We start from the raw sequence: 72,089 nt of genomic DNA, 5'->3' as shown, positions 1-72,089 counted from the left end.
GCCCCGCCCCCCTCGCGCCCCCATTCGCCGCTCCCTCCCGCCTCCCGCCTCCCAGCTGCTCCTCCCTCCCCCCTCCCTTCTTAATGGTTGGCGCTGCGCGTCGCGAGTGAGCGACCTCTGACCTGTTTCAGGTCCTGAGCTCGCCCCCCACGACTGCAGCACCAACCTGCTGCCTCCTGTCTCTGTCCCCCGACCACGCTGCTGTTTGCGTGTTCGAGGCCCTCCTCCACCCGCAGGCATCCTCCTGCGCCTCATCCCTGGGGTCTAGTGGGCTCTGACTAGCTTCACTTGACCCGTGTGCCGCTTTCCGCCGTCCTGTAAGTTGTTTTTCTAATTTTTCTGCGCCTCGCCTCCGGCGCTTCTGCCCCTGTTGTGCCCCTCTGATTGCTGTTTCCCCGATCGTGTACTGTGCCATTACTGTATTTCATACTGTGTGTTTTCATATTGTGACTGCCTTTAATTTCGCTCGATTTTTTGTGCCTTTTGCCCCTTGTGCGCTCCCCCTGCTCTCCGATCCCTGCCGCTGCCTCCCTGCGGCCCCGCCCCCCTCGCGCCCCCATTCGCCGCTCCCTCCCGCCTCCCGCCTCCCAGCTGCTCCTCCCTCCCCCTCCCTTCTTAATGGCTGGCGCTGCGCATCGCGAGTGAGCGACCTCTGACCTGTTTCAGGTCCTGAGCTCGCCCCCCACGACCGCAGCACCAACCTGCTGCCTCCTGCCTCTGTCCCCCGACCACGCTGCTGTTTGCGTATTCGAGGCCCTCCTCCACCCGCAGGCATCCTCCTGCGCCTCATCCGTGGGGTCTAGTGGGCTCTGACTAGCTTCACTTGACCCGTGTGCCGCTTTCCGCCGTCCTGTAAGTTGTTTTTCTCATTTTTCTGCGCCTCGCCTCCGGCGCTTCTGCCCCCGTTGTGCCCCTCTGATTGCTGTTTCCCCGATCGTGTACTGTGCCATTACTGTATTTCATACTGTGTGTTTTCATATTGTGACTGCCTTTAATTTTGCTCGATTTTTTGTGCCTTTTGCCCCTTGTGCGCTCCCCCTGCTCTCCGATCCCTGCCGCTGCCTCCCTGCGGCCCCGCCCCCCTCGCGCCCCCATTCGCCGCTCCCTCCCGCATCCCGCCTCCCAGCTGCTCCTCCCTCCCCCCTCCCTTCTTAATGGCTGGCACTGCGCGTCGCAAGTGAGCGACCTCTGACCTGTGTCAGGTCCTGAGCTCGCCCCCCACGACCGCAGCACCAACCTGCTGCCTCCTGCCTCTGTCCCCCGACCACGCTGCTGTTTGCGTGTTCGAGGCCCTCCTCCACCCGCAGGCATCCTCCTGTGCCTCATCCCTGGGGTCTAGTGGGCTCTGACTAGCTTCACTTGACCCGTGTGCCACTTTCCGCCGTCCTGTAAGTTGTTTTTCTCATTTTTCTGCGCCACGCCTCCGGCGCTTCTGCCCCCGTTGTGCCCCTCTGATTGCTGTTTCCCCGATCGTGTACTGTGCCATTACTGTATTTCATACTGTGTGTTTTCATATTGTGACTGCCTTTAATTTCGCTCGATTTTTTGTGCCTTTTGCCCCTTGTGCGCTCTCCCTGCTCTCCGATCCCTGCCGCTGCCTCCCTGCGGCCCCGCCCCCCTCGCGCCCCCATTCGCCGCTCCCTCCCGCCTCCCGCCTCCCAGCTGCTCCTCCCTCCCCCCTCCCTTCTTAATGGCTGGCGCTGCGCGTCGCGAGTGAGCGACCTCTGACCTGTTTCAGGTCCTGAGCTAGCCCCCCACGACCGCAGCACCAACCTGCTGCCTCCTGCCTCTGTCCCCCGACCACGCTGCTGTTTGCGTGTTCGAGGCCCTCCTCCACTCGCAGGCATCCTCCTGCGCCTCATCCCTGGGGTCCCGTGGGCTCTGACTAGCTTCACTTGACCCGTGTGCCGCTTTCCGCCGTCCTGTAAGTTGTTTTTCTCATTTTTCTGCGCCTCGCCTCCAGCGCTTCTGCCCCCGTTGTGCCCCTCTGATTGCTGTTTCCCCGATCGTGTACTGTGCCATTACTGTATTTCATACTGTGTGTTTTCATATTGTGACTGCCTTTAATTTCGCTCGATTTTTTGTGCCTTTTGCCCCTTGTGCGCTCCCCCTGCTCTCCGATCCCTGCCGCTGCCTCCCTGCGGCCCCGCCCCCCTCGCACCCCCATTCGCCGCTCCCTCCCGCCTCCCGCCTCCCAGCTGCTCCTCCCTCCCCCCTCCCTTCTTAATGGCTGGCGCTGCGCGTCGCGAGTGAGCGACCTCTGACCTGTTTCAGGTCCTGAGCTAGCCCCCCACGACCGCAGCACCAACCTGCTGCCTCCTGCCTCTGTCCCCCGACCACGCTGCTGTTTGCATGTTCGAGGCCCTCCTCCACCCGCAGGCATCCTCCTGCGCCTCATCCCTGGGGTCTAGTGGGCTCTGACTAGCTTCACTTGACCCGTGTGCCGCTTTCCGCCGTCCTGTAAGTTGTTTTTCTCATTTTTCTGCGCCTCGCCTCCAGCGCTTCTGCCCCCGTTGTGCCCCTCTGATTGCTGTTTCCCCGATCGTGTACTGTGCCATTACTGTATTTCATACTGTGTGTTTTCATATTGTGACTGCCTTTAATTTCGCTCGATTTTTTGTGCCTTTTGCCCCTTGTGCGCTCCCCCTGCTCTCCGATCCCTGCCGCTGCCTCCCTGCGGCCCCGCCCCCCTCGCGCCCCCATTCGCCGCTCCCTCCCGCCTCCCGCCTCCCAGCTGCTCCTCCCTCCCCCCTCCCTTCTTAATGGTTGGCGCTGCGCGTCGCGAGTGAGCGACCTCTGACCTGTTTCAGGTCCTGAGCTCGCCCCCCACGACTGCAGCACCAACCTGCTGCCTCCTGTCTCTGTCCCCCGACCACGCTGCTGTTTGCGTGTTCGAGGCCCTCCTCCACCCGCAGGCATCCTCCTGCGCCTCATCCCTGGGGTCTAGTGGGCTCTGACTAGCTTCACTTGACCCGTGTGCCGCTTTCCGCCGTCCTGTAAGTTGTTTTTCTCATTTTTCTGCGCCTCGCCTCCAGCGCTTCTGCCCCCGTTGTGCCCCTCTGATTGCTGTTTCCCCGATCGTGTACTGTGCCATTACTGTATTTCATACTGTGTGTTTTCATATTGTGACTGCCTTTAATTTCGCTCGATTTTTTGTGCCTTTTGCCCCTTGTGCGCTCCCCCTGCTCTCCGATCCCTGCCGCTGCCTCCCTGCGGCCCCGCCCCCCTCGCGCCCCCATTCGCCGCTCCCTCCCGCCTCCCGCCTCCCAGCTGCTCCTCCCTCCCCCCTCCCTTCTTAATGGTTGGCGCTGCGCGTCGCGAGTGAGCGACCTCTGACCTGTTTCAGGTCCTGAGCTCGCCCCCCACGACTGCAGCACCAACCTGCTGCCTCCTGTCTCTGTCCCCCGACCACGCTGCTGTTTGCGTGTTCGAGGCCCTCCTCCACCCGCAGGCATCCTCCTGCGCCTCATCCCTGGGGTCTAGTGGGCTCTGACTAGCTTCACTTGACCCGTGTGCCGCTTTCCGCCGTCCTGTAAGTTGTTTTTCTAATTTTTCTGCGCCTCGCCTCCGGCGCTTCTGCCCCTGTTGTGCCCCTCTGATTGCTGTTTCCCCGATCGTGTACTGTGCCATTACTGTATTTCATACTGTGTGTTTTCATATTGTGACTGCCTTTAATTTCGCTCGATTTTTTGTGCCTTTTGCCCCTTGTGCGCTCCCCCTGCTCTCCGATCCCTGCCGCTGCCTCCCTGCGGCCCCGCCCCCCTCGCGCCCCCATTCGCCGCTCCCTCCCGCCTCCCGCCTCCCAGCTGCTCCTCCCTCCCCCTCCCTTCTTAATGGCTGGCGCTGCGCATCGCGAGTGAGCGACCTCTGACCTGTTTCAGGTCCTGAGCTCGCCCCCCACGACCGCAGCACCAACCTGCTGCCTCCTGCCTCTGTCCCCCGACCACGCTGCTGTTTGCGTATTCGAGGCCCTCCTCCACCCGCAGGCATCCTCCTGCGCCTCATCCGTGGGGTCTAGTGGGCTCTGACTAGCTTCACTTGACCCGTGTGCCGCTTTCCGCCGTCCTGTAAGTTGTTTTTCTCATTTTTCTGCGCCTCGCCTCCGGCGCTTCTGCCCCCGTTGTGCCCCTCTGATTGCTGTTTCCCCGATCGTGTACTGTGCCATTACTGTATTTCATACTGTGTGTTTTCATATTGTGACTGCCTTTAATTTTGCTCGATTTTTTGTGCCTTTTGCCCCTTGTGCGCTCCCCCTGCTCTCCGATCCCTGCCGCTGCCTCCCTGCGGCCCCGCCCCCCTCGCGCCCCCATTCGCCGCTCCCTCCCGCATCCCGCCTCCCAGCTGCTCCTCCCTCCCCCCTCCCTTCTTAATGGCTGGCACTGCGCGTCGCAAGTGAGCGACCTCTGACCTGTGTCAGGTCCTGAGCTCGCCCCCCACGACCGCAGCACCAACCTGCTGCCTCCTGCCTCTGTCCCCCGACCACGCTGCTGTTTGCGTGTTCGAGGCCCTCCTCCACCCGCAGGCATCCTCCTGTGCCTCATCCCTGGGGTCTAGTGGGCTCTGACTAGCTTCACTTGACCCGTGTGCCACTTTCCGCCGTCCTGTAAGTTGTTTTTCTCATTTTTCTGCGCCACGCCTCCGGCGCTTCTGCCCCCGTTGTGCCCCTCTGATTGCTGTTTCCCCGATCGTGTACTGTGCCATTACTGTATTTCATACTGTGTGTTTTCATATTGTGACTGCCTTTAATTTCGCTCGATTTTTTGTGCCTTTTGCCCCTTGTGCGCTCTCCCTGCTCTCCGATCCCTGCCGCTGCCTCCCTGCGGCCCCGCCCCCCTCGCGCCCCCATTCGCCGCTCCCTCCCGCCTCCCGCCTCCCAGCTGCTCCTCCCTCCCCCCTCCCTTCTTAATGGCTGGCGCTGCGCGTCGCGAGTGAGCGACCTCTGACCTGTTTCAGGTCCTGAGCTAGCCCCCCACGACCGCAGCACCAACCTGCTGCCTCCTGCCTCTGTCCCCCGACCACGCTGCTGTTTGCGTGTTCGAGGCCCTCCTCCACCCGCAGGCATCCTCCTGCGCCTCATCCCTGGGGTCCCGTGGGCTCTGACTAGCTTCACTTGACCCGTGTGCCGCTTTCCGCCGTCCTGTAAGTTGTTTTTCTCATTTTTCTGCGCCTCGCCTCTAGCGCTTCTGCCCCCGTTGTGCCCCTCTGATTGCTGTTTCCCCGATCGTGTACTGTGCCATTACTGTATTTCATACTGTGTGTTTTCATATTGTGACTGCCTTTAATTTCGCTCGATTTTTTGTGCCTTTTGCCCCTTGTGCGCTCCCCCTGCTCTCCGATCCCTGCCGCTGCCTCCCTGCGGCCCCGCCCCCCTCGCACCCCCATTCGCCGCTCCCTCCCGCCTCCCAGCTGCTCCTCCCTCCCCCCTCCCTTCTTAATGGCTGGCGCTGCGCGTCGCGAGTGAGCGACCTCTGACCTGTTTCAGGTCCTGAGCTAGCCCCCCACGACCGCAGCACCAACCTGCTGCCTCCTGCCTCTGTCCCCCGACCACGCTGCTGTTTGCGTGTTCGAGGCCCTCCTCCACCCGCAGGCATCCTCCTGCGCCTCATCCCTGGGGTCTAGTGGGCTCTGACTAGCTTCACTTGACCCGTGTGCCGCTTTCCGCCGTCCTGTAAGTTGTTTTTCTAATTTTTCTGCGCCTCGCCTCCAGCGCTTCTGCCCCCGTTGTGCCCCTCTGATTGCTGTTTCCCCGATCGTGTACTGTGCCATTACTGTATTTCATACTGTGTGTTTTCATATTGTGACTGCCTTTAATTTCGCTCGATTTTTTGTGCCTTTTGCCCCTTGTGCGCTCCCCCTGCTCTCCGATCCCTGCCGCTGCCTCCCTGCGGCCCCGCCCCCCTCGCGCCCCCATTCGCCGCTCCCTCCCGCCTCCCGCCTCCCAGCTGCTCCTCCCTCCCCCCTCCCTTCTTAATGGCTGGCGCTGCGCGTCGCGAGTGAGCGACCTCTGACCTGTTTCAGGTCCTGTGCTCGCCCCCCACGACTGCAGCACCAACCTGCTGCCTCCTGTCTCCGTCCCCCGACCACGCTGCTGTTTGCGTGTTCGAGGCCCTCCTCCAGCCGCAGGCATCCTCCTGCGCCTCATCCCTGGGGTCTAGTGGGCTCTGACTAGCTTCACTTGACCCGTGTGCCGCTTTCCGCCATCCTGTAAGTTGTTTTTCTCATTTTTCTGCGCCTCGCCTCCGGCGCTTCTGCCCCCGTTGTGCCCCTCTGATTGCTGTTTCCCCGATCGTGTACTGTGCCATTACTGTATTTCATACTGTGTGTTTTCATATTGTGACTGCCTTTAATTTCGCTCGATTTTTTGTGCCTTTTGCCCCTTGTGCGCTCCCCCTGCTCTCCGATCCCTGCCGCTGCCTCCCTGCGGCCCCGCCCCCCTCGTGCCCCCATTCGCCGCTCCCTCCCGCCTCCCGCCTCCCAGCTGCTCCTTCCTCCCCCTCCCTTCTTAATGGCTGGCGCTGCGCGTCGCGAGTGAGCGACCTCTGACCTGTTTCAGGTCCTGAGCTCGCCCCCCACGACCGCAGCACTAACCTGCTGCCTCCTGCCTCTGTCCCCCGACCACGCTGCTCTTTGCGTGTTCGAGGCCCTCCTCCACCCGCAGGCATCCTCCTGCGCCTCATCCCTGGGGTCTAGTGGGCTCTGACTAGCTTCACTTGACCCGTGTGCCGCTTTCCGCCGTCCTGTAAGTTGTTTTTCTCATTTTTCTGCGCCTCGCCTCCGGCGCTTCTGCCCCCGTTGTGCCCCTCTGATTGCTGTTTCCCCGATCGTGTACTGTGCCATTACTGTATTTCATACTGTGTGTTTTCATATTGTGACTGCCTTTAATTTCGCTCGATTTTTTGTGCCTTTTGCCCCTTGTGCGCTCCCCCTGCTCTCCGATCCCTGCCGCTGCCTCCCTGCGGCCCCACCCCCCTCGCGCCCCCATTCGCCGCTCCCTCCCGCCTCCCGCCTCCCAGCTGCTCCTCCCTCCCCCCTCCCTTCTTAATGGCTGGCGCTGCGCGTCGCGAGTGAGCGACCTCTGACCTGTTTCAGGTCCTGAGCTCGCCCCCCACAACCGCAGCACCAACCTGCTGCCTCCTCCCTCTGTCCCCCGACCACGCTGCTGTTTGTGTGTTCGAGGCCCTCCTCCACCCGCAGGCATCCTCCTGCGCCTCATCCCTGGGGTCTAGTGGGCTCTGACTAGCTTCACTTGACCCGTGTGCCGCTTTCCGCAGTCCTGTAAGTTGTTTTTCTCATTTTTCTGCGCCTCGCCTCCGGCGCTTCTGCCCCCGTTGTGCCCCTCTGATTGCTGTTTCCCCGATCGTGTACTGTGCCATTACTGTATTTCATACTGTGTGTTTTCATATTGTGACTGCCTTTAATTTCGCTCGATTTTTTGTGCCTTTTGCCCCTTGTGCGCTCCCCCTGCTCTCCGATCCCTGCCGCTGCCTCCCTGCGGCCCCGCCCCCCTCACGCCCCCATTCGCCGCTCCCTCCCGCCTTCCGCCTCCCAGCTGCTCCTCCCTCCCCCCTCCCTTCTTAATGGCTGGCGCTGCGCGTCGCGAGTGAGCGACCTCTGACCTGTTTCAGGTCCTGAGCTCACCCCCCACGACCGCAGCACCAACCTGCTGCCTCCTGCCTCTGTCCCCCGACCACGCTGCTGTTTGCGTGTTCGAGGCCCTCCTCCACCCGCAGGCATCCTCCTGCGCCTCATCCCTGGGGTCTAGTGGGCTCTGACTAGCTTCACTTGACCCGTGTGCCGCTTTCCGCCGTCCTGTAAGTTGTTTTTCTCATTTTTCTGCACCTCGCCTCCGGCGCTTCTGCCCCCGTTGTGCCCCTCTGATTGCTGTTTCCCCGATCGTGTACTGTGCCATTACTGTATTTCATACTGTGTGTTTTCATATTGTGACTGCCTTTAATTTCGCTCGATTTTTTGTGCCTTTTGCCCCTTGTGCGCTCACCCTGCTCTCCGATCTCTGCCGCTGCCTCCTTGCGGCCCACCCCCCTCGCGCCCCCATTCGCCGCTCCCTCCCGCCTCCCAGCTGCTCCTCCCTCCCCCCTCCCTTCTTAATGGCTGGCGCTGCGCGTCGCGAGTGAGCGACCTCTGACCTGTGTCAGGTCCTGAGCTCGCCCCCCACGACCGCAGCACCAACCTGCTGCCTCCTGCCTCTGTCCCCCGACCACGCTGCTGTTGGCGTGTTCGAGGCCCTCCTCCACCCGCAGGCATCCTCCTGCGCCTCATCCCTGGGGTCTAGGGGGCTCTGACTAGCTTCACTTGACCCGTGTGCCGCTTTCTGCCGTCCTGTAAGTTGTTTTTCTCATTTTTCTGCGCCTCGCCTCCGGCGCTTCTGCCCCCGTTGTGCCCCTCTGATTGCTGTTTCCCCGATCGTGTACTGTGCCATTACTGTATTTCATACTGTGTGTTTTCATATTGTGACTGCCTTTAATTTCGCTCGATTTTTTGTGCCTTTTGCCCCTTGTGCGCTCCCCCTGCTCTCCGATCCCTGCCGCTGCCTCCCTGCGGCCCGCCCCCCTCGCGCCCCCATTCGCCGCTCCCTCCCGCCTCCCGCCTCCCAGCTGCTCCTTCCTCCCCCTCCCTTCTTAATGGCTGGCGCTGCGCGTCGCGAGTGAGCGACCTCTGACCTGTTTCAGGTCCTGAGCTCGCCCCCCACGACCGCAGCACTAACCTGCTGCCTCCTGCCTCTGTCCCCCGACCACGCTGCTGTTTGCGTGTTCGAGGCCCTCCTCCACCCGCAGGCATCCTCCTGCGCCTCATCCCTGGGGTCTAGTGGGCTCTGACTAGCTTCACTTGACCCGTGTGCCGCTTTCCGCCGTCCTGGAAGTTGTTTTTCTCATTTTTCTGCGCCTCGCCTCCGGCGCTTCTGCCCCCGTTGTGCCCCTCTGATTGCTGTTTCCCCGATCGTGTACTGTGCCATTACTGTATTTCATACTGTGTGTTTTCATATTGTGACTGCCTTTAATTTCGCTCGATTTTTTGTGCCTTTTGCCCCTTGTGCGCTCCCCCTGCTCTCCGATCCCTGCCGCTGCCTCCCTGCGGCCCCGCCCCCCTCACGCCCCCATTCGCCGCTCCCTCCCGCCTCCCGCCTCCCAGCTGCTTCTCCCTCCCCCCTCCCTTCTTAATGGCTGGCGCTGCGCGTCGCGAGTGAGCGACCTCTGACATGTTTCAGGTCCTGAGCTCACCCCCCACGACCGCAGCACCAACCTGCTGCCTCCTGCCTCTGTCCCCCGACCACGCTGCTGTTTGCGTGTTCGAGGCCCTCCTCCACCCGCAGGCATCCTCCTGCGCCTCATCCCTGAGGTCTAGTGGGCTCTGACTAGCTTCACTTGACCCGTGTGCCGCTTTCCGCCGTCCTGTAAGTTGTTTTTCTCATTTTTCTGCTCCTCGCCTCCGGCGCTTCTGCCCCCGTTGTGCCCCTCTGATTGCTGTTTCCCCGATCGTGTACTGTGCCATTACTGTATTTCATACTGTGTGTTTTCATATTGTGACTGCCTTTAATTTCGCTCGATTTTTTGTGCCTTTTGCCCCTTGTGCGCTCCCCCTGCTCTCCGATCCCTGCCGCTGCCTCCCTGCGGCCCCGCCCCCCTTGCGCCCCCATTCGCCGCTCCCTCCCGCCTCCCAGCTGCTCCTCCCTCCCCCCTCCCTTCTTAATGACTGGTGCTGCGCGTCCGCACAGCGGGCGCGCCGTTGGCGCGCCGGAGGCGCGCCAGAGGCAAGCCCGTCTGCGCCCGTCCGCGCCTGGACCGCGCCCAGCGCCACCCCCCCTGGTCCTCGCGCCCCCGCATCCACTGCGTCCTCTACTCAACCAACGAACTCCGCGCACTCAACCCCGGCCCCTCCGCAGAGTGCTTCCTTGCAACCCCGAAGCACACAAAAGGACCTTTCTCCTGCCGCACCTGCAGCTTCTCCTGCGACTGAACGGCGAAGCCAACAACAAGAACTTCCAACACCAACCACCTGAACTGCATCCTCATCAACACACGCTCCGCACGAAAACACGCCATCGAACTCTGGGACTTACTCGACACCACCGCCCCTGACGTGGCCTTCCTGACCGAAACCTGGTGGAACGACTCCTCGGCCCCGGACATCGCAATCGCCATACCGGAGGGATACAAAATCACCAGAAGAAATCGAACCAACGGAATCGGCGGCGGAATAGCCATCGCCCACAAATCTACCCTCAAAATCCACACCCACACGGATGACACCCTCAAGACAGCCGAACACCTCCACTTCCAGATCCACACAGACCCCAACACGACCCTCAGAGGAACCCTCATATACCGCCCTCCAGGACCAAGAGCCCCCTTCAGCGACACCGTCGCCGACCTCGCGAGCACCCACACCCTCGCTTCCCCAGACTACATCCTCCTGGGAGATCTAAACTACGATCTGGAAAATAACAACGACGTCAACACCGCATCACTGACCTCCAACCTCCTCAACCTCGGACTCCGTCAACTGGTCAACACTCCCACCCACATCGCCGGACACACTCTTGACCCCCTCTTCACCTCAAGCAACCACATCTCTTTCAGCCACACCTCCGAACTCCACTGGACCGACCATCACTGTGTCCACTTTTCCTATACGAAAATCACCGAAAACCACCGCATCCCTCTACCTCCTCACCGCCGCTGGGGAAAAATCACCCAAGACCAACTAACCAGCACCCTCGTCAAAAACCCACCACCCGACTCAACCGACCCGAGCACTGCCGCCATCAACCTCCATCAATGGATCCTCGACTGCGCCAACACCTTAGCCCCACTCAAGAAACCCACCGCCAACCAAGGAAAGAAAAAACCAGCCTGGTTCACAGACGAACTGACCGCCTCCAAAAGCCTCTGCCAGAAGCTCAAGAAGAAGTGGATCTTAGAGTGCACACCCGACAACCTCGCCTCCCTCAAAGACGCCAACCGTGAACACCACCAACGGATCCGAGTCGCCAAGCGCGCCCACTTCACTGAACGCATCAACAACAACGCCCACGACTGCAAAGAACTCTTCGGCATCGTGAAGGAACTCTCAAACCCCAACGCCAACTCCAACGACATCCCGCCCTCCCAGAAACTCTGCGACGACCTCTCCACCTTCTTCCACCAGAAAATCACAACCATCCACGACAGCTTCAACGCCACTCCGCCGCCAGACCCCACCCCTGACATCTCCACAGACGCCTGCCGCCTCACCGCCTGGACCCACGTGGACGACACCGAAACAATAACAACCATGAACACCATCCACTCAGGCTCCCCCACGGACCCATGCCCACATCACGTGTTCAACAAAGCCAACGCCATCATCGCCCCCAAACTCCGCAAGATCATCAACCTCTCCTTCGACTCCGCCACCTTCCCAGACAGCTGGAAACTCGCAGAAATCCAACCCCTCCTCAAGAAACCCAAGGCTTACCCCAACGACCTCAAAAACTTCCGACCGATCTCTCTCCTCCCTTTTCCAGCAAAAGTCATCGAAAAGATCGTCAACACACAGCTCGCCCACTGCCTCGAAGACAACTCCATCCTAGACCCCTCTCAATCCGGTTTCAGACGAAACCACAGCACCGAGACTGCACTCCTCGCCGCCACAGATGACATCAGAACTCAAATAGACAACGGCGAAACCTCGGCCCTCATCCTCCTCGACCTATCAGCCGCTTTTGACACAGTCTGCCACCGCACCCTACTGACCCGCCTCCATGAAGCCGGCATCCAAGATAAAGCCCTCAACTGGATCTCATCCTTCCTCTCCGACAGAACCCAGAGAGTCCGACTCTCCCCTTTCCGCTCCAAAGCCACCAACCTCATCTGCGGCGTCCCCCAAGGCTCCTCCCTCAGCCCTACGTTGTTCAACGTCTACATGGCCCCCCTCGCTAAACTGGCCCGCCAACATCACCTCAGCATCATCTCCTACGCCGACGACACCCAGCTCGTCCTCTCCCTGACCAAAGACCCACTCACCGCCAAAACCAACCTCCACGAGGGACTAAAAGCCATCGCCGAGTGGATGAACGACAGCCGCCTGAAGCTCAACTCCAACAAGACGGAAGTCCTCATCCTCGGGCGCACCCATTCGGCCTGGAACGACTCCTGGTGGCCCACCGACTTCGGACCCCCACCCACCCCAGCCAGCCACCCAAGAAACCTCGGCTTCATCCTGGACTCCGCCCTCACCATGTCCAAACAGGTCAGCGCCGTCTCCTCTTCCTGCTTCAACACCCTTTGAATGCTCCGCAGAATTTTCAAGTGGATCCCAACAGGAACCAGAAAGACGGTGACCCAAGCCCTCGTCAGTAGCAGACTTGACTACGGCAACGCACTCTACACAGGCATCCCAACAAAAGACATCAAACGACTCTAGCGTATCCAAAATGCATCCGCCCGCCTGATCCTCGACATACCCCGCCGATGTAACATCTCCCCTCACCTGAAGGACCTCCACTGGCTCCCCGTGGACAAGAGGATCACCTTTAAACTCCTCACCCACGCTCACAAGGCTCTACACAACACCGGACCTACCTACCTCAACTCCAGACTCAACTTTTACGCCCCCACTCGTCAACTCCGCTCTGCCAATCTCGCCCTTGCCATCGTCCCCAGGATCCAGCGCAAGACCTCCGGCGGCAGATCCTTCTCCTTCCTCGCCGCCAAGACCTGTAACTCTCTCCCCACCTCACTACGCCAGACCCAGGACCTCCTCACCTTCAGGAGACTCCTCAAGACCTGGCTTTTCGACCGCTAACAGCTCACCCACCCCCCCCCCCCACCCCCCCAGCGCCTCGAAACCCTGACGGGTACATAGTGCGCTTTATAAATGAAATGATCGATTGATTGATTGATTCAAAGTTGCAGTTTCTTTGGAACAGAGCCGCTGTCCTCGGGAGTTCTTGGTCCTTTTAGATGCAGGGTAGTCCTCTGAGGCTTCAGAGGTCGCTGGACCCTGGGGGACGCGTCGCTGTTGCAGCTTTTCTCAAAGTGGGGAGACAGGCCGGTAGGGCTGGGGCCAAAGCAGTTGGTGTCTCCGTCTTCTCTGCAGGGCTTCAGGTCAGCAGTCCTTCTTCGTCTTCAGGTTGCAGGAATCTAGTTTCCTAGATTCTGGGGAGCCCCTAAATACGGAATTTTACGGGTGTGTTTAGGTCTGGGAGGGCAGTAGCCAATGGCTACTTTCCTTGAGGGCGGCTACACCCTCTTTGTGCCTCCTCACTGAGGGGAGGGGGGCACATCCCTATTCCTATTGGGGGAATTCTCCAAAATCAAGATGGAGGAATTCTAAAGGCAGGGGTCACCTCAGCTCAGGACACCTTAGGGGCTTGTCCTGACTGGTGGGTGACTCCTCCTTGTTTTTCTCATTATCTCCCCTGGACTTGCCGCCAAAGGCTGTGTTCAGGGGGCGGGCATCTCCACTAGCAGGAGTGCCCTGGGGCATTGTAACACGAAGCCTGAGCCTTTGAGGCTCACTGCTAGGTGTTACAGTTCCTGCAGGGGGAGATGTGAAGCACCTCCACCCACAGCAGTCTTTTGTTTCTGTCCTCAGAGAGCACAAAGGGCCTCACCACATGGGGTCAGAAACTCGTCTCTCAGCAGCAGGCTGGCACAGACCAGTCAGTCCTGCACTGAACAATTGGGTAAAATACAGGGGGCATCTCTAAGATGCCCTCTGTGTGCATTTTTTTATAAATCCAACACTGGCATCAGTGTGGGTTTATTATTCTGAGAAGTTTGATACCAAACTTCCCGGTATTCAGTGTAGCCATTATGGAGCTGTGGAGTTCGTTTTTGACAAACTCCCAGACCATGTACTTAATATGGCCACAACTGTACTTACAATGTCTAAGAATAGACTTAGACACTGTAGGGGCATATTGCTCAAGCAGCTATGCCCTCACCTGAGGTATAGTGCACCCTGCCTTAAGGCTGTAAGGCCTGCTAGAGGGGTGACTTACCTATGCCGCAGGCAGTATTTTGTGTGCATGGCATCCTGAGGGGGATGCCATGTCGGCTTTGCCTTTTTCTCCCCACCAACACACACAATCTGCAATGGCAGTGTGCATGTGTTAGGTGAGGGGTCCCTTAGGGTGGCACAACATATGCTGCAGCCCTTAGGGACCTTCCCTGGTCACAGGGCCCTTGGTACCACTGGTACCTTTTACAAGGGACTTATCTGTGTGCCAATTGTTGAAACAATGGTACATTTTAGGTGAAAGAACACTGGTGCTGGGGCCTGGTTATCAGGGTCCCAGCACACTTCTCTGTCAAGTCAGCATCAGTATCAGGCAAAAAGTGGGGGGTAACTGCAACAGGGAGCCATTTCCTTACACCCAAGTTTTGCTCGGAGCTCCAACAATGCAGCTGGACTGTTTTTGACCATAGGCACAAGAAAAGCAGTTCTGATGAACTTTTGCATGCAAATTGATTTTTGCCCCAAAAGCTGATGCAAGTGCAGCACTACAAAGCACCATATAGTATAACATGAGACCCTGGTTGCGCTTACAATGTGGGTGCAATCGTGCAGGAACAATAATAACATGTGAATCCATGCAAAGCAGGGTTATAGCTCCCAGTAGTGCAACAGGTGAAAAGACACCAGAACCCAGAGGTGTTAGGGGCCAACTGCATCCCAAATGTATCACTAGCAAGCTAAGGCTTCGGGGCCCATACCCATTGGAGTTTATAACATCTTGATGCAATATCAACTAAAATCACAAAAACTAACACAACCGAGGAATAGCAGTGCCACATGAAAATAGGCAGAAACAATGACCTAGAAGAAAATGTTTGCAATTTCCATGCGTAATATTTTTTTTTGGGTGAAATGTACACACTTAACACAATAGACCCTCGGTTGTTGCCTGTGCAAAGAAATGTGTACTGTAGGGTGTACCTTAAGTACAAATTCCATTCAAGAATAACAGCCTCATTAGACCGTAGATATGAGGAAGGACAATTTTTTGACAATCACAAAATTAAACTTTGCAGATTTTCTTGCTCTGTGATTTTTGGTGAACCTGACACCTACACTATATATTATAAAATTCTAAAACTATAGAGTGAAATAGGATTACGTTGTGGTTTTAATATCTAAGACACAGAACAACTGCATATGTTGATCTCAGAGCCATGGCCAACATGGAACGTCTTAAAAGTGAGTTGTTATATCCAGAAGGGGTTATTTTATCTAGGCCCACCAAGCAGCTGTCAACTTATACCACCTCTTTAGCTATCACATTTTCATTTTAAAGGGCAGTGATTCTTTGTCAGGACCAAAGGCTAGGATTATGCTCAACCTTCTCCCTTTATTTTATCTCCAGCAGACTTCAACATGTAGATATCAAACTACCTTTCCTAGCAAACCACGGGAAAGGAACTACAAATCTATGAACCAAAGAACAGTCTATCTTGTTGTAATGGGTGATGTAAATACATTCTTAGTTAGGTGATGTATTACGTGTAGCGTGGTTAGCATTCTTTTATTAGCGTTTCTATTGTCATAACATTCCATGTTCTGTAGTGCGCTCGAGGTGCTGGTTCGACGGGCATTCAGCCGTTGATCCGGTAGCTGGAGGCAGCTGGCTCTGTTGTGGGTCTGCATTTTGGAGAATAAACTTCGGATCTTCTTTCACTTGCAAGATCGACTTTGTGGTCATTCACCCCACCATTTACAATTGGTACCAGGAGTGGAGTGACCATTTTTTTTTACATTCCTGCGACCCATAGACAGATTTATTGTGCCGAACGGAGTGAACGGACGTAATCTTTAACGACTTTCACTGATGATCGAGCGGATTTAAAGATCCCCCACCAAAATACCGCTCCGCGGTCGAAAGACCGCTGAGGGTATTTTGGGATTTGCCCTGGGCTGGCGGGCGGCCGCCAAAAGGCCGCCCGCCAGCCCAGGGCAAATCAACCTTCCTACTAAGATGCCGGCTCAGAATTGAGCCGGCGGAGTGGGAAGGTGCGACGGGTGCAGTTGCACCCGTCGCGTATTTCAGTGTCTGCTAGGCAGACACTGAAATACTTTGTGGGGCCCTCTTACGGGGGCCCCTGCCGTGCCCATGCCATTGGCATGGGCACGGCAGGGGCCCCCAGGGGCCCCGCGGCACCCCCTACCGCCATCCTGTTCCTGGCGGGCGAACCGCCAGGAACAGGATGGCGGTAGGGGGTGTCAGAATCCCCCATGGCGGCGCAGCAAGCTGCGCCGCCATGGGGGATTCTAAGGGCAGCGGTAAACCGGCGGGAGACCGCCGGTTTACCCTTTCTGACCGCGGCCAAACCGCCGCGGTCAGAATGCCCTGCGGGGCACCGCCGGTCTGTCGGCGGTGCTCCCGCCGACCCTGGCCCCGGCGGTCTGAGACCGCCGGGGTTAGAATGAGGGCCTCAGTTTGACTTTTCATTCATTTGTTCATTCCCAGGTGAGCCATTTTTTTTTTTGGCATAACTTTTCATTGGTTCCTGCGCATGAGGGAGCGTTCATCAGGTGGTTGCCTAGCAACGTGTTTCTTCGGATGCCATAGATTTACGCGCGTGGGTGCCTAGCAACGCGTTCTCGTGACTTTAGTATCGGATCGCGGATCGCCGTGTGAGTTTGTTTATCAGCCGGTTGCTCAGCAAAGTGCTCCTAACATCGGATTAAAATTCTACACGCGCGGAAAGGTGCGCGCGTCCATCATTTCCATCATTTCAAGCCGTTTCTTAACAATACGTCTCTTCTTCACGCGCCAATGCTAAGATGATTGCTTATGATGATGCAATGATTGATTGACATCATTATATCAACGTGGTGACAGTTGCCCAACAATTTTGTTACTTCCTTGTGCATTTCTTCAAGTTATTGATTAACATTTGTCCAGAACGTGCTACAAATTACCTAGTACTTTACTTCAATTTAAGTTGTAACAGCTACCATATTGTTTTTATTTTTATTTTTTTGGCACCCTTTTGGCAAAACAAATTTCAGTTTTTATTCTAGTGACTTGTTTTTCTTATTAAATGGCTGCCACACATGGAATAATACAACCTCCAGCTTTTTTGCAAAAGCCAGGAAAACCAGATATCAAATGGACTGAATGACTGCGTATATTTGATAATTATCTTACAGCCATTGGTGCGAATGAATATTCCCCAGTTAGAAAAATGGCCATACTTTTCAATCATCTTGGAGTTGCAGGCCAACGTGTTTTTGACAATTTACCTCCTATCACCCCACCAGCTGGAGGTGATAATGCATGGAACTGCTACGCTGAAGGTTTGGCAAGAATGAAGAGTACTCTGATGAGACCAGTGTTTTACTGGAGAGGTTTAACTTCGCTATGTGCAAACAATCTTCTGATGAATCTGTCGAGGAATATGTCGCCAATCTACGAGTCTTAGGGGGTTATTCCAACTTTGGAGGAGTGTTAATCCGTCCCAAAAGTGACGGTAAAGTGACGGATATACCACCAGCCGTATTACGAGTTCCATAGGATATAATGGACTCGTAATACGGCTGGTCGTAAATCCGTCACTTTTCCGTCACTTTTGGGACGGATTAACACCTCCTCCAAAGTTGGAACACCCCCCTTAGTTTCCAAATGCGAATTTGGAACCAATGTTGATACCTACATTCGTGATCAATTTGTTTTTTATTGTTTCCACACAAAAATACAAGAGAGACTTTTAGCATGCCGGAACCCTACTCTTGAGGAGGTGATTGACCTCGCTAAGAGCATTGAGAGGTCGATAACCACCTCAAGAGTCTCTGCTAATCAGAGTGCTACTGTTGATTGTGTAATTAATGATGATACTGTTTGTGCTGTGTCTAACAAGCAAGACAGAGTAGGGAAATTCAGTTCTCGTGGGCGAACTGGGAAGACTCCTCGTATTTGCCTTCGTTGTGGTTCCAAACTACAAATTGGTAATGATCCTTCTTGCCCTGCAATAGGGAAAAGGTGCAATTCCTGTCGCAAGATAGGTCATTTCCACAGTGTCTGCCTTGCTCACAACACCAACAAAAATTACTCAAACAAAGTTAAGATTAGCACAATAGAGCTTGATGATGAAGTTGCTCAGTGTTCCAACAAGTTTTCGAATGTTCTATTAGCTGTTGATCTTCCGGATGACACTAGCGCAAAACCCGTGAAGGTTATTAAGGCTGCTTTATGTGATGTTTTTATAGATTCTTTTAAAATTCCTGTATTAGCAGATTCAGGAGCACCTATTACAATTCTAGCTGATTGGACTTTCTTCAAGTTTTGGCATGACACTGTCAATTTACTCACTACTGATATCACTCCGAAAGCATTCGTTGGATATGACATAGATCTACTTGGATATTTTTGGTCTGATTTGACATGTTTAGGTAGAACTATTCATACCAAAATTTACGTTGCTGTCAAAGGGTGAGATATTATAGGCTGGAAAGATTTAGCATGTATAGGCATCATTCTCAGGCCTGGTGATGACTCTCCCATCATTTTAGGTGACATACCAACCTCTTTGTTATCTAGCCACATTGCTAATGTCACCGTTCTTAATGATACTATGACCCAAATGATTAGCTCATTTGCCGAAGTATTTATGGATCATGTAGGTAGTGTGAAAGGTTATGAACACTGTATTAAGCTAAAGAATGGTGCAGTTCCCGTAATACACAAGGTAAGGCCTATTCCGTTGAGTGTCAGGGCAGATCTGAAAGCATTGCTACACAAATTACAGAAGGATGGTATAATTACCCCAACCGATTCCTCAGAATGGGTTTCTCCGATTGTAGTCACAAAAAAAAGGATAATAGTTTGAGGCTATGTGTGGATTTAAGATCAGTAAACAAAAACATAATTGATGATTGCCATCCCCTCCCACACATTCAAGAGATGATTTCCAAGGTCGGAGGGTCAACAGTTTTTTCAACCATTGATTTACACTCTGCTTACCACCAAATCACTTTTACTGAATCATCTCAGGATTTTACTACCTTTGTAACGCCATTTGGTGCATATAAATACTTACGCTTACCCTTTGGTCTTGCCTCCGCGGCTAGTGTATTCCAGAAACTTATTGATCAACTTTTCGGTGATTTACCCAAAGTACAAGCATTTCAGGATGATATATTAATCCACACTGACACTGAGGCCAAACATGTAGAAGTGTTAAACAAAGTTCTAGGTATTCTGAAAGACAGAGGCATGACAGTCAAGCCTAGCAAATGCAAATTAATGGTAGAAGAGGTGGAGTATTTGGGACATAGCACTTCAAGCACCGGTATTAGACCTAATTGTAGCAATATAGATGCAGTCAGGAAAGCATCACCTCCCACCGACAAAGATGCTTTAAGATCATTCCTGGGTCTTTGTGAATACTACGCTAGATTTGTTCCTGGATATGCTCTGATTGTTCAGCCTTTACGATCAATGCTCAAAAAAGGTATCAAATTTGATTGGAATGAGAATCTTAGTGAAGTATTTGAGAAGGTGAAAGATTTGGTTGCAATTACCTCTGCTTTACAACCTTTCAATCCATCGCATAAATCATTTATCATGGTTGATGCGAGCTTAAAAGGCTTAGGTGCTGTTCTCAGTCAATGGGTGGATGGTAAAGAAAATACCGTAGCTTTTGCTTCCAGGACTTTATCAGGCACGGAGACACATTACAGTACGGTTGAAAGGGAAGCGTTAGCCTGCACATGGGCAGTTCAGAAATTTAAAACATACATTTGTGGAAATTGTTGCGATCTATATACGGATCACAAACCCCTCACTTTCCTTTTGAATGGTGATGGGTTGGGAAAAGCATCTGCACGCCTGGTTAGTTTGTTGTCAAAGTTACAAGAATACAGTTTAAACAATAAGTACATACAGGGTGGGAGAATCTTTCGAGCTAATTGCTTGTCTCAGCTACCTTTACCAATTGATACTTCTGTGGATACTGATTCGGAACAGGAATGTGTTGTAGGCTTTCTGGATATTTTGGCAGTTGCAGATAATAATATTACGGACCAAGAGTGGAAAAATTCGATGTAAAATGATGAAATTCTATCCAAAGTGGTGTTGTTTTTGAAGACTAAATGGCCTCCAGAGAAGAAATTGTCACATCAACTCAGATGTTTCAGTCAAGTAGCTAAAGAACTTTCTTGTGAAGGCGAAATTTGCTTGAGAGGTGATCTTGTGGTTCCTCCCGTTGATCTCAGAGACAGAATTGTTAAAATAGCACATGAAGGTCATCTGGGTATTTCCGCTACCACTAAAAGGATTAAATTATCCTACTGGTGGCCGGGCTTTGGTAAACAAGTTTTCAACTACATTAATAGGTGTCCTGAATGCATAGTGTCTGGTAAACATTGGAAGACGTCTATCAAACCTATGTTCCCCATTCCTCTTCCACAGAATCCATGGGATAAAATTGCTCTTGATTTTTCAGGTCCTTATCACTTATTACCCAAAGACATGAGATACCTTATAGTTGCTATTGACTACTTTTCTAACTGGGTCTACTATGCTTTTGTATCCAGTCCTGATTCTGACGCTGTTGTTTTGTTTTTAAGTAAACTATTTAAATTAGAAGGCACGGTTGGAACCGTGGTTACCGATAATGGTACACATTTTGGGCCATATTTATACTTTTTGACGCAAAACTGCGCTAACATATTAGCGCCGGCTAACGCCATTCTGAAGCGCCATGCGGGCGCCGTATTTATTCAATGACGTTAGCTGAAAAAAAATGACGTACACCAGGCAGCGCCGGCGTAGGGGAATATGGAGCTTGGGTGCCAAAAAATGGGGCAAGTCAGTCTGAGGCAAATTTTTCGCCTCAACCCGATTTGCGCCATTTTTTTCGACTCCCAACCCCCATTGAAATGACTCCTGTCTTAGCAAAGACAGGAGTCATGCCCCCTTGCCCAATGGCCATGCCCAGGGGACTTCTGTCCCCTGGGCATGGTCATTGGGCATAGTGGCATGTAGGGGGGCACAAATCAGGCCCCCCTATGCCACAAAAAAAAAAAAATATTATTACTTACCTGAACTTACCTTATGTTCCCTGGGATGGGTCCCTCCATCCTTAGGCGTCCTCCTGGGGTGGGCAAGGGTGACAGGGGGGGTCCCTGGGGGCATGGGAGGGCACCTCTGGGCTCCTTCCGAGCCCACAGGTCCCTTAACGCCTGCCCTGACCAGGCGCTAAAAAACAACGCAAAAGCGGCTGGACGTCATTTTTTTTTACCCGCCCACTCCCGGGCGTGAGTTTTTCCCGGGAGTGTAAGTACGGCGCACATGCCTCGGAGTCAATTTTTTAGACGGGAACGCCTACCTTGCATATCATTAACGCAAAGTAGGTGTCCACGCTAAAAAATGACACAAACTCCATGGACTTTGGCGCTAGACGCATCTAACGCCAAAGTATAAATATGGAGTTAGTTTTGCGTCGGAATTGCGTAAAAAAAAACGACGCAATTCCGGCGCAAACAGAGTATAAATATGGCACTTTGTCTCTAAAAATGTTTCGGATTTTCTACTTTCACATGACATTAAACACCTTAGAGTGGCTTTATATAGCCCTTCTTCTAATGGCTTAGTGGAAAGGATCAATCGATTTTTCAAAGAAGGAATTCAATCTGCATTAGCATCCAATGCTGATGTGGCTGAGTTTATAAAGGAAAATATTTGGGCTTACTTAACTACTCCTCATTCTACCACTGGGGTTACTCCTTTCAAATTATTAAGGGGAAGGAATCCTAGGACCAAACTTGCCCGAATTGGTTATCTGATTTTCTACATGAGAAATGTCATGCACAAGAGGAGGGTCTGGAGGGGGATGTTAATCTAAGAAATAGAATTTCTGACAAACAATTTAAACAAAAGGTGTATTATGACAGAAAGACCAATGTTAAAACAATTGATCTTAAATTTAATGATTGGGTTCTTATCAAAAAACCTTTTCGTGTATGTAAGGTTGACTCAAAATGTTCTGTTCCAGTGAGAATTATTAAAATTTCCAAATCTTCTATTCTAATCGAAGGCAGAGGATGGTGGAATAAGGATAGTGTCATACCGCTTAATGCTCAACAAGTCCAAATCTTTAAAAATGTTTATCGCTCTATCCATGATGGAGGTTCTATGCTGACGACTGATGTTAGTGGCTATGGACCATCAAAAGCTAATGTTATACAGTCTAAATCAAGTTTGGAGTCAAGTACATGCTCGAGAATGAAACCGACATATACTCCAGGTGATGTGTTATCTCATACCTCAGATATTGTGCAGTATGAAGGTTCAAACTCTGCGGTTGTTGCAAAGCCTTCTGAATCTACTGTGGGTACAACAACAACTCGTAGCTCTAGAACAGTCAAATTATCTGCAAAATTTCAGGATTTCATTCTTGTATAAATATGTATATATGTATAGCTTAATCATTTATTTGCGTTGTATAAAGGGGGGAGGTGATGTAATGGGTGATGTAAATACATTCTTAGTTAGGTGATGTATTACGTGTAGCGTGGTTAGAATTCTTTTATTAGCGTTTCTATTGTCATGACATTCCATGTTCTGTAGTGCGCTCGAGCTGCTGGTTCAACGGGCATTCAGCCGTTGATCCGGTAGCTGGAGGCAGCTGGCTCTGTTGTGGGTCTGCATTTTGGATAATAAACTTCGGATTTTCTTTCACTTGCAAGATCGACTTTGTGGTCATTCACCCCACCCTTTACAATTGTCTATTATAACGAGCCTCTCCTCCTATCGCTTTCTCTTTATTTCCTGCTCCATCAGGCAGATGAGTGCTTTTCTGCTTTTGTCTTGTAATGTGATTTAACTGCTTTCTTAACGTGATGTTGTTGGATTTGTGCATTGTTTTGTGCACCACTGTGGGAATGTCTCAGTGCTCCTTTTGCAGCCGGCTTTGTTGTTGCTTTTTGAATGCCGGGGACGGCGCAAGTGTGGTGAATGAACTGACTCGCTAAAGGGTGAGTGCACATGTGGGTTGGATGGGTTACGTCCCTCTGTCTCCTCTACAGGTGACACGAGCCTTCTAAACAGCATTCTTCCGAAGAGCCATCATTACTGCAGAGCCTATGCCTACCGTATATTAATCATCCCCTGAGACGTCTGGAAGCCATAACACCCTACGAAGTCTGTATTATTTTTACTTCAGAGGTAGCGCAACGCATGTGTGCAAACGGGTCTGTACCTCTCAATTTTTGTTATTTAATCAACACACATTTGCTCTTTAATTGCTGCCGCTAGGGGGCCCAGCCCAGGCGTTTACAATTTACCCTTATAGATCCCAGAGGGTGCTTGGGTACCCAGGGCAAGTCCCATTGTGCTTTATTTAGCTCACCCAAAATCCACTGGTGTCATCCAGTACCACATTGATAACACTAATCAGTGCTGTATATATATATGACTGCTTTCAAGCAACTCAAAAAGGTTTTCCTGTCCAGACCGCCCCTTCTGGAAGACCCAGGGGCACTCCTGGGCACTGTGCCAGACACAGGTTTAGATGATGATGACTCCTATGGGGATTCGAATGATGAGGCAGGCCCCTTCAGGCCTTGGCGCACATCCCCTAAATCTACACCCATCCCCTCACACGATGGCCCTGAGGGTCAATTGGACATGTTGGTGAAACGAGGTCAGCGAAGTGGGCCCTGTCTACCAAAGTGGACAAGTATTTGGTGGAGTGCACCCACAAACCCTTTGAGAAAGAGGTGCGTGCTTGCTTACGGGCAGATTGCCTCATCCCTCTCTGGCAGACAAATTGGCTCTCACAACAGACATTGATCTTCAAATAGCCACCTTTTTGGCTAACTACTTCCCTGACCCTAAAAAGGGAATAGATAGGTACTGGAGGTCCTGTCAGGACAAACGTCTGGATGTCTTAGTGTCTCTGACTAAACTCCTAGACCTGGTGGAGGAGGAAAAATCTCCTGGTAACCCTGTCTTGAGGGAGTCCCTCTCCGGGTGGGCCTGGCGAACCATAGTTTTTCTTGGGAATGCAAACTGCTAATTTTCCATAGCGAAACAGCATTCCTTTTTAATAAAGGTTGATCCCAAGCTGGGAAACCTAGTTCCAACTGAGTCATGGGCTGTGGCCCAAGAGAGACTATTTAGGGGTCCCTTTATTCAAGAATTAGGGACATTCATTGCAACATTCACCTCCCTTGATCGGGCTCAAGCCTCAATTAAGAACATTTTCCACCCACAAATTTTTGGCAGGTGTCCTGTCGTGGAAAGGTGTGCTCGACTGGCCGCTTCTACTCACAAGCCCCACCTGGAGGCCAAGGATACTCCAAGAACCAGTGGCAAGACCAGTTCCGCCCAGGGGAATTCTTTGCATTCAGTAGAGGCCATAAAGGTCATGGCTGAGGCTATGTCAGAGGCCAGTTTCAAGGGAACCAGTCAGGTGAGTGTTTGCCCTTCTTACCAACAAAAGGTGGGAGCGTTGTTCCTCCACAATTGAGAAAGGTTCACCTCTGACTCATTGATCCTACAGATGGGTTCAAAGGTTCCACATCGAGTTCTACTGTTCCCCAATGCAGCACTGCCTCCCACATCCACTAGTTGTTTCCAAAGCCCACTGTGTCCTGGTGACCAGGAGGTGAAGGAACTGTTGTGCAAAGGTGCTACCACCCCATCTTCTTTCAACCCGGGGTTTTTTCTCAGCAACATCTTTTGGTGGAAAAGTGGGATGGAGGATAATGTCATGTGATCACCCTCAGGGAGTTCAATGGGTGTCTCGTTTACCACCATTTCAAGATGGAAAGCATCCATCTGCTGAGTGATCTGCTGCAACTGGAAGTCTGGATGGTTTCCCTCGATCTCAAAGACGCGTACTTGACTGCTCCCATCTCTGCACCCAAATGTAGATTTTTGCACCTCCTGTGGTGCAGTCAAGTATTTGAGTGCTAAACTCTGTTGTGTGGTCTCTCGTCAGTACTGTGGTTCTTCACCAAGGTGCTCAAGCCAGCATTGGGGTTCTTTCGGACCCAGGGTTTCAGACTGATTAGCTATTTGGACGATATCCTCCTCATAAGCTCCTGTCTGGCCAGATTGCAGGATCAACTGCAGACAACAATCCGCCTGCTGGAAAGCTTGGGCTTTGTCATAAACCAACAGAAATCCCTTTTGACCCTATCCAAACAGACAATCTTTCCGGGTTTCATAATCAATTTCACAGAAAAGATCCTTAGTCTACCCTCTCGAAAGATGGCAAAGATTTGAAGAGTTTTGAAATGCGCCCTGTCCCGCCCATTGACATTGGTGCACCAGGTGGCTCTAGTGGTAGGACTCCTATTGTCCTCCTTATAAGCGATCTTCCAGAGCCCATTGCATTACAGGGCCTTTCAGAGACTCAGGACCGTTCACCTTTGCAGGGGGCTTCACTAGTCAGAGCTGGTTCCCTCTGACAGGAAAAGTCCAGGAGGAAATGCATTGATGGCTAGCCCATATGGAAGAGTGGAATGGCAGAGCCACCTTTGGTTCCAATCCAGATATCATCATAGAGTCAAATGGCAGAAAAACTGGATGGGGGCTTTATTTGGGGGGCACTTCCCCTTCACAGAAGTAAAGTGGTCGTAGCAGAACAACAGCTCCACATCAACTGCCTGGAATTAATGGCAGGCTCCTTTGCAGTCAAATGCTGAACCAAGGAAAGGATGAATTGTTGTGCCTGCGTAAAGATGGACAATATGTCAGTGGTTTGATGTATAAATCACCTGGGAGGTACCCAATCAAAACTGCTTTTGGACCTGGCCAAGGAGTTCTGAATGGTTTGCCTCTCAACAACATATTGGTCACAGCATAGTATCTTCCAGTGGTCTCCATCAAAGTTGTAGACCAGTTCATGAGAATAATCCCATATGAGTCTGTGGCAACTGGATCCGCACATTTCCAAACAGATCAACAATCGTGGGGTCTGTTCACAGTAGATTTCTTTTGCATCAGGCCTAGACATCTAAGAGGACCAGTATTTCAGTTTGAAGATGGATCCTCTGGCAACAGATGCCATCTTACAGGATTGTTTGGGGAAATGGGGGTACGCTTTACCTCCTTTTCCGATGATCATGAGATTGTCAACTCAGGTGTGGCATAAACAGGCATGGGTAGTCCTCATCATGCCTTATTGGAGGTCGCAAGTGTGGTTTCTAGTTCTTCTGGAACATTCTTGGGATTTTACAATCTGTCTAACCCACGCACCAAATCTCCTTCAGAATCCACTATGGAATCCTCATCCATTAATCCTTCAAGGACGGTTACCATTCATGGCATGGGGCATTACAGGGGGAAAATGGAGAGTCCCTGGACATTCAGAAGAAGCTGAAAGGATGTTGGCTGCAGCATGGGCAGACAGTCCCACCAAACAATATAAATCAGCATGGTCAAGATGGGTTCATTGGTGTGTACAAAAAGGTTCTGATATTGTCAAGATCCTGAATTTCTTGGCATCCCTGGCTTTGCAAGGTCCGGCCTATAGAATGGTGAATACCTTTAGGTCAGCTATCTCAGCAGGTCACATCCCAATTCAAGGTTATCAGGTAGGTGAGCATCCTTTGGTATGTAAATTAATGAGGGACATTCGCCTCGCCTTACCACCAGGACGCAGGTATTCTGCTTTATGGGACATTAACCAAGTCTTACACCTCTTTAAATCCTGGCCACAGAATGTTTTTCTATCTCATAAGCAGATATCTGGCAAACTGGATATGCTATTATGCCTTATTTCTTGTCGCAGAGTCTAAGAAATATGGACTCCGGATGTGACAGGTAGAGTGTTCACCATGGAAGGAGTGACGTTCCATATTTCCTGCAGAACGAAATCCAACTCCTGGGTGCTTTCCTACTCGGCGTTTGATAGGTCACCTAAGTTGTGTGTGATGCAGTGTCTGAAAACCTGTGAGAGTACAACAGATATGTTTCAACCTCGTAGGAGAGGCAATTGTTGATATCCCTCAAGAAACCTTTCAAAGCAGTGTATTCTTACAGCTGTATGATCAATCCGCTGGATCATGCAGGAACCTGGCATCAATGTGTCACAATTTAGTGCTCACTCTGAGAGGGGTGCCATGGCCTCAAAGGCATTCATCCTTGGATATGGCATCCTTGGTGGTGGACAAGCTTTGAACGAGCATAATCCTCGCCTCTGGTCCTGACATAGAACAGAACATTTCCTAGCATTTGTAAAGGAAAGTTTCAATTCTATTAAGGAGATTGAGGCGAGGATTATTCCCACCCATGATTTTTGGGGATACTGCCCACCGTTCTATGAAAGTACTGAAATCAAGATTCCTTCACTTAATAAACAATCTTTCATCATAAACTATAAGTATACAGTGTTTCTGTTGATTGTTTGAGGTTGGAGCTTCACCTTTGTTCTATGATTGTTTTTTCTTCCAATGATGAAGTCAAGGAGTGTATTATGGTGATATCTATCATGTTTTATTGACTGGTTTTCAAGTGTTCCGGGATACCAATCTCAGTACATGTTTTGTATTTCAGGTTCTGACACCATTAAAGGGAGACAGGAAAACTATGGGGAATGCAGCATTTGGCAGGAGCAAAAGAGGAAGTAACAGGAGGAGAGGCTTGTTATAATGGAAAAGAGAGACTGTTAATTGTTCAAAGTTTTGTAGTTCTTTTCCGTGGATTGCTGGGAAAGGTAGTTTGCTATATTCATGCTGAGATAAAGTAAAAGGAGAAAGTAGTAGAGGATAATCCTCGGCTTTGTGTCCTTATTTGAATTTAAACTTTTCCTTACAAATACATGGAAGTTTTTCATTACATTTGTAAAAAGGTACCTTGTAAGCCACAAGTAGAGATCAAAAAACCTATAGCAATGGTCAATTCCCTTTGGGTGTTATTATAGCTACCAGTTATCTATAGTAGAGCAATGACTTTCATTGGTGTCTGTTGTTCTTGCCCTAAAACTTTCTCTGAAAACCACTGACCCTACGTTGTAGAGCCCTACAGCTTAAGTACTGTGGCTGGAAATAAATAGCATGTAAGGAAATTGACGATTTCTACAGGTCACTGGGTTTATTTTAGATTCTAGTGTGCCTTTTACAAATGTAATCATTGTACTTTAGATTCATAACGTAATAGATGTGTGTGTTTTAATAGAACCTAGTGAATGAGTCATTAATCCCATTTTACATGAAAACCGTTTTTTGTGTTGAAATTCTTTGCAAGTGCAATTCTAAATGGCATTCTGCATGTAGCACAAAACCCCTGATTCTGGATGACAGTATGGTAGGATATTTGTAAATTTGGTATTTTTCAAAGAAAAACCTCCACTGTTGGTGTTAGTATTTTTCAGCGGGACAACCAATGTCCCTGGTGTGCTGCCAGGCTTCTTCCAGACTGTGTTCCATTGATAGGTATTTACAGCCCAGGAATGCCAGCACGGACTGCATGTTTTTTCTACTGAGTATTTTGCTGGTGGGCTGGAGCCTTTGGAGGACAGTTTTTATTGAAAAGAGTGGAAAAACATGCAAAAGTGAGAACAAACAGGGCTATAGTGAGAAACAGTGACACAGATAAAAAGAGTGGAAAGCGGACAGAAAGAGAAACAATCATTTACAATGCACTAGGGTCTCGCATTTGTCGGAGTTACAGCTGTTGTAAACTCCCAACCGGATTTTTCCTGCATCAAAAGAAAAAAACAGCACGATCGCGCTGTACAGTTCACACAAAGTGCAATTATGAACTTAACGGCAAAAGTGCAATTAACGAAGCGCCCGTCTTCTGCCCAGCGAGATCGCGCTCCAAAAACAGAGAAAAAGTAGTCCACAACCACAGCGAGCCTCTCATGTTTTCTGTACTTGGTCGCTGCCCTCGAGGAGGGCTAACCATGGAAAAGGCATGACGTATGCGTGCCTTCGACTAATCAAAAGAAGCGGATTTTAACAGGCAAGCCAACTTGCCAATGAAAGACACTGACGTGACGTCGATGGGGCTCCGAGCACTTTTCTGATACCTAAAGCATCTCGCTAGCGATACGGATGCGCGAGCTCATGCGACGCAGGCTCGACCCTAAAAAGTGAAGTGAATGAAGCCGGGAGACAGAGAAAAAGAGTGAGAACTAGAACAAAAGTAAGAAGAGGATAAAGGTGAAAGTGAGAAGTGACGGAGGGAGAGAGAGGCAGAAAAGAGGCAAACAGTGGGTGGGATGCTAGGGGACTCCATCTAACACAACGGAGTGGGGGCCTGAAAGGACCGGACGTGGTTGGAGGACTGGGGTAGGTAAGGCAATGAGGCGGGGCCAAGCAGCACCTTCTAAACAGCCTCTTTCCCTCTACCCAATTCTGTAACAAGGGTAGGTGCAAAGCCAAGGGGCTTGCTCATTTGCAAGGGACCATACCCTGATGCAAATAAGGAAACACCCACTGGAGACCGCACTAGGACAGATTTAACACAAGTACAATTTATATTACAGAAGAGGCCATCCAAGCAATTGCTTCCCATTCTGTAATACCACAGAGCGTTTGGGTACCAAAAGCAGGTGCACACACCCTCTGCGCCCCTGGGACACTTTGTATAATACAGTCCCTAATGACCAATGCAACTATAATTTTCTCCAAGATATTGTGTCACCTGTTTCACTACCATGTGTCAAGGACAACAATTAGCAGTAGGCTTTTTAGTGGCTCGACATCTGCTCAAACTTGTGATATATTCAGGGATCAAAGGGTGGGTGAAGCTTGACATTTTGTACAATGGGCATGTATGCAAAGTCTATAAGATCCTATTATGTTGCCACTGTGATGTAAAGGCAATTGAAAAGTTTCCAATGTACCTATCAATTAATGTGACAGAAGAACAATGGACACCCGCCTCTACAGGTCTTAGCCATGGCATTTAAAGGCTTCTTCTGTAGTTTCTAATTATGTACTGATAGGGCAGCACCATGTGAATTATTGGACTTCTGTTTCCCAATCAGCGGTATGGCTGAATATTTATTTTTAACAGTTTAAACTTCACCCGTAAATGTAGTTTTGAAACAACAACAAAATCACGCAAAAAGATTGACTGAGGAAGTACACTTGTTCCTGCTAGATTAGCGCATTTGAGCAAACAAGCTAACAATCACTCTTACTTTGCAATACAATTTAAAATGTATTGTTTAAATAGTGTTCCTGTTAAAAAAGTTAAGTAAGATGAATATTTTGCCAGATCTCTGTCAAGGAAATTTTTTCAGTGAAGCCATAATATACTTTGTCACTTGACTCCTGGAATCGCTCACTGGATTAATAATGCTCTAATTGTAAGCAGCGAACCAGGAGAAAGAAATAACATAATTTTAAATCCATTATCTGATCTAATGACAAGTGCAGTATGCTGAACATTTCTGAATCCTTAGAAAACCAAACAGTGAATCCTTTGTTTGCCGATTCGGAATGAATATGGGCTCAGTGGACCAAGCAATCTGTTGCAGCAACACTATTGTCTAGTAGAATAGGATGAAAAATAGAATATTCGCTTACTTTCTCTTTCTCTACTTTCCGTGGCTGGCAATTAGGAATAGCAAGGGATAGCAGCTACTAGCTCTGAGTTGTCCTTTGGTAGCCCTGGAACTGTCCTTGCTACCCAAGTATCAGCCAGAACTAGTAATAAAGAGAGAAGTTCTAGTCTCCACTCGTCCTCTTAACCTAGCCATTCAGCAGCATGCTGTGGGTGGAGGGGGACATCGACGAACTAAGGATGGAACAGTCATGCAACCATATGAAGATAATCGTGGTCAAAGGGTGTGTGATACTACTACTCCTGTATTATTGAATTAAGGGAAACGCCTCTCAATTTAGTTTGACTCATTTTCATTTGTTTCATATCCTAGTAGTGTTTTCTACTGTTGTAATGCAGGGGCATAATACAGGCCCCTGCAATCTCTATGGTGCAGGATCACCTCACCATCCAGGAGGCCTCCCATTCAGCCCAAGGATCTCTGAGTTATGGAAGTCTCAGGCAGCGGCAGCCGCCTCATATGTCAAAGGGAGTGGGGGAACTGGGGTTGACGATGGGGGAAACATCTAAAAAAAAAAAAAAAAAAACTCGTGGCACCCATTTCTGGCCATCTCCTGCCACCTCGCTCCTCCAGTGGTGTCCCAGCATTTGCTGGGACACCAGCACAGGCTCCCCAGCAATCCTGGTGCTGCTTACGTACTAAATATAGCATGTAAGCAGTGTCAGGATTGGTCTTAGCAGCAGTCACTGCTGCTCAGACACAAGCCTTGGTCTGTGCTGTTTCTCCAGCCCAGCTGTGTATACAGCCGGGTTGGAGAAACCTAAGTGCGCATGTGTGTTTGGCTGGCCTCAGACGGCTGGCTAAACACACATGTGCACTTAGTGCACTCTCTCCTCCTCACCCCTTCCACCTCCCCCTGATCCAGCCCAGCCCCTCCCTGCACCTGCAGGCTAAGCCAGCATATGAAAAATGATGAAAAATAAAACGATAGTAAGCTATAGTTTTATTTTTCATCTCCTGGCTCAGCCAGCGGGGCGACGCCCCTCCGCCACTGCGGAGGAGTCGTCCCTGGTCTCAGGGTCCTTTCAAAACATTATGCTGGGGAGCCCCATCATTTTGCGTCATGCTGCTGTTGTAATGATTCCTTGAACTGCATCATTTGAAGAGTGGGATGGTGGAATCTGGGTGGAATGTTATGTTTGAAAATCTGTGGGGTCAATTTATCATGACTTTGAGATGCCTCAAAGTGATGCTAACTGGTGCAAAGTCTTGAAAAGGTATTTCATTTTCAGTACAAGACTTTTTTCTACTGGAAAGTGCCCTTTTTGGTGCAAACAGCACTTTGCACAGATTTCTGGCACTCTGGGCTGAGAAGGTTGTTACACGAGTGGCGCTCCAGTGCAAGCACCAATTTTTTTATGCAAAGCCTTATCTACTAAAAAATTGTCCGCCCAGGCTTGTAATAAAAACATGAGGAGTCCTTGAGACAGGTGCAAAGTTGCAGACATAAATTTATATCTCCAAACGGTTCACACATTGTTTATACACTGCACTGAACAGAGGCTTCCAATGTTTTACAAATTATCTAGGCATAGGATTTTGTACTGAAGGGTTTACTTCCAGTACACAACCTATCCTAGACATCAAATACATACCCTTGGACTATGTTGCAAATGTGTGTACCAGGTGCTAAGTAACCAGTTTGTGTGCTGTTTCAAGAGAAGATAGCTACTGTAGGCCCCAGTTAATAAAAACTCCCTCTGTGTTGCTCTCTCTCCCTTGTGCAGCAGTTTGGTCACTGTGCTGTATTGAGCTGAAAGTTAGCAAATCTTTACCCAGGTGTGTGTGCTCCAAGGAACTCTAGTTTAAACTACTGAACTGCTGCCCTAGTGTGAGCTGCAAGTCTAGGGGATATTCTCATGATAAAGTAATTTCCGATTGCACTTCTTCAAGTTTTCTTCAGCAGCAGATATAGTTTTTCCAGACAGCCAGCGACTACCTCAAGTACAGCTCCAAAAACATTCAGCCATAGCAAGGCACTGATACAGTCTTGGAGGTGGTACTAGAGTGGGCTTGCACCCAAAGGTCACTGCAGCATAGTGAGCACATGACTGTTGAAAACTGAAGATGCAATGTTGAAGTTAGAGCTAAAGAGGGCAGTATTAACCCCTTAAAGGGGGAGGGGTGCTAGATGAGTAGGGGGTTTCGTTATTCCAGCAATTGAAGAAAATGGGTTTGTTGTTTGAGCATTCCAATCCAATCCAATGTTGTATATCGTCTGGCAAGCTACACCACTAAATGGATGCATGGGCACAACAACTTCTGCCTGCCACAACATCTTTTGAGCTTGAAGAAAGGACTAACCAATTATCGCATGTCCTTGATCTTCAGCAACCATGTGGGTTCAAAACAAGTTAGTATATCCTTAAAATAATCAGGCACTTCAGCATACAAAGATATATTAGTCCATGGCAGATCTTAGCCCTGGTCCCTTCTTTCGCTGACCAAAGGATTGGTGTCGTATACATCCATTTTGCAGCATTCTTAACAATAAGGACAACCTGATCGTTAAGCATTAGGATCTGCCTAAAAAGGACCTGGGAGAGGCGAGTGTAATGTGCAGTACAATAATCAGTATTTGGTCCAATAACCACTCTAGAAAAAACTGCAAGATATAATTCAAATAAAAAAGGCCTATTGTGTTCAAATAACCTGCGATAGCATGAAGTGAAGCACACAAAACCTTGCATCTGGTGTAAGAAATTGGGTTACTGGTTGAGAGGGATAAAACCTTTCTCAAGCAGAAACTCCCATTCTTCTTAGGATGAAATCACAAGTAAACTTATATTAACCTGTGCTCAACCCTTGGTTAGCTTGGCACAGAGCAATCAGGCCTAACTCAGATGCAATGTGTAAAGTATTTGTGCAACACTTCAAACAGTAACACAGTGAAACCACACCACAAAAAGATCCAACTTGTATCTTATGGTTACTCCCAGAATCTATTCTCAATACAATAATTTCACAAGATACACCTACGCTGTTTATGATTCTTTCTTGCCATTTCATTGTAAATGAGCTTTGTGAACACTGAAATGATTCTGTTTACGTCCAGCAATATATTACGCAAGTGGGATGTTATTAGATAACATCAACAAACTTCGTTGAATTCATGTAATTGTTTTTTGTTTTGTTTTTTAAATAAGATCCCTTGTAGGTACCTTTACCGGTTAAACTTTCTAAAAGTGGCATTTTCAAAGATGTAATTTAAAATTAGACTTCACCATAAGTTAGGATTTTGCATTAGAATTCCAAAGACAACAAACATGAACTGGTTACCTGTTCCCATTTGGAAATTACAGCTTATGATATGTAATAAAGTAACTCCAATGTTAGTCTATTGAAAGGTAGGCCTTGCAGTACTGAAAATTGAATTTCAGATATATTCACTGCCAGGACATATAAAGCTTAAAAATATATGCCCTACTTTTTAAATACTCTGCACCCTGAACTCAGGGATGTCCAGAACCTACCCTAGGGGTGACTTATTTATATTAAAAAGGGAGTTTTGGGCCTGGCAAAAGGTTTGTTTTGCCAGGTCGACATGGCAGTTTAAAACTGCACACACAAATTGCTATGGGAGGCTTGAGACATGTTTAAAGGACTACTTAAGTGGGTGGCACAGTCAGTGCTGCAGGCCCGCTGGTAGCATTTAATTTACAGGCCATGGGTACATTTAGAACCACTTTACTAGGGACTTTTATGTAACTAAATATATACCAATTGGGGATAAGGCAATGTTGCTATGTTTAAAGAAGTGCACACATGCATCTTAGCACTGGTTAGCAGTGGTAAAGTGCTCACAGAACTAAGGCAGCAAAAACAAGATCAGCAAAAATGGAGGAGGAAGGCAAAAAATTTGGGGCAGGACCGCCCTAAGGCTGTCAGTTGAACATCAGGCCAATCATGGATAAATCCAAATCAAATCTTTTAGGCTTAAAACAATTAAAAACTGTGATATTATTGTTAATGCTAGCAACTTTGGTATGAAAAAAAACAACTTAACCTAAATGTCAAATAATTCTGTATTTAAATCTTTTCGGTAAAGAATATTAGTATCTCCTGTCATGGAGTGTCTCTTGGATGCTTATTTACAAAACCAGATAGGCTGGAGTGAACCACAGGAATTACTTTTCTTGTTTTACATTAGTGACTGTTTTCAAAGCGAGCAGTAAGAATTCCAGGATATAGGCGCAATATAGGATAAATCGAAAAGAGTAGTACTGTAAAATAGAGAATAGGGTAACTTTGAGGAGAAGCAGTGAATACCCATTAGGGGATCCTTTGCAGGTAGAGAATCGTTCAGTGTAGGATTACCAGCGTCCTCTAGAAATTAAGTGTTTTTCCTTTCCCATTCAACTCTAAATCAGTCCCTAAGACTATGATTACCTTTACTCAAGGCAAAAGTTAAATAATTGAAGTTTCATTTGTTCCAAGACATAAATAAATCTTTATTACTTTTGAATAACTTGACTGAAGATTTACCAGTATAAACTATTTGAAACGATCTGGAAAACAATAGAAATGGAAACATAGTGCCAATATGTTTTAGATACGGCAGAGCAAAAAACCATCTAAGGAATAGCCCTCTGCACAAGAGATGTATATCAAGTCCAAAACCTGAAAATGGGAGATCAAACTACGAGTAGGAATCAGTTTATGGTGCTCACTGAAATAGTAACATTTCCATCAAAATTTACTTCTTAGCCAAAAGGGAAACATGAGGTTAGATTTGAGTTTAATCAGAATAGGCTGCTTCATATCATAGGGGTCTGTAAAAAAGCAAAATAATATGTACAAATTATAGGGAGAGAGAGATCTTTAAAATTCATACTTTGGGTGATACTAAATCCATGAGAATAGGACTGCCTTCAAGAGAAACAATGTTAATGCCACATCCCTCTGGCAGACCGCATGATTAAGTCTTTCATTTGTTTATTTATTTGCAGTTGTATATAACGTGAATAAAACAAAAATGGCGGCAGAGCACTTCATATAAGGACTGTTACAATACAGAACTTAAAGTTGATTACAAAACAGTGCCGTATTCAGGATGAAAGTGACAATCAAGTGAAAAAAATAGAGAATATGATAAGTTCATGGCCCACCAGAGAGATATAGTCTGCACCTTGGTCTGTTGCCATGAAGCTGTCAACAGTCCTGTCTGGGTTCGCCTGTCGCCCTTGAGGATAGGAACATGGCACTCCCGGAAGAGGTCATGCCCCATCCCTCCAGTTATATTTCCAGGAATTGCCTCGACTACATTTGAGTAATTTATAGTGCCTCTGTGTAAGTATATGACAATTTTAGGGCGTACAGAGGAACAACTGTTTCAGCTAAATGTATGCTGATACGACGACTTTGTGATTCCTTATTATTTAGGCTGAATAGTAAACACAGTCACAATGTTTTGTTTTCTCATCAGACGATGCATTTTTCGCTGCTCTTCTGGTTGACGAGTGCATATGTGTTCTGTGTCCACTGACAGCCAGAGCTGAATATCCATGATGTCAAGATTTGAAATTTGTTGTAGGTGCTGGGTTGCAGGAGAGGACTGAGAACAGGAGAGAGACGACACGGGGTCAAAGGTCAGGAGTAACAGTTTGATGCACTATCGGGAAATGTAAGCTTTGGTACAGGTGGCCCGTGAGGCTTTTTCAGAATTGTCCTAAGGTAGGCCCCAGGTTCCGGAGATTGCAAATGTGTTTCAGGAACTCTGACTCCTATCCTCTGTGAAAGTGCTTCTGGATGAGAGGCAGACTATGAGGAAGCTACTGCCCAAGTGAACAGCTGGGACTTATAGAGGTTAGCAGCATTCAGGTAGAGGTGTTTTACCCTTCTTTCCACGAGTGTTTCAGAGGACTATGATGTGGAACTGTTAGAAAGTAATGGATGAGTGGGACAGAGAAGGATGTCTAGCGCCATTTTACAAAAAAGCTCAGAAATATAAGGTAGGCAGAACAGCGAGCTCATTGCAGAAACCTTGTCATCAATACTCATTTTGGTGTGATATTTAGTCTGAATATCCAAAACGAGTTTTCACTGCATAGCATTTGCCTGAGTTCGAATGGAGCGTCAGGACATGCAGGGTTTAAATATAGTATTTCAAAAGAAAGGGGGGAAAGATGAAATATGTATAACTTGGGTCAAGCAGAGTAGCAATTGAAGCAATTTGCAGTGATATTGATGTTCCATGATCCGTAATGGGAGCACCAGTGGTCGGAGGAAACGCAACATTAAGGCAAAATCCTACAGAAACAGACCATATAGTATTGATAAAAGCACAGTTCCTCAAAACAAAAAAATAATTTAGTAGCAGCATGTGAAGATATCGAGGTGCAGTTGGTTCGGCAAATGGTTAGGAACTGTAGCTTAAAGATATAGGGCCTGATTCTCAGAGGTAAACTTATACCTTTTGGTAAGATCAATACTTTTCGTTATTCAGTAACTACGTATAGAGTTATACAACTCTGCACAACCCATATGTGTGTGACAGTGTTTTCCGTCCCAATTGTTGAGTCTTGGGTGCATAAAACTGCGCACACATAAGTGTACGGAGTGCAAAGTCGTAAAACTCTGCACATAGTTTCTGAATACCAAAAAGTAGTAAACTTACAAAATAATATCCGTTTACCTTTGTGAATCAGGGCCTTACTGTTTAATTTGCATTGGATATAAACATTCAATATTGAATTGACACTGAATCGTGTGTAGGCGTGATCAAAGAAAGTTGCTAGTCCCAAAATACAATATTGTCTTTTATTGAAACACAGCATTTTATTTAATTGATTAAACTTTGTACATTTCATTAGAAATGACAACGGATAACACTGAAAATGACAAAATAGTTTTTATGCATTTAAAAAAGCATGGTTAGAAATTTTGATAACCCAAGTTCAAATATTTACAATAATGCATAGTTCTGGAGAATTTCTTTTAGCGTCCGCTTTTAACGATGTGAATCTTGAAATCGTATATGCAAAATAGAGTTAGAATACATTTTAAATTGCAGAATTATAATACTATTTATGGCTTTATTTTAATACTTTAATATCCTGCCACTTTCACTTTCTACAACAGTGAAGAGCAAAAGCAATTCACTCCACATGTCAATATCACTAATACCCTATCCCAGTGGTTATTAACCTGTAGTCTGATCTGCAACTGCTTGAAAAATTAAAGTGATTAGTAAAATCATGCAAAGAAGCAAAATGTACAATTGAAAATTTAAAAACGTTCTGTAAATGTGAAGGAATTTGTATGCACAGACAAAAAACTCAGACCCATATTTATCAAGGTTTTGTATCACCTTTGCGCCACGCAAGGGGGTGCAAGTGCAATGCAAAACCTAAGTGAGATTTATCAAGCCACACACAGTCAATTGCATGGGCCTGCATGGCTTAATTAATCTAGAGTAACACAAGGCAGCTCAAATCATTGCCTAGAGTTACCTGCATGGCTTGATTAACCTAGAGATACACAAGGCAGAGCAAATTGCTGCCTTGAGTTACTCTGAGGGAGGGTGGCCCTCCATGGGTGGATCGTGGGTGTTTTCACGCATCCACCCATGGATTTTGGTGCATTCCAAGACTTAACATTAGTGGTATACCTGGGAATGCGTCAAAATTCTACGCCTACCCAGGTGAGGCATAACAAGAAGAAATATCTTTATTTCTCCAAGTTTTTTACTCTTTCTACATGTGCTGCATTCTTCGGCACACATGGAAAGAGGAAAAAGCTCCAGAAGGTGTCCCTTCCTGCACAAAAACAATCCTGCCTACAAGCAGGCACCCTTGCAGTATGATGCAAGGCTGCCTGCAATGGTGCTAGGCAACCACAGTGTGCCAGCAATAGGAAAGGACAGGAATGCGCCATATAATGGTGAATACAGCACATTCCTGCCATTTCCTTTTCAGTCAGCTCAGCAAGGTGCCTTGCTGCATTGCATTGCGTGAAAAGTTGATAAAGATGGGCCTAAGATCCCTAAATTGTTTCACAGGAGCAGTGAAAATGCATCAAACAAAATATAGACTGAGCGATGAGTTACCTTAAATGAATTTAGAAATGCCCCAACCTTCCTAACTAAAACTAAAATTTCTATTCTTTTACATTTGCTTGTGAGTTAAATAAAATATTTGTCTGATTAATGCTTGGTTCTGTATTTGTGTGTACTGTTTAGGGGAGAGCTAGGAGGCAGGAAAGGAGGAGGAACTGGAAAGGGAGGGACGAAGATAGAAGAAGAGTAGAAGGAGCTTGGTGTGGATGGAAGATATCTTTGATCTCATATACATATAAAGAATAAATAAACAAATACAATGCAACCCGAGCCTCATATCCTTTTTTTGGCGTCATAGACAGTACAAGTGGTGAAGAGGGAGAAGCATGACTACAGGAGCCCACCCCACTCTATACATTCCTATTGCACCACAAGACTACGAGAGCCCACCCCGCTCGAGGTTTCCTGTGTCATTACACTGCACAAGGCAAAAACAGAAGCCCACCCAGCTCTGCAAGATCACCACAAACTACAGCACCACACAGGAGCCCACCCCACTTTCCAATCTGCACTCTTGGAGCCCTGCACCATCTGTGAAACGGAGCCCGCCCCAATCGAGCGGCATATCTTAAGAGGTTTACTGGTGCTGACCTTGCAGCACCTACGGTAAGCCGAGTGCCCGTTACTGCCACAGCATATAGCTGAACACTGCCGACTGCTCTCACAGCCATAATATTATGAGTTTTGCTATCCTTTTGGTGACCATCTTGGAACCAGGCATGTCATCTAATAAGCTGCAAAGGATTAGTGGCAGCCGTTTTGAAATCAGGCAACACCTGCATTGTGGACTTTCTGTATCTTTCACGCAGTTATGACACCAATCTGCAATCAAACTATATATTTTCTGACTCCAACTACAAAAAAAAAACACAAAAACAAATCCCCCAGGGTTGTTTCTAAACATCGCTCTGCACCTCCCACAAGCAGGCCAATGTTAAAGTAACAAATAGACATTGTGCCCTCCTGCCTTTGTGCACACTCATTTGCACCACATTAAAAAAAAAACACACTTCAGACTACTTCATTCAGTCACCCAGTGCCTCCACGTAATTTTGTGCCTTGTTTCAACAGTGATATCTCTCACTCCTACCTAGATCAAGTCAACACTGTTGGATTCACCCAAAACAACCATCCCAGACCTTCCATGTTCAATGTATCATTACTACGCCCACCTGAGACTCTGACTCTCATGTCTGGCAGTGCCAGGTGGCCTCACTTGCAAGAATAGCTAGATGACTTTGAAGAATTCATGAATGGGTCACAAGTCACTGACCTTGACCAACAACTCATTGCCCTGCGCAACCTAGTAGGCAAAGATGTTGGACAAATTATCAAGGAACTACCGGGATGCCACAACATCCTACCAAAATGTTCGGGAGGCAATCAACTGAAAGTTTCTTCACACAAACATTGTGGACTATGAGAGATATACTTCCAACGTAGCCTCTCAAGAAAAGGATGAATCCATGGGAGAATTCATCACACAACACAAAAGTTTAGCACGCTACTAAGACAATAGATGATCTTTGTCTGCGAATCATAGAAGGATTTCAATCAAAGCTTCTTTGTCAACATCTCCTGAAGAAAAGTTACTCTCTAGATGAAATAAAGGAAATGACTAGAGTCAACGATCAAAAGAAGAACATTAAAAAAATTGAAGCAGGAAAAGGTGAGAAAAGAGAACAGGCATTCCAATTACAAGCTCGCCAAAAAGGAACGCCATCTGCCTGAACGCTTATAAGTCAACAAACCCACCGATCACAATCACAGCCCAAAACGCAGTGGAATGGAAGAGAACAGCAGTTGAAATGTTACCACTGTGAATAAGAATACGCATATGTAGGGTCATGTCCCGCCATGGGTCAGAAATGTTCATGTTGTGGTAAGTACAATCACTTTTAGAAAGTGTGCCAAGGTCTTAAGAAAGGCATTCAAAAATCTCTCAGAGACTCATGTCCTCAGCATCATGCAAAAGCAGTATGTGACAGGCAGGAATGATCCACTAGATCTTCACAATCGAGTACACAGTCACATACTACCTACAGATCTCAACACTCCATTTCTCGTGAGTCAAGATCTCACTCCAGTTTCCGATGATAGCAATGAGTATGTCAGCATGGTAGCTGATCCTGACAGATTGAAGAAATATCCGAGGCTACCTAGAGAGATGAGAAACCGCCCCAGAGAATTATAAAAAATACGAAAACATGATAAAATGAATCCAAAACCCAAACTGCACAAATCTGTTGTTCGAGTATACACCTAAATGTCCAAAGAACCGCTACAGTGGTTGATAAAATTGCAGATCTCTCTCACCTACAAAGACCGAACAGTTCAGGTTCAAATTCACATCATCAATGACCCTGAAGCAGCAGATTGTCTTCTTAGCCTCCCCATGGCAGAACACCTGAAACTTGGAGAAATTCTATATTGAGTAGATGACGAGCCAGACATCATAAGCTAATTCCCAAAACTATTCACAGGACTTTAAAAAAAATTGTGCACTTTCAAGTTCGCCTACAAATAAGTGAACAAGTACCACCTGTGGCTCAACATCATCGGAAAATACCATTTCACCTTCAAAAGGCAGTGGAGGAGGGATTACAAGACCTACTTCAGGCAGACAACATAGAGAGATCATCAGGACTGACTCCTTGGGTGTCCCCATTGGTCATCGTGCCCATATGTGGATCAGAAGGCAAGGTGCATCTATATGTTGATATGAGAGCCCCTGACACCGAGTGAGAAAGGCCCCTGGGACCTCATATCAGTGTTATGATCACATTACTAAATGGAGCAAATATTTTCTCTAAGTTGTACAACAAGGGCTATCATCAGCTCAAACTTCATGAAAGTTCTCATTATATTACCACTTCCTCAAAACAACACGGCCTCTTTTGATACAAACGCCTTAGCTTCAGCGTTTCATCCTCAGCCGAAATCTTTCAAGAAGCAGTCATAACAGTCCATTTGTCACATTCCCAACACACTTAACTAGAGTGACAATATCCTTGTGTTTGGTGCCACTATCACAGAACATAACAAGGCACTAGATTGAGTGTCCCACACGCTTCTGGAAGTCAATCTTACTCTCAACAAAAACAAGTTTAAATTTCATAAACCCACACTGAAATTCCACAGACATATTTTTTCGAGCAAAGTGATGAGGCTGATCCTGAAAAAGTCACTGCATTAAATGACACACCTTGCTCATGGAACGTAAGTGATGTCTGATCATATCTAGGAATGGATAGCTATTGCGCCCGGTATATCAAATATTATCCTACCATAAGCTATCCTCTAAGTGAATTCACCAAGCAAGGTCATCCTTTTCAGTGGTTTGCTTGGTGCAGTCATGCATTCCATCAAATCAAAGACGCTGTGGGGTCTGCCATCAATCTAGCTTATTTCAATACTCGCAAGAAGACAGAACTCACAGTGGATGCTAATCCTGCGGGACTTGGAGCCATCTTAGCTCAGTATCAAAAGGATATTTGCCAATGACACATAGTAGCATACACCAGCCACAGTCTGACACTGAAAAAGCATACTCGCAGTCAGAAAAAGAAGTCTGGCAGTCGTCTTGGCCTGCAAGCACTTTCACATCTTCATTTATGGAAAACAATTCACACGCATTAAGGACCATCAATCTCTCATAACCATATTTGGGAACCCACAAATAAAAATGCCACCTAGGATTGAGCAATAGGGACTCCGTCTCGACGAATGTATATGCACCATTATCCACAAGCCAGGAAAGGCATCAAATACAGTAGTCTATATCTCATGACACTCCAAGACATCCTTCAGCAAGAGACCCTCACTTGCTGAGGAATATATCAGTTTTCTCATTGATCAAGTGAAACCCCCGCTGTCCCACTGGAAGCCATCTCTGAAGTCACAGTATAGAACGCCACCCCCCAAGATGTGGCCCATCGCCTCCAAAAAACTTGTGGAGACACCTGGAAGAGCCTCATGGCAACAAAAAATAGACATCTAAGAATTGGCCTCTTTTTGACACATTAAAGAAGGATTAACAGTTGCTGACAATGGCCTGCTAATATAAGACAAACAAAATGCAGTGTATAAGAAGTTTCGGCAGGGGTGGTCAACCTCCCACACAAAGGGCACAAAGGCATGGTAGCCATGAAAAGGGCACTACGAAAAAGAGTCTGGTTCCCTTCTCTTGACCTGACAGTCGAAACTACACTCCATGACTGCCCTTAATGTCAGTTAGTTTGTTGCGAATATCACCCCCACCACTGCAAATGTCAAAACTGCCAGAGGGTGTGTGGCACCATGCCGCTGGCGACTTCTTTGGGCCTCTACCGTATGACAAACACATCGTTATCATAATGGACGAGTATCAAGATTTCCTATTGCTAAGCAAGTGTCATCCACCAAAGCGGCTGTCATCATTCTAATAATGGATTAAATATTTGCACCGTGGGGAATTACCAAAGTGGTTATAACGTACAATAGTGCTCCATTCTATAGACATGAATTTGCAGAATTTGCCAAACAACTTAATTTCAAGCACAGGAATATTACTCCTATGCTACCTAAAGCTAATGGGATGGCCGAAAGATTTATGGAAACACTAAAGAAAACCTTACAACAAGCCGAACCAACAAGGTGTGACGTACAGATGGCCCTGAATAAAGTACTGTGAGCCTATTAGACCACACCTCATAGCACTACCAGAAAATGCCCAATCACTCAGATGTTCAGCCGCATGTACTCAACAGGTCCCCCAACATGAACAACTAGCAGAGCTGGATCCGAATAGGAAAGCCAAATTGAAGAAATATGAAGATACTCGCCGGAAAGCAAGAATGCCTACTATTCAGGAAGTGAGTTGGCACTGGTCAGACAATATCAATGAAAAAAGGAAGACCACCGACATTAGGAATGCCCATTGCAAGTAACTAACATAAAGGGCACCATGGTCACAGCAACCTCTGATGACAAAAGAGTAACACAGAATATTTATCACTTCAAGAAATATAATTCTAGGACCATGGAAGTCAAAGACATCTCAGATGATAATGTCTGGAAGTTCAAGGGCCAGCCAACAGTTAAGGATGTTGTGCCATCTCTATTTCGACACAACTGATGGAACAGAGTCTTTTACTCTGATCACAACAAACTTGACGCAGACCTACTCATCTTATTGAAGAAATCTAAAGACTACATCATTACTGAAACTCAGTGATTTAAGTGGGGGGAGATGTAATGTCATTGAAGGTACACATCGATGAACACAGCACTAGGACCCTAGTGGGAGACAGCTAGTGGACAGGAAACGAGGAGGAACTGGAAAGGGGGGGGGAGATAGAAGAAGAGTAGAAGGGGTTTGGTGTGGATGGAAAGTACCTATGCTCTGCTCACATATACATATAATGAATACATAAAGAAATACAACACAACCCGAGCCTTGTGTACTTTATTTGGTGTTGTAGACAGTATACTAGGGTCCTCAGCTGCCAGTATTGACTCAGTGAGGGTCCTCGGATTCCAATAGTGATTCAATGGGGATCCCCAGGTTCCAGTAATGATTAAGTGGGGTGTCCGCAGAAGTAAAAAGGTTAAAAAACTTTTCCCTATACCACATAAAGGCATAAATAAAATATCTAATCGCTGAAACACAAGTGCATTCATGAAGAATAAGTTTTATTGGTATAAGCATTGTACTGCAAGCAGCTATGCAGCTGGAGAGGTACTTAGAATGTCTCGCACTCGGTGGTGGCAGTTGAACATACTCCGCAGTCACACCTGATGGCTACAGGATATGTATAGAAGGGATCCGCTTCCGGACTGCAGTGCGGCATTTTCACTGTAACCAGTTTAGTTTCGTTGTAGGTGCATACTCGGTGATGTGCATCGACATAAGGTAACTCCAAGATAGGTTTCTGTTGAGAATAAAAAAATTAAGCTAGGCGTTTAAGGAAATATTTGCAAAACAAAGTCTTTCGATGTTATTTAAGCATAGATCGCTACAAAGAAACTTTTATTATTCATAAAAAACGCAATAATAATGTTTCATGCCCACTGCGTACAAGAGACGTTCAGATTGCAGGTCGAGAACTTTCAAAGTGGTAGGGTATTTATTAACACTCAGAGCAGGGGCGTAACAAAGGCTCCCGCGGTGCTGGGATGGCAAGCTCCAGGGTTCCCCTTTAGTACAGCACCTAGTCTGAGTGAGTCCGGAGGGTGACCCATGTTCTGTGCAGTGGGCCCCTTCCCGTTTCGTTCCGCCACTGACTCAGAGTAGCAAGCACCTCTTTCCTGCCTAAAGAGTTTGAGGGGTTTTCCTTCAACAAATATAAGGGTAAATAAAAGGGGCAAATGGTGGGTTTTACAGCATTGTTTTCAAATAAATTGTATTTGCAAGCAATTGTGAAGAAGCACTCATGACACCTTGATATGGCATGCAAAGCTATCCAGAAACATCTATTTCGGAGGGATTCACTCCCCCTGAAAATTCACAAAAATGTGGGTTTTATTACCTTAAAGAAATTGGCTAAACACCATAGGGCAATCGAGCTAATCTGGGTATGCAATTCCAGGCAAACCCCTATAATTTTTCAAAATGTATATAGCATCTCCAATCACTTATATATTGCAATTCCATTAATTATGCAACCTATTTTACCAAGAATATTCTCTTCATGAAAAACTATGAAAACTATGGTGAAAGAATAAAAAGTTACACTGATCTCACAACCTCAAGCTTTATACTGCTGAGCTATCCTACACGTTAGCCAGTTCTTACAGGCTAAGGCAATAGAAGTACCACTCAGATAGCGAAGACAATGAAGGGTCTGATATATCTGTGTGTTTATTCCAGTCTAAAAGCCTCCGACATTAGACAGCAGGATTGAGCACAAACTTATAACACCTTCATATGGATCTAGAAGTAACACCAACGGCAACAAATGTCCTCCAGCACTAAAGACTTGAGTGGGCAGTGTCTCCATATACAGTACAGCTCTGCTCAATTACAAGTGACCCAATGTTCCTCCACTTGCATAGTGGGAAACACCATTCAGAAAATCCAGCTTGCTATAATTGCTTTGGGGATTGGCTAGAAGTGCAGCCTGTCCCCGCACCTTGGTCCACACCTACCCCCATTCTGAGGCAACAGGGTAGCACAATGCTCAGAGATGAGCATGTAAAGCTCCACCCGCTACACCACATCCACTCCTCTCTCCGTCCCTGTCGGGCAGCACTTTCACTGCTCACATTTACCACCTACTCTGAGTATGTATGGATGCATCTCCTTATTCCAGCAGTGTTGCCATCTTCTATTTTGTGCACATGCAGCCCTAATTCATTTACAATTTAGAGAACTTCCAACACCTCATCACCAATCCAATTGTAACCTTAGGCCCTACCTTGACCCCATTAACATTGCCTCGATTGCCACACAGTAAAAACACATTTCTTCCAGCATAGTAAACAACTAAGGCCCTAACATCAAGTCATGTGTTACTGTTGCACACATTATCAAATGTATCAAATGTGATAACACCAAAAATGTGTTTTCGGTGAAAATGGTGCCCGACACTGGGATATTGGTACTAACTGCACCAAAATCTACATGCCCATTCTTTAGTTTTTTTTTTCTCACTGTAAATTTCAACAGGTGAGACCTGCCAAAATATATCTTGGGTAAAATGAGACTGTCTGTCTGACTTTATCACCTAACTCATAATTGGCTTGTACACTCATACTCCATAATACGTACTTTTGCCTGATCCTGACCCTGCTTTCCCAGTGGATGAGTTTACTGTGAAAAATTACTCAGCCAGCCACAATGTTGCTATAGCTGGAGATCTTACAAGACTGCTACTCCGAAGACTGAAATTAGTTGGATGCATGTGAGGTAGAAAGCAGCCCATCCCATCCCCATGAAGAGTTACAGAAAGTATTTCCAGGACAGATTCTGCATCAATGGACAGAGATAGTGACATTAGTGTTAGTAAGAATAGAGAACTGTCTCCACCTATTAAAAAGGTGGGGAATACAACCCAACAGTCTAAGAGAAAGCACCAAGCAGTAATCACAAAACCGAAGGGCCCAGTTAAAAAGCTTTCTAGGGAGCACTGTATACAAATGTGATATGAAGAAGAGAGGTTGCGGGATGCTACTTCAGATAGATGTGTCTGAGACAGAAGTCATTTGCAGGGAGAGACCTTTCTAGTAAATTCCTACCATAAAAACTAAAAATAGTGTGAACCCCACAAGTTAGGAACAACTCCTTTGATAGCATACACTAAGTGAAAGGTAAGTTCAAGATCATCTGAAAGGGAGGTGCCCAAATCACTTCAGCATGACATGAAAAGTAATTCCTATGGCATGGCAATAACTCACATTTTCATCAGTAAGGTCTTGAAAATACACAGAGGTATAAATTTAAACCAAGTTGCAAAAATACAGCTGGAAATCCTAGAAAGAAACATTAAGGAACGGTTAGCCTTAAAAAAAACACAACACTTAAGACACAGCTTCAATCAACCCTTCATCCTCAAAAAGGGCTGGGTGTTGGCCCCTCTCCTTTTTAATCTTTACACGGCCCCCTTGAGCAAAGTAACAGAAGGGACCAGCCTAGTTAACATAGGCTGGGAAGGCTGCGCCTCCAAATTCTTCAGTACTCTGACAACATCATGATCGTGGTTCTTACTAAAACATGTCTACAGAAAGCCCTCAATGCACATCACAGGTTTAACAAGGCCAACAAATAACTACGGTTGCGGCCATAATTATGTAGAGGTCCAGTTCACCGAAGGGTCAAAAACTACAGTGCATCTAAAGCACCTAAAAAACAAGGGTGCATGAGTCATTCACAGCCTGAAACGTCTCAAGTCATCTGCAAAGCAAAATTGCTGAACCAATGCTAAAATTCCTGAGGGCGAAATTGATTCCAGCTCTAAATTATGCCCGTCTAGCCTTTCCTATCACCCTGGTAATGCAACTAATGAACACCCAAATTTCAGAACACGGAAAAATCTTTTATGAATCTCGGCAAGCCAGAAGCTCACGGTTGAGACTGCAGCTACGTTTTAAGAGAATGGATCTTGAATGCCGAGGTGACCTATTAAAATACTACATCAGGACCCTGTGGGGCCCCGGAGAACACACTCAAAACACAACTCAAAATAATCTTCGAGGCAGGTAGCTCCCAATGGCGGCATACCTAGCAGAGGCAAATTAAAAACTTGAAAATTGAGGCCACCAATCTACACTGCCCGGACATATCTTTCTTACCCTGAAAAAGGGCATTCAATGTGTAGGTCGAGAAAATCTCTTTTGAACTGGACACTGCAAGTCTTCATTGGAGCCCTATTTCTGAGACACTGCATGCCTCCAACATGGCAGGGAAAGCTCAGCCCTACTTTCACCAAGCCCTCACATCTCACACACGCAGGAAAATCATATGCATATGGCTTTTAGACCTACCAATCATGCATTACAACCTCTCCTGAGCAAGGCAGGATGAGGCAATATACTGTAGACTTCGTAACTACTTCAGAGACTCCTGGCTCCACTTACAGTGCTGTTGCCCCAAATTTGCCAGTTACCGTCACTGCCTGTTAAGCCCCTTATTCCGTGCTACTGGAATCAAACTCTGTAGAAAAGATTTGGACCTGTGTTTCTCCAATAACACTCAACAATCTTAGAAAGGCTGGGGAAAAGTAACTCATGCAATTCGATCTACACTTCTATTGTCACACCTTGGTGACATTGATCCAGACTCAATGTGACGTACACACTTTCTTTCTTGGAATCCAGAGTCCCAGCCTGTCATCCCCTTTTCCCTGGCACCAGCAGTTTCTGAAAAAAACGGATGCATCTCGCATGCCTTAAAGGACATCTTAGTGTCATTGCTCCAGACTCAACATGGCTCACGCACTTTCTTTCTTTCTTTAGTGGGGTCCAGAGTCCCAGTCTCCGCTCTTTCTCTTGCACTGGCACTTTTCTGACCCATGCAAAGACAATTTGCATGCAATTTGCCCTTTGCTACCAGTACAGTCGTGCCCGAGCAATCTGCACTTTCTTGTTTGATGCTTCAACTGTTCGACCATCTTTGGGGGCGGAGCTTGCCTAGCAGCAAGATATCCACAAGCTAACACAGCTCCCGGGAACGCAATGCAATCTGGCAAAATCCTTTAGCCCCATAACATACGTGAATCCCCCAGAAGCATGAAATATGCCCGTTATTATTGCAGCACAACTGAATGTGCAAACTGCAACGAGCGGAGTGGAGGGAGCGCAGTAACAGAGGTAGTCCTGCGGGCGGAACGACCAGGGCACGATGAGCACCGGTGTGAGATCTGGATTGGCGGGGCGGTGCAGGAGCTGAGATGAGACCGCCCCTGCAAAGTGAGGTGGCTGCATGGCAAAATTGACTCCCTGTCCTACAAGATGGACAGAATGTCTGAACGGTTAGACAAGCAGGTGGAGCATGTGGATGAGGTAGAACGGAGAATCTCAGCAGTAGAAGATGATTATAACGTGATATCCCAAACACAATCAAAAACAGACAAGACAGTGACTGCGTTGCATGAAAAAGTGGAGGATTTAGAAGCCCACTCCCGCAGAAGTAACATACGGGTGGTGGGAGCAGAATCAATGGTTATCGATGACATGGAACAACTTATTGAAAAACTCCTAACTACACTTTTAGGTCGAGAGACCCTCTCAGACCTTTTCATAGTGGAGAGTGACCATTGCTCACTGGCGCCCAGACCCCCACCGAGAGCACCGCCTCGAACGGTGATAGCCAAACTATTGAACCGTAGAGACCGTGACGCGGCCCTCCGGAAGGCGCAGGAGCTTAAAACATTGTGATATGAGGGGTCTAATGTCTCTCTGTATTCGAACTTCACTCAGCAGGTACAGGAGGCGTGGAGATTGTTTATACCGGTGAAACAGTGGCTCCAGGAACTACATATGGAATATCGCATGCTCTACCCAGCCAAACGTAGGATCATGGTAGATGGTAAATCTATGCTTTTCACAGCTCACAAGCAGCGGCAACAAATTCTGAAACAAAGAGAGGGGGCCGTAGATCAACAGAAAGTGCAGGCGACCACCCTCTAGCAGATGCTCACTCGTGAATGGATGCACTGTGCACCCCAGTGCATGGCAGTAAGACCAGGTTTGGATAGGGGACAAAAGGAACTAGAGACAGCTAACTAGGTACACGTGTTTGTAAGGAAAACAGAAAACGGAAATAGATAATAGCCGATGTAGCAGCGAATATAAATACGAAGCATGCCACAGAACTAAAGCGAGATATATTTGACTAGAATACACTGGAATACTACTAACACAGTAGATCGGGGCAATATATGCAACTACAATTCTGGGGCTATAAATGCTAATAGATGGCAATATCGAGGAGCATCTATGACATTACTTAATGGCAATATCTGCTCTCGTGGGTATACCACAGAGCTCGTTGACTCAAGTTGAAGGGGAACTGGGAGGTAACAGGGGTGGGAAGGTATTAATCGACATGCCAGTGGGGGCATTGCTTGTTGTGGGTGGGGGTAGGGTAACCGGGGGGCGTTAACTGTTAATGTTGTTTTTCTCCACACATACACAAAGGACACTATATCAGACATTACAGGGACCGCCACACTACACATGTAAATCTAATGACGGAATTGGGTTGGATTCGGATAGTACTCTTGCTCGTGGGTCTCTGAGGCTGCTGACTTGGAATGTTAGGGGCCTAAATAACTATAGGAGGGTAAGAGCAGTGGTAGCATATCTTGAACGCAAGCACATAGACATAGCTATACTGCAAGAAACTCATTTGGCCCCTGACAGTCCCATGCTCACTACACGCAGGCTGCAGGGTTGGTTCTTTGCTGCGAGCTTTACCTCACCCAGTCCCATGCGATCTTGATATGGACTAGTAAGCAATCAGGGGTGAAAATTCAAGAACTGTCTCTAGGCGCAGATAGTAGATATCTCGTAGCCAGACGTAAGGGGAATGACTTAACGTTCTTGTTAATTGGCGTTTATGACCCTAATTATGACCACCCTCTGTTTTACAGGGATCTGGCAACACTTCTGACAAAAAGGGGGGTATACCACAGGTTTGGTGGGGAGTTTTCAATTGTGTGTTGAGTCCTGCGGTAGATCGCTCTGCTGGTTCTCCCCAACACCCTTCGGCAGCGGCTTGATCATTAGATAAGTCAGTAGTAGTAGGGGGTTGACAGACATATGGAGGCATAGGCACCCCACTTCTGGCAGCTACACACACTACTCTGCAGTTCATAGTTTACATACACGCATTAATTATTGGCTAGCATCTAGAGGGTTAACACTCAAGGATTACCGACTGCACGACGACGCTTTCTAACCATTAACCAGTGATGGTTACACTGGAAACATACGGTGATAAAACAGGGCCCATTTATATGGCATTTTCCACTTTATTAATTGTTAGACGAAGAGTTTAAGAATGGGTTACAACAGGCAATATTAGAATATTTTCGCAATAAGATAGGGACAGTCAGTAAATTTAGTATAATATGGAAGGAATTTAAGATGAACATAAGAGGAGTTACAATAGCCACGCACGCAGGGGTATTAAAGTCTATACGGGGTAGGTTGAGCCGACTAGAGAACGAAATAGCGGATTTAGAGAAGGAACTCCTTGGTTCTGCGAATGCAAGTATGCTTGGACAAATTAGAGAGCAAGTCACTAAAAATCACACAGTTGCTCAAGATGAAGTAAAACATATGGGAAAATGTGCTGTAGCCCGAGCCTATGTGGAGGGCGAGGGCGCCCAGGGGCAGTACTGGCAGCGACGATGAGGCCTAACAGAGATCTTGAGGCAATTTGGAGGTGGAAGCCGCAGATGGACAATGTGTCAGCGACGGAAGAGGAATCATTGACAGATTTAGGGAATATTATGGAAATCTACATACCTCTAAATCAGCTCATAACGACCTAGGTATTATGGATTATTTGGAACACATTACCATGAAATGGCACACTAATGACGACAGAGAGCATTTAATGGCCCCATTGCATAGAGCCGAAATTCACAAAGTAATACAGGAAATCGTGGCTGGTGGGGCCCCAGGCATGGATGGGCTTACTGTGACATTTTATAAAACATACCAAGCATTCCTTATCCCCCACCACCTGCAGACCCTATTTCGAGAAATTGCCACGGATGTCATTATGCCGCCCACTATGAGGGAAGCACTAATTGTCACACTACTTAAGCCCGGCAAGCCCCCCCCCCCAACCCCTCCCCTCCCCAGCATTGCTCCTCATATAGACCTCTGTCTATATTGAATGTAGACAAGAAAATATATGCAAAAATCCTTGCAAACAGACTGGCCCCCTTTCTCATGCGGCTAGTGGGACAGAAGCAGTCGGGCTTTAGCCCAGGCCGCTCGTTAAAAATGAATCTTAGAACAATCTTTGGCACTATGCAACAAATAGATTCCGCGGTGCAGGCTGCAGAAGTATTTGTGGACGCAGAGAAAGCATTCAACTCTGTTGAATGGGATTTCATGTTTGCGGTGCTGCTTCATGTTAGAGTGGGAGAGATGTATTGCAAATGGTGAGGACTCTGTACACAAAGCCCTGGCACAACTGAGAGTCAATGGGAAAATCTCAGAGACAATGGAGATTGCCACAGGCACTAGAGAAGGGTGCGCACTTTCTCCTCTTCTGTATGCCCTGGTGGTGAAGCCATTGGCGTGTGCCATACGAGAATATCACAGTCACAGAGGTATCCGATTTCCCGGGTAAACATTGATGATTTCCACTTATGCAGACAATACCCTGCTGTACATCCTTGACCCGGAGAGCAACCTTTCTCCTTTACTTCGTGAAGTTGTTCAATTCGGGGGCTACTCTCGTCTAAAGGTAAACTGGAATAAGTCTACTACATTCCTCCTTACACCCGTCACGGCCCCTGTACCAATGGATTTCCCACTGGTGTACACGGAGGATTCTCTTAGATATCTGGGAATTCAGCTACTCATCGATCCCTCTGTAATGCTATTCGAGAATTATAATAGAGTGATACAAGAATTATCAGAGGCGGTCGATAGATAGATTAAACTTCCTCTTTCCCTCATGGGCTGCATAGCATTAATGAAAATGGTTGTAGTACTGAGATTTCTATTTCTACTCCAAAATATCCCAATGTTCCTCCTGAAGGTGACATTTATGATGCTGAGATCCTTGCTGGTCAGGTTGGCCTGGGCTGGGAAGCAACCCAGGATGAGCTGGGATGTGCTTACACTCCCATATGAACATGGAGGGCTAGGGGAATTATTATGAGGCTGCGCATGGCACGATAGTGTACAGTTGGATACATGGTCCACATGATGCACCTTACCCTTACATTGAGCGTGACATCTTGCAACCGTATCAGCAGAAGCAGCAATTATTTACTCCTCCTAAGAGGCAGTTTGGGGGTGGTCGGCCCACTGAACACCACAACACATGATTGCCGCTAATTAATGTAATGACTGGTGTTAGAAATAGGGCCTTTGGTTGGCAGTCAGGTTACCCCCTGTCCAAGCAAGGACCCTCACTCTAGTCAGGGTAAAAGAGAATCACCCTCAGCTAACCCCGCTCACCCCCTTGGTAGCTTGGCACGAGCAGGCAGGCTTAACTTCAGAGTGATAGGTGTAAAGTATTTGTACCAATACACACAGTAACAATGAAAACACTACAAAATGACAACACAGGGTTAGAAAAATAGGAAATATTTATCTAAACAAAACAAGACCAAAACAACAAAAATCCAAGATACACAAGTCAAGTTATTAAGTAAAAAGCAAAAAGAGTCTTAAATCCTTTGGTAAACAGATAAAACACCGTTAGCATTGAAAAGTACCTGGGTCGCGTCAAAATAACACGCACAGGCGAGTGTGCATCCAAAAAGGTAAGCGGTGCGTCGATTTCTCACCAGCAAGCGGGCTCGTGCATCGTTTCTCCTTCCTCGGTCAAAATGGCGTGTTTCGCTTTTCCTCCCTGCAGGGGAGTGATGTGTCGATCCGGGTAGCACTCGGGTCCGGGCAGGCATTGCATCATTTTTCCACGTCCAGCAAGGCGTGCAACGAAAATCCTGCCGCACGGTGATAGCAAAAATGCACTGTGTGGGTTGTGACGATACCAGCCTCCGTCAGCGATGCAGGGCATCGTTTCTACAGCCATGTGCATCGATCTCCCAGCCGCGCTGCAAGCGCTGCGTAGATTTCAGCCGCGGAACCGGCGACGCGTCTTTTCTTCAGCCTCTCTCAGATAGGTTGCATCGGAAATTTCGCCGCACGGCGGTCTGTGCATGTATTTTCAGGCTTGGTCTGCCAGCTTTACTTGCCAAGGCCCCAGGAACTGGATAGGGTACCACTTGGCGGGGCAGGAGTCTCAGCAGAGAGTACAGGTGCTGGCAGGGGAAGTCTTTGACGGTCTTCAGACCTCAACAACAGGAGGCAAGCTCAGGACAAGCCCTTGGAGATTTCTTCACAAGCAGGAATGCCCAGCAAAGTCCAATCTTTGTCCCCTTTCACCAGGCAGAAGCAGCAACTGCAGGATTGCAGTCAGACAAAGCACAGTCACGGGCAGGGCAGCTCTTCTTCCTCAGCTCTTCAGCTCTTCTCCAGGCAGAGGTTCCTCATGATTTCCCGAAGTGATCTAAAGTCTGTGGTTTTGGGTGCCCTTCTTATATGCATTTTGCCCTTTGAAGTAGGCTTACTTCAGGGAAAAGTATCTCTTGTTTGTGAAATCCTGCCTTGCCCAGGCCAGGCCCCAGACACACACCGGGGGGTTTGAGACTGCATTGTGTGAGGGCAGGTATAGCCCTTTCAGGTGTGAGTGACCACTCCTTTCCTCCCTCCTAGCACAGATGGCTCATCAGGATATGCAGGCTACACTCCAGCTCCCTTTGTGACACTGTCTAGAGAGAGGTGCAAACAGCCCAACTGTCAAACTGACCCAGACAGAGAATCCACAAACAGGCAGAGTCACAGAATGGTTTAAGCAAGAAAATGCTCACTTTCTAAAACTGGCATTTTCAAACACACAATCTTAAAATCAACTTTACTAAAAGATGTGTTTTAAATTGTGAGCTCAGAGACCTCAGACTCCACATTTTTATCCACTCAAAAGGCAATCTACTCCTTAAACATTTTTAAAGGCAGCCCCCATGTTAACCTAACCCTAGGGATAGGCCTTGCAATGGTGAAAACCAAATTTAGCAGTATTTCACTGTTAGGACATATAAAACACATTAGTATATGTCCTACCTTAAACATACACTGCACCCTGCTCATGGGGCTACCTAGGGCCTACCTTAGGGGTGTCTTACATGTACGAAAAGGGAAGGGTTTGGCCTTGCAAGTGGGTACACTTGCCAAGTCGAATTGGCAGTTTAAAACTCCACACACAGACTCTGCAGTGGCAGGTCTGAGCCATGTTCACAGAGCTACTACTTTGAGTGGCACAACCAGTGCTGCAGGCCCACTAGTAGCATCTGATTTACATGCCCTCAGCACCTCTAGTGCACTGTACTAGGGGCTTACCAGTAAATCAAATACGGCAATCATGGATGAACAAACTACCTACACATTTTGTATAGGAGCACTTGCATTTTAGCACTGGATGGAAGTGGTAAAGTGCCCAGAGTAACAAAAACAGCAAAAACAGAGTCCAGCACACATCAACAACCTGGGAAACAGGGGCAAAAAGTTAGGGGAGACCACGCCAAGGATGCCAAGTCTAACAACAAACACCTCCGTTAATCTACTCTCCACAGGCAAAGGTAAAGTGGCGTATGTGGTTCCCACCAAATCTAGAAAAGGATGCAAGGGCAACAGTTAGTAATATTGACATACACGAGGTACGAGACTTCTTTAGGGATGGCAGCATGATTTCTTGGGAAGAACACACTACAGACATAATATCAAAGGCCCCACTTATTGCGAACCAATACTATAGAGCTTGGCATACCTTCTGGGGGATTGTCGGGGAGGATCTGCAGGAATCCCTCGAGCTCCCGGCTCTCACCTGGTTGATCCAAGTGTCAACAGAGACAAAATTAGTGTCTGGATTATATGCCTTCACACAAGAGGCATGTAAGCCCATGTTATTAAAGGCTAGACTAGAATGGCAGTGAGACATGGGTACCACGTTGTCTGATGGCCAATGGCAATATTGCTCCTCTAGGACAAGAACCATATCCTTGAATGGGAGGCACAAGTTCATTCACTTTAAATATCTGAATCAAGTATATTATACCCCCATGAGAGTACGGAGGTACAGCCTCTGAGACTCAGCTTGTCCCAGATGCAGGGCTGAGGAAGCACATTTCCTACTCATGGCATGGAACTGCCCAGGCACCCACGAATCTTGGTCCAAAGTATTTAAGGAATTGGAACAGATAACGAACATAGGCCACGCCAATGTTGGCAATTTTGGGATATGATAGAGAGGTAGATAAGGAGGTGAGGAGGTTGACTGCTATGGACTTGCTATTGGCAAACGACGTGTAGCAATGCGATGGGATGGGATCAGGGTCCATTCCTCAATTTAGGAGATTGGCAATGGGATATGGCCTACTGTAACACACAAACAGAAATATTTAATGAATTGGCTCCGCCACGACTCTGACCAAAGAATTATTGGGGTCCATACCAAATGTATTTGATTGGTAAAGAGACGGGGGAGGCTGAAGAAGTCAACCCTGAACAACAGGGAAGGGCAGTCTCTTGACTTGTCATTTAAGCTGAAAGCGTGGTCCTTGTGAGGGGGATGAGAGAAAGCGAAAGGGGACTGAGGGGTGGAGCGTGAATGAGCATGGCCTGTCGCCAGGATGAGGGGACAGAGACAGCACTGTACATGCTACTCTCTGCCTGTAACAACTGGATGCATGGAGAGGGTCAGAGCTTAAAAACGGCATGGATGTCAAACCTGAAATGTATTACATGTATCCTTCATCTGGAGACTGTTTTGGGTGTTATAAATAAAAGTTATTAAAAAAAACAACTATTTGACCGTCTTTTATTTAATCATATTTTATCATAAGAAAATAATCTGGTTCTGGTGGTATGTCAAAAAGAGTCAGCATGCATGCTGCTCGATCACAATGCTATTTCTTTTAAGAATGTTAATGTTGATTGTAAAATCATTGCTTTTAAGAATTAATGCTTACAGCCTTTTCATATGATTTTAATATATTATTTTAACAGAGGAAGCACTGTGTTTATCGTTTCATGTAATGATTTTAGCATGAATAAACTCCTTCATTCATCCTATACAGATGATCAGGTCCCTAAAAACCTTCAGAAATGATGTGTTCATTGCATTGCTTCACTAATTCACAAAATATCAAATTCCTACCTACAAGAGCGAGAACCACCATAGACTCAATGGACTTCCATAACTTGAAGGCGGCCCGAAGCTACATTTCTCTGAAAAAATAAATTATTGAAAAAGATGTCTCTAAGCAACTAATGTCGCACATCTTCAACAATGACAGCTTAAGCTATGACTCCATCTTTTCATCCTCACTATTCAAACTCTATATGGGATCACTTTGTCAGATGCTTCAGGAAAATGTGACCCTCACATTCCAATACTTGGATGATACACAACCCTATTTTAAAGCAGCAAATCCATCTCATATTAGAGCCTCTAAACCCCCCCACCAAAAAAACTAGCAGAATGAGTTCCTCCTCTCTGAAAGTAAATCGAGCGATACAGAATTTCCTCTTTTACATGAAAACTCAATAGCCAGTTCAAACAAGCATTTGCAATGCAACAGGTCTTGCATTTCGTCGAGTTAGAGCTATTAGCGTTGTAAACTCCCAACCAGACTTTTCTTGCCACATTAAATGGAAAAAAATGAGCGCGATCGCAATCGTGCTGCGAAATAAAGAGAAAAAGTAGTCCAGAAACCATACGGAAAACATGAAGCCTCGTATGTTTCCAGTAGTTGGTCGGTGCGCTCGAGGAGGGCTAAACACCGGAAAAGGCATGACGTATTTATACCTTACACTAATGAAAGACAACAGATTTTAAAAGTCAAGCCCACAAACCAATGTAAGGGACTGATGTGACATGGGTGTGGTTAGAAGCCCAAAGAGAGATTACATCAGGGGAAGAAGCGCTTTGAGCTCGCCCCTAAAAATGGGTCCTTCAAATTAGCTCACAAACTGGTCCCCATCTGCCAAATGGTTGGGGTTCACTAGCAACCAAAATCTCACTATAGTAGCTTAGATTGAGAAATTGTGAAAACTGCCTCTTTCCAACTATTTTTAATGAAGAAACGAAAACCATACATTCCTGAGACTGACTTCAGAGCAGGAATGCTGGCTCTAGCCCTCTCTCTCCCCTCGATGGGGATAACACTATATTTTGCAATTACCACGCATATGCTTTTACCATGCATGGTTTTACAATGAAGTAGTGAATATATATATATATATAAATATATATATATATTCTATAGAAAAATACCCTTTCCACCTTAATACCCTTACCCACCCTAAAAAGACCCCTACCACCCAAATAACCTTACCCCCAACCTTAAAAATACCCTTAACACCCAAATACCCTTACCCAACCTAAAAGTACCCTTGCCACCCAAATACCCCTACCCACCCTAAACCCTAAAAATACCATTGCCACCCAAATACCCTTACCCACCCTAAACCCTAACAATTGCCTTGCAACCCAAATACCTTTACCCACCCTAATGCCTAAAAATACCCCTGCAATTCAAATGCCCTTACACACCCTAAACCCTAAAAATACCCCTCGACACCCATACACCTTTACTGACCTCTAAATCCTAAAAACAACCTTACCCTAATATAGACAGATGGATAGATAAATAGATAGACAGATAGAGAGATAGATAGATAGATAGATAGATAGATAGATAGATAGATAGATAGATAGATAGATAGATAGATAGATAGATAGATAGATAGATAGATAGATAGATAGATAGATAGATAGATAGATAGATACCTGACAAATACTTGCTATTTCATGGTAAAGCATGTGTGTCAAAGACATATATGTAGTAATCGCTTGCGTGGTAATGGATGCGTGCTAACAACATTGTTGTAAAGGTTGTTTCCCATCTCAAAGCCATTCTCCATGTGCCTGCTCGCCTGGCCAAAGGTGTGAAAAGATTAGATCACATATGAGTTCTGGAAGATCTAGATTAACTGACAGACACACACACAAACAGAATGGCTGAACTCTCCATTGCTTGTAAATGCAAGACAATTTCTCTGACTCAAGAGCCAATTTCAATAACTGTCAGGTGGCAACTGTCAATTTGAAGGTTTGCAACAGATTGAAGGGTAATGGCTCCCAAACAGAAATCTTACATGTGCTGATGAGGCTGGTGGATTCTTTTGATGTCACACCAGCCACTATACAAAAGTAAAAGTATTGCAGATTAAAATTGATGCATATCAATCATTGACCCTCTTAGTTCAGAAATTAACCAGAGGAAATGTATTTTACCTAAAACAGAATTGAAAGGTTTCACTTCATAAAATCAAATCAATTCTTGCAGTGGGGACCTCTCTTTTGGAATGTACAAGTGTCTATTTAGGCCTCTGGGACTTTCCTCTAGTTTAGCTATGCTTTTGAAATGCAGAGGCCTAAATGATTCTACATTTAGAACCAGTTAACTATAGACACCTCCCATGGTCTCACTTTATTGGCTCTTGATCTTACAGTGATTGGCCTTTAATTCCATCTGTACTGCCTCACAAGCAATTTATAGCTTTCGACTTTTGTGCCTCCAATTTAAGGTAATATCTTTCATTTTGTGTGTAATTTGTAGTCTTTGAGCACTGGATTCTCCTTACTGGATTGCTCTTTGAAATAAATTTCCACTTCACCTGCAACATCTGAGACAAGTGGCAAATAAGGCTTACTCCTAGCTATACCCTTTTCCTAACTCTAATATCTTTGCTTATGTAAATGAGAAGGTGGGTTGTAATGAATCCACCATTGATATATTTGCGTTAGAAAGTATAGAAAGCCCGGCAAATTGCTATCTGCTCTATACATCCTTCTACATACATTGAACACTGACTTGCCTATCTCAGTTTATGCTACAAAAAGATATAACAGAATCTATCCCCTCCAGGGAGTAACATCCCCTTTATAAATAGCACAATGAAGTCCTTATTAATTCTTTCACAAACCAGTTTTTCTAAGTCACCACAACATAAAATAAAATACACCCACAGACCTCACTGTCTCATAACTCGTGCTTTCCTCTTAACAACCCTGCTGTAATCTATCAAACGTGGTGTTCTTGACCTCATGTTTGCTACCAGGTACAAGTTTAAGACCAACTTCATATGTACTGATGGGAACACACCATAATCCCCTTTATCATCTTGCCATGCTCCTGTACTCAATGTCTACCACAAACAAAATATAGACATGGAAGAACAATTTTAGAAACATGGAGAAAAGTGCTATATTCCAAGATTTTCCCCTCCTAGCTCAGTTAACTCCAAAGGAAATCACAACCAATATTGCACTCTCATGAGAAAAAAACATCACCAAAAGCAAATTTTTTAAATGGGTCTCTCCCAATCGCAGTTAGAATAGACAGAAATTGGGAAGCGGTAAAGGGATTTAGGGAAAACTCCATTCTACTAAATTTCATAATCAATTAAAAAGGAAAATATACAAAAATACTGTAACTGCAGCCAAAGACTCCTGCCTTGACTCACAAACCATTCTGTCCAAGAACAGGTCCAAATAGTTTGTATTAATATTTTTACATAAAATATAACATTCCACAGTCGAGGGTCCCAGTGAACCTAAATGCATCAATTCTGCAATCTTTTTCTTTGACATGACCAACAAACTCAGAGATAAATTCATCAAATTAAGTAATTTAAACATAAATCAACATATCACTAAAAAAATTTGACCGCCATGAATAAATTGATCTCTAGTCTCAGAAGACTAATTCGCCAATATCATCTCTTTCCCCAAGTCCTCAGAATTCCCTGAGGGCCAATGTCCCCTTCCATTAATCAAAGAACTAGGCCAACCCCTTCTCTGACGCTGATCAATGTTGGGAAATGCTCCAAAACGGTCCACAAGCTTTGTAAAAACAGGGCACATAAAAGCAGTGTTTAAAAGAACACCTGGACCACAATTTGATTGAAAACTACTGACGCTCTCAGACCTACCTTTTCTTGAAATGCCATGAAAATATGTATCTTTATAACCGACGGATCACATTCAAAATCATGCCCCACAGGCACCACACCAATCAGGTTTGAGACCTAAGCACAGCAGAGAAACTGCTACCCTACAGGTCATTCATGACATACTCAGAAGCTTTGAAAAAGGCTACCCGTGCATGGTTGTTCTCTTAAATTAAAACAGCAGTCTTTGATGCAGTGGATCACAATATTCTCTATGAATAGATGTGAATTTTCTAATTTCGTTGAGACCCTATTAGTCAAATCTTGCTATAGAAAGTTTGAAATACTCTTCAAATGAACTATCAGTTTGGAATCCTTTATCATAGTCACACCAGCAAGATACCAGGTATTCAGCATGCACAACATTTAGCCCAGCATCCCCTTTCACATAGACCAAGCACTTGTCTCCGTCCTCATCCTGAGCAATTTAGATTACTGCAAGAGTGGTTGTTTGGTCTTCTTCAATACTCTTTCCTTCCGCTGGACAAAGATTTAAACTGTGCTCCACAAACTCGCAATAACCTTTCCCGGCATACTCATACATCAGACTATCATCATCAAATCGACTGGTTACCAGAAAAAAATAGAACTACATAACAAAAACGTATACCTGGTTAACACAGCCATGAACTATCTATCCCTAAATCCTTACCACAAATACTAACCAGTTATTTACCTTCACACAATGCTCACTCAACCAACTGAAAATCCTTGCTTCCTTGAAACCTCCCTGGACTGCCTCATGATTCTGTCCACTCAAGTTACTTAGGCCTCTCTTCTAAAACAGATCAATGGTCAAACTACACACTAGTGTGTAAGCAACTAAAGCTTGCATAAATAAATGTCTTTGATAAGTCATGATTCACCCACCCCAACGCATCAAATGTATATTAATGAGGGCCATTAGGATTTCCAAAAGATCTAATATTTCTGGAATGCATCTATTGTCTAATTTGTATGTTACTGCATTAACCGGACACAATGTAATTTTCTATAAAGAATTATCTATCTGCTACACTCTTCAACCTATATGTTGAACACATAGTTGATCTGATCTGTGAATTCAACACCTCCTTTCAGTAATGAAATGCAGCTCTATATATAGATTGGATTTCCTGAATTTATTATATATATAAATGCATCCTCATCTAGCATTAGATGGAAAAATATATCTCAAATTCAACATATCTTCAGTATGCAGATGAAACACCACTGCATATGTAAAACTTCAGTTTCCTGAACCTATCACAAATCGAACCTTTTAGGACAATCACAGCTCGAACTAAAGCAACACAAGCAACATTTACCATATGACTCCCAGTCAAAATAAAACCACTGTTCATACTTTGTCTCAAGTACTAAAAGACGTATAAATCACTCTGAAAATTCTACCTCTGCACAATCCCTATGCATCTTGCTTAATGAGAACCACCGCCTCAACAAACACGTAGAGATGAAGGCAAATTAGAAAGATTCCACCTCTAACAAAGAAATAACCTCAAACACGTTTTCTCCAATCAGAATCTTAAAACAGAAGGCAAACTCTTAGTCAACTCTTGCAAAGTGTGTGCTCTGCTCATTGGCCTCCAAAACATGCTTCTTACCCTTCATGGTTGGCTATTTTCAGCAACAGCCTTCCTAACAAAATATCACATTACATTTGGCCCAAATAACTAGATGCTCTCTCAAAACAGCCTGGTTAACATACAGAGCATTCCACCACAACACCAGAAATTAGATCAGAAAGTATCAAGAGACGTCAATAATGCACTCTCTGTTCACACCTTCAAAATTCCTACTGTAGGGTTACCTCAAAACAAATCACTCATTATCCGTGATGGAATTTATTTATTAGCTCCTACTTTACAAGAAAGCACTACCTTGCCTTTAGCAACGTTAGCATAGTACAAACATAGTATACAAATATTTGAAAATTCAGACGGTCTCGTTCGAACCATCTCTTTTGGGAGGAACAGGCACAATTAGGATTTGGTAGCTGGCAGGTGTGTTTACGAGCCCCGAATCAACAGGAGGGCAGACAGAACAAATCCTGTAAAACTGATAACCCCTTTGGAAAAAATCAATTAACTCTTTATTGCCTGTGAAGCAAGAGTATACGTGCATGGTGATCGGATTTCTTAACCATCCCTCACACATTGATATTTTTATACATGAATATGAGGAAAGAAATGCACTGAAAGAAATGTGTCACTTTGGAAACCTTTCATCGTGACTCATGTTTGCAATGCAAAATGTAATTGCATTGAAGTAGAGAAAAGTTTGACGTTAACTTTTACGTTGATAATTTCTGGACTATATGCATTGCAATTTACTCTGGTGACCGGACATTTTGCACTGGCATGCCCAACTGTGCAAGTGGTAATTTCGAGTCAGAGAACGTTTCTTTTTTGCGCTGATCAGTCAGTGCAGGAGGCAGTGCAAAACTGCAATTATTTACATTGGTGACTGTGATGTTTTAGTTTCTTCGGCATCCACAACGATACTGATATATCCGCATAAAACGGGAGGCAATATTTTCTTATCACAACCACGTTCTAGTGACAGATAAACGCTCGCAATGAGGAATTCAGGCCACTATTATAGCGCTACAAAGGAAGAAAATATATTTTGTTGAACAATGGTTCTCTGTCATAAACTGGAAACAGTTCTCTATAATTGCATTTATGAAGTAGTCTTATTTTTGGTCTTATTTTATTTTGCTTATATAACAAAACTTTAACCTATGCTATATTTTGTCATGCATTCGTCTTCCATATGTTTTTTTGTAGCCTTCCTGCTACATGCAAAGTCTGGGCCAAACTTACAAACTAATCAAACAGCCCAATGCAGTGAGTAAAGTTGATGCAGCGTGTTGCATGAATGGGAGAGAACAGAACAGCGTCATTTCTACGAATCTGTGCCTCTATCCTGCGCTGGCCCACTTTTGGCTGCCACACACCAATGCAGACACCCTTGTTCTATTTTGAAATCGTATCTGTGCTGTTATAAGTATAATTTGTGTACCGGAAAGTTTTGCCGTCCTGTACAAAAACTTTATTTTAAGGCATTCCCCTCTCTATTTTTGTGCTGTAGAACAAATGCATAGAGAAAAAAACGAGAAGACAAAAACATTTGTCCTGGTTACACCTGACACAATGTAACACAAGGCAGCGTGTTACTTTGGGTTACAATCCATTACAAATCTTGATTTGTTTTGGATTGAAAATCCAACCAGTTGACTTTGCGTCGGATTTGCGTTAAAAAGGTAAAGACAACCCAACTCGAAGTCTTGGTAAAACTGGTCCTCCATCTATATAGCCAGTTATTGCTTGCAAATGCTTACAACATATCATGACATCACAGGACAGATAACATAGCAGTGCATAACACAGCATAACTTGGAACTCACCTCCCAGGTCTCGCAACGACCCCAGCAGGCATCAGTAGTAATACGTAGCCCTTTGCAGCCTGGTTTCTTGGCCATGAAAGTGAACTCGCGCACAGCGCAGCCAATGAAAGTGCGTAGGTTGACGTTGGAGGTCTTGAGAGCACTGAGACAGGTAGTCACGATCAGCAGCTTTAGCGAGCCGAGAAGCACACCGTGAAGCTTCATCGTTGCTTGGACCAAACTGATGGACACCTCCTGATACAATTACAAGCACACCCTCTCGGCTTCAGGTCTGGAGGGTCAAAATGCAAAAACTCAATGTATACTTTCTTTCACATACAGTTGTTACTTATTTCTCGGGACTAATGTATGAGCTTCAGAGAGCAGCAAACCCTCCCCATAGCTCCGACTTGTGCTGTCTGAATTTCATAGGTTAACGTGGATAAATTCTGTGTTATATGCATGAACTTTAGACACCTCAAACACAAATACAGGTGTCAGCTATTCAAGATTGGGCTCTGCTTCCAAATACAGACTTCTCCTTCATCAGTTGCCTTGAGAGGTGATTGGTTAGTGACGCCACCTCTTACAACATTATTATTTGTCGTACCAAGTAGTTGTTTGCCAGAGGCCAGCATTACAAAACAATTAAGTAAGTAACTAGCTATCGAATGTATTATTATATATTTATGAGCAATTCTGACTAATAGTCATTATATACTGTATATATATATATTACTACTATGATGATTACATGTAATGTGCTTGTCTAATTTGCTTTGGTACGAAACGTATTTCAATGCATGTCTTGAAAATATAATTTTGGACTAGGCAGATACGAATATTCGAAGTTACTTTGATAGGTCTATCTATCTATCTATCTATCTATCTATCTATCTATCTATCTATCTATCTATCTATCTATCTATCTATCTATCTATCTATCTATCTATCTTTCTATCTATCTATCTATCTATCTGTCTATCTATGTGTTCAACACACACACATATAAACCCACTCACACATATATACGCACTCAAATTCAAACCTGCACGCACATGTCCGTACACACACACACACCCATGCGCATGGAGCACATGCATGCAGACACATATACACACAGAAATAGATATAGTGGACAAGAAGCAGGTATTATTCAACATTATACACTTTGGTTAATGTTCTATATATTATTCATTGTACATTATATTGTTATGCTTTTGTACAGAGCCTACATTTCTTAAGTTTATACAATAATATCACAAACAATAAAAAATATATTTCTGTTTAAATACTTTTAGTGATTTTTATTCGTAGTTTTAATATTTCAGACAGCAGTAACACTGACACAAACCCAGGCGAACACTTACCTTGCTTGTGGCGTTAAGAGTTGGAAGTTTAGCTTTAAAAACCTGCTAACAGGTTAAGTTTGAGTGAATGGCAGGAATCCTGCTGCACAGAAGCACTTCTCAGGTCTGGCCGGGGGCTCTCTGGAGTCCTTCAATTGCTGAAATATATAGAAGGGGATTTGTCAATCAAAGCTAAGGAGAGGCAGATCCTTGCAAGAATTACAGGAGACATCAAAAGCGCTGATCCCAAAGCCAGCCTCCCTCTGCATAGTGAGGGTATTGTTTCATACCTGCATTCACTCAAACAAAACACATTATCTCCTGGCATGACTTGGGGGTGTGGGGAGGGTGACATAATTGTAAAACGCATTATGATGGAACCATTGTATTTATTCAGTAAAGCAGAAGATGCATGGGCTCATTGTTGCTATTCTTTCAGGTAGCAACAAATCACAAACAGCTGCTGTTTCAACAAGCACTGAACCTTGAAACAAGAAGAGCAAGTACCAGCAATCTTCTGCACGTATGTCGCAATCAAATCAAATCTGTATCTAAAAGTGACCACAGTGGGCAGTTTATGCAGTGCTTGTATTTCGTGTCTTTAAAGAGGTTGGAATACAACCCAGGGTTTCTTGGGCCTAGAAGAGTGTTTATTGAATCCTGAAGCCTACTCTGGGTCCACTTGAAACCAAACAGCCCATGCTCACAGGGGCCATGAGTAGAATGAGGCCCACATGGGTCTGGCGATGCCGTGGTAGCCTATTCGTCGCTGAAACTACACCCTCAGCCTGCAACCTACTAGGAAATGCCACAGTGGCAGAATGGGCAGCCTGGCCCCGACTAAACTGCAAGTGTCTAGCCAAAAACCACACGTTTGTGTCAGAGTCTGGTGACGTTGATATGTCAACTGTTCAATAACTGTGTAGTCAAATTCATGTTTGGGGTTTGGTTAGTTTTAAAATTCATTATATATGTACGTTTATAAAACTTGACATTACTCAGTACCTTGAGTACATTGGGGCAGATATACTAATATTTTGTGCTGGGTTTACATCACAAAAATGACACAAACCAGATTAAAATGTTTCTATGGAAATTACTTTCCAGCGCAAAACTTGTTTTGGGGCTGGAAAGTTACATGAAAGTGATGCAAAGCAGCATTCAGGAGGATGTTCCAAGTGTGGTACATAGGTGTTCCGGTACAACCACTCATTGTTTTTGACACAAAGCTCTATCTGCTAACAGTAGGCATAGTTTTGCACCAAAAAACGTCTCTTTGGCATTGCATTCACTTGGAGAAAAGCTTTCATTTCTCCAAACCTTTCTGACTTTGCATGTGTGCTGCACTGAACAGCACACATACAAGGTGTAAAAAGTTAAAGTTTGTCTAGGCATAGTATTTTGAACTGGAATGGTACCCTTCCAGCACAAGACCTATACAAGACATGATGCTTACACCTTTGCACTATAGTGCAAAGGTATGTGTGTGTGGCACTAGGCAGCTTGAGTGCACACCAACACTAGGGAGAAAGCAGGACAGCACCAAATCTTAGTAGAAATGGTGCTTTCCTGCTCTCTTTCACAAAGCGCAGTGCAGCAACTTTGGTTACTGTCCTGCGATGCATGTTGTCTTAATAAATCTGCCCCTCTGAGTTCATTCTGTAACCACCTGATGAGCAAGGCAACACAACATACAAAAGGAGTTCCAACTTGTGAGAGAGGAAATGCTTTTTTTTAAATAAAAGGCCAGAATTGATCTGACCCTCAGATTGAACAAATCCTACACCAAGTTTCATAATTTCAACATACATTGGTAAAGGCAATACATCTGACTTTTTATTAGGGGAAATATTCGAAAATAGGTGTGTGTTGCCAATTTTAGCTGCCCTAGAAAGAAAATTCCATAAAGCAGCAACCCCTTGTGCTAGAATATTATTCTAGCTGGGAGAATGTTCCTTGTGACCTCATATACCAATGAAGTAAAATTTTTGCCTTTGAAACATTGATTATAAACCATAACCATTTGCAATAGTGAAATAGGATTGGTATCCCCCCCCCCCCCTTCATCATTGTATGAAGGGGAGACCACTATTTTGAGACAACCACTGTTGTCAAAGTTTTTTCTTCATTAAAGTCCATGGATATTTGTTTAATAAAACCCACTTTTTACATAGCCTTCCAGGTGCTTTCCACCACACCCAGTGTAGGACCGGCTCCTGGTTCAGCAGTATCAACCGTGCTAGAGCGATCATCAGGGCTGTACAGACATAAAACAAAAAACTGAAATATGTATTATAACCATGTGCCCTCGTGTTACAGAGGTGAAATAAATCATCACCACGATTAAAACGTTTGACCTTAAATTGCTGAATAACTGGTGGAACATCTGCGACAAGATTAATAAAATGATGTTAGTGCGACTGTCAGGCAGGAAATGCTATAATTTTATAATGGGATGAATACCTCATCCAAGGAATGGAGAACAGTCATGTAAAGTGTTCAGACTGCATGGAAGGTAGCAGAGTTGATTGTATTCTCTACAGCGGTGGTAGTTCTATTCACCTACATAAGATCTCACAGGTGCTCAAAATTGATTTAAACCTGTGTAGCTATAAAATGAAAAGTGGGGAATTTAGACCCCATTGGATAAAGCCCATCACCCAATTTAGAAATTCTCACCTGTCGGGCAGTCTCCGCTCTGTGAAGTCATCCGACGCCTCAGCAACTCCACTGACAGCGCTGAAGATTTGCTGAGCGAACGCCATGTTTAAAATGCCAGGGGTCTGTGCATTTCGTTTTCGTGTCTTTTGCACAAACATTAACATGAAATATCTCCAAGTTAGGGTATGCTTTTCTAACAACAAAGCTTGGAAATGCAAGGCAGCAATGTGTTTTGTGGTTTCGAGCTCTGTTGTCAGCCAAACATTCACATATTCTGAGATATTTCCAGTTAATGTATGCACTCAAGATGCCAGAAAGAAATAGCCCGATCCTGACATGGGCAGGGAAAAACAGTTAAATAGCCTCCAACCTATATAAGGTGAGGTAATTGCCACTATGATGCAGTGATCCTGTAGTACATGGACCCCTGGGTCAAGGGTTACAGTTGGTGGATCCAGCTGATACTCAACCAATGGTAACCACCTAGAAAAGGAACAAGGGAACCATGAAGTTGGGAGGACTATTGCTTTAGGGCAGTCCACTAGCTCCATCAAACATAAACGAGGTCCTATATTATTTCCGTTTCGCATTTAAGCAGACTGTTTATGTATCTCCAGAAGACTCTATTCTAGCTAGTTACTTAAGTGAAATTGAAAAGGGGGGAGTCTACAAGGGGTGTGCTTAAAGGCACATTACAAGGAATCCTTCCTAAGAGGTGTGGCGATGTAGTTAAGGACATGGTCCAAAACAGCATGTTTCCTGACTTGAGTGCCACTATGGGTGTTTTCTGTGCATCCGAACAGACCACACAACAACAAAAAACCTGTACAACAAAGAATACAAACGCCTAGAACAAACATTTTCTTTTCCTTTGGTTCTGTCGATTTTGTGACATCAGTGTACTTCATTTACACACTTTATTTACTTAATGTATTTAATATATGTAGTTAATTAAAACCATCACATGTATAATAGCTGCCGAATAAAACATTAATCAAGTGCCTTGATTACAAACTTAGTGATGATACAGTTAAAACTCATTTAAAGTGCAATTAGTGATAGTGCAATACAAGTAGCCGCCCATAAAAATAAGTTGCCTTTCATAAAACACATTTAAAATGGGTTTAAGTCTAGGGAACTTTGGATGATTAATCCTTACATCACACACTTCCCCATAGCATGGTATTTTAATTTGACACACAAGTAAGCATCGCTCTGTGCACTCTGCAGAGATCAAGGACTGGGTGAACAAATAGCTAGAAACCATTACAAACTATAATAACAGGCCCTGGGAGAAACTCGCACTCCCTTATGCCTCAACTCCTGAGCTCCATCATGCCCAGTCTTGAACATCCATTCAGACCATTAACTCAACCAGACAACCAGCAGTGACTGAGGTCACTGTATATGCTGTACAAGACTCACATGATACATGAAAAGCAAAACTAAAGAAATGCATCGGGGACAAGGAAATACTCTTCAGGAACAGGGACACAGACTCCATGCAACATGAAGATGAGCTGCAGCATTGGCTCGGATTACTGTAAAGGTTCTTACACTTGTCAAGCAAAAGAACTGAGCACCAAAGGTATCCCGAGAAACTCCATTGGTTACCATTCTGTCCGTTTAGAACAAGTTAAAAAATTCCAAGTACTACACTGTATTTTCTTTTTGATGGTAATACATTATGATCATATCAGCTCTTTGGTGAAATATCTGCCAGGGAATGGAGTAAATAATAAAAGAGAAAAGGTTTCTTTTGCCCAGAAACAGGGACTTTAGCTCATTAACTAAAATGCACTCAATTAAATATCCATGCATTATTACTAATAAGCCATAAGGAACAACACAGCTCAGACCCTTTTCGGGAAAGTTGTTTTGCAGGAATATAGGACGGAACAACGCATGCTGGAACCACACATGCATGAACAACGCGGTCAGAACAATGCCTTTACCTCGAATGCCTTAACAACGATTTTTCAATGTAAAGGGATGCGTGGAACGACATGCATGGTTCCAGCATGTGACCGCCCCGGCCCCCCACACTCGCCCCTAAAACAATCCTACCCGACCCCCACACACAGCTCCTAAAAACTAAAAATACCCTAACCCCACCCCTAAAACCTAAAATTACCCCACCCGCACCTAAAATTACCCCACCCCGCCCTAAACCTACCCCGACGCCCCAACCCCACCCCTAAAACTTAAACTACCCCAACCCCCCTACCCCCACCATTAAAAACTAAATTACCCGGACCCCCCACCCACCCCCTAAAACTACTGCGAACCCCCAACCCCCACCCCTAAAACCACCACGACCCCCACGCCTGCCCCTAAAAACTAAAATTAGTCCAATCCCCCACCCCTGCCCCTAAAACTACCACGACCCCCCACCCCGCCCCTAAAAACTAAAATTACCCCCACTCTGCCCCTAAAACTACTGCGAACCCCCATCTGCACCCCTAAAACCTAAAATTATCCTGACCCCCACCCCTAAAGCTACTGTGACCCCCATCCCCATCCCCGCCCCTAAAACCTAGAACTACCCTGACCCCCACCCCGCCCCTAAAACAAACTACCCCTATCCTGCCCCTAAAACAACCCGACCCCCCCAACCCCACCTATGAAACCTAAAATTTATTCCGACCCACCACCCCATAAAAACGAAAACTACCCCAACCCATCCACCCCCGCCCTTGAAAACTAAAACTATCCCCACCTCGGCCCCTAAAACTACTCCTAACCCTACCCCAGCCCCACTTACCTGACCACATCCTCTCCGATCTTGAGTCTGTTTTCCTCTGCCTTAACCACACATATTCATTGTTCAGGACATGCGTGGTTAAGGCAGATAACAACAGAGTCGTTGTTCACGAAAGCATTGTTCCGCTTTCATGGATAACGCACCTCGTTGTTCGGGAGTCGTGGTTTAGGCTGGTTTCCGTTTTGCAGCATCCAGAAAATACCTGGCATCACATGCACTGCAGTGTATTCAGTTCTTATAAAGTTAAGGACTTGAATAGAGGGTCTGGTAGGGATCTGTTTTCAATACCCAATGTTTAGGTCTGAAGTTAGAACACTGCTGATGGCAGGACATATTGTAACCAATTCTTTTAAAAGGATGTAAACAGACTCTTGTCAAAGAATTTGACATATGGAGAGCTTATGGCTTTACCAACAACTATCTCACTGCATGATAAAAAGGCTTGGACCCTATTCCTGTATCACTAGCCTTATCACCAATTAGACTCTACCTTGAGAAATGGTGCGCCTTCAAATGAGTGATCTCAGGGATCTGTAGCCTACTCATTGTCACCCATGAGTGTCTTAGAATATATATTTAGTTTGTCTATAACAAAGTCGCTAGCCATCTGCAACTGTGGGTTGGGATTTCAACTTCATCAGCTGGCTAGAGACTGTGTTAGTGACAACCTAAATATGTATTCTAAGACACGGTGGGTGATATCCCTCCTGACACTAGAGGAATGGTTAGAGGGATGTTTAGAGTCAAAGGGGCATATTTATACTCTGTTTGTGCCGAATTTGCCTTTTGACGCACATTCGGCGCAGACCGTGCACCATATTTAAACATTGACGCCCGAGTCCACGGACGTCAGAATTCCTCCGTGTGAGCCATTTTTTGGATGCGGGAAACTGCATTGCGTTAATGACATGCAAGGTAGGTGTTCCTGCCCAAAAATTGACTTTAAGGCCTGTGCGCCTTATTTATACTCCTGTGTCATTTTGTCGCACAGTAGAGGGCGGGCCTTAAAAAACGGCGCACAGCCTGATGTTTTATAACGCCTGGGTCAGGGCAGGAGTTAAGGGATCTGTGGGCTCACTTCCATGGTCTC

General features: G+C 46.0%; 2 protein-coding genes across 2 annotated transcripts in view; one reads left to right on the top strand and one right to left on the bottom strand.

The window, feature by feature from the left end:
* RHOJ (ras homolog family member J) overlaps nucleotides 1-27,618 on the top strand; it is a 633,456-nt gene extending 605,838 nt beyond the window's left edge. The window contains exon 6 of the mRNA XM_069207373.1: nucleotides 27,512-27,618. The gene's annotated coding sequence lies outside the window, so the exon portion shown is untranslated. The remainder of the gene's footprint in view (nucleotides 1-27,511) is intronic.
* A 9,688-nt stretch (nucleotides 27,619-37,306) lies between these two features.
* Nucleotides 37,307-65,836, bottom strand: GPHB5 (glycoprotein hormone subunit beta 5). Its single transcript, XM_069207371.1, has 3 exons — nucleotides 65,596-65,836; nucleotides 64,247-64,517; nucleotides 37,307-44,501 (listed from the first exon to the last, which is right to left on the bottom strand). Exons 2-3 carry the CDS (start codon nucleotides 64,448-64,450, stop codon nucleotides 44,313-44,315), a joined length of 393 nt encoding a protein of 130 aa, XP_069063472.1. The 5' UTR covers nucleotides 64,451-64,517; nucleotides 65,596-65,836; the 3' UTR covers nucleotides 37,307-44,312.
* Between the last annotated feature and the right edge of the window lie 6,253 nt (nucleotides 65,837-72,089).

This window comes from Pleurodeles waltl, chromosome 9 (assembly GCF_031143425.1).
Source record: "Pleurodeles waltl isolate 20211129_DDA chromosome 9, aPleWal1.hap1.20221129, whole genome shotgun sequence".
In the NCBI taxonomy this organism is placed as follows: domain Eukaryota; kingdom Metazoa; phylum Chordata; class Amphibia; order Caudata; family Salamandridae; genus Pleurodeles; species Pleurodeles waltl.
The sequence above is the reverse complement of the archived record's forward strand: the minus strand, read 5'-3'. Positions and strand labels throughout refer to the sequence as shown.

Bases quoted from the DNA above. Each gene is read 5' to 3' on its own strand.
- GPHB5 (XM_069207371.1), bottom strand. From the start codon at position 64,450: ATGAAGCTTCACGGTGTGCTTCTCGGCTCGCTAAAGCTGCTGATCGTG. The intron at 44,502-64,246 runs GTGAGTTCCAAG...TATTCTCAACAG, and splicing joins GTCGTTGCGAGACCTGGGAG to AAACCTATCTTGGAGTTACC.